Source organism: Setaria viridis, chromosome 7 (assembly GCF_005286985.2).
Source record: "Setaria viridis chromosome 7, Setaria_viridis_v4.0, whole genome shotgun sequence".
Classification (NCBI taxonomy): Eukaryota; Viridiplantae; Streptophyta; class Magnoliopsida; order Poales; family Poaceae; genus Setaria; species Setaria viridis.
Window position 1 is genome coordinate 3302104 of NC_048269.2, and position 71624 is coordinate 3373727.

General features: G+C 46.4%; 2 protein-coding genes, 1 long non-coding RNA gene and 1 other non-coding gene across 4 annotated transcripts; 3 read left to right on the plus strand and 1 right to left on the minus strand.

The window, feature by feature from the left end:
• The first annotated feature begins 4386 nt into the window (after nt 1–4386).
• Nucleotides 4387–5632, plus strand: LOC117863727 (uncharacterized). The gene is made up of 2 exons (XR_011898724.1): nt 4387–4778; nt 4841–5632. It is a non-coding gene; the product is annotated as an uncharacterized protein (transcript).
• Nucleotides 5633–9655: 4023 nt separating this feature from the next.
• On the plus strand, nt 9656–24688 carry LOC117864094 (pullulanase 1, chloroplastic). The gene is made up of 27 exons (XM_034748098.2): nt 9656–9938; nt 10557–10692; nt 10792–10844; nt 10966–11074; nt 11156–11292; nt 11388–11584; nt 11662–11811; nt 11908–11968; nt 12213–12333; nt 12724–12814; nt 12921–13014; nt 13162–13257; nt 14610–14750; nt 14992–15042; nt 18731–18801; nt 18901–18993; nt 19273–19363; nt 20111–20182; nt 21130–21255; nt 21448–21504; nt 21782–21856; nt 22385–22473; nt 22716–22793; nt 22947–23085; nt 23547–23656; nt 23832–23931; nt 24332–24688. Exons 1-27 carry the CDS (start codon nt 9708–9710, stop codon nt 24437–24439), a joined length of 2877 nt encoding a protein of 958 aa, XP_034603989.1. The 5' UTR covers nt 9656–9707; the 3' UTR covers nt 24440–24688.
• A 224-nt stretch (nt 24689–24912) lies between these two features.
• On the minus strand, nt 24913–26760 carry LOC117864095 (thaumatin-like protein 1b). The gene is made up of 2 exons (XM_034748099.2): nt 26220–26760; nt 24913–25916 (listed from the first exon to the last, which is right to left on the minus strand). The coding sequence occupies exons 1-2, from the start codon at nt 26323–26325 to the stop codon at nt 25201–25203; spliced, it is 822 nt and encodes a 273-aa protein (XP_034603990.1). The 5' UTR covers nt 26326–26760; the 3' UTR covers nt 24913–25200.
• A 35233-nt stretch (nt 26761–61993) lies between these two features.
• LOC117862634 (uncharacterized) lies at nt 61994–67860 on the plus strand. The gene is made up of 3 exons (XR_011898810.1): nt 61994–62402; nt 63969–66862; nt 67330–67860. It is a non-coding gene; the product is annotated as an uncharacterized lncRNA (long non-coding RNA).
• Nucleotides 67861–71624: the final 3764 nt, after the last annotated feature.

Consider the following 71624-nt stretch of genomic DNA (forward strand, 5'->3'; position numbering starts at 1 on the left):
TTTTACACGATAAGCCTAACAAGCACGAAATCAGGAACCAAACAATAGCAAGGATCTATATGTTGAAAATTAACACAAATTGATTACCAAAGAAAACCCTGAGATAAAATAGTTGGCATTATTATTATTATTTTTAAAAGACAGGACAAGCATTAGAACAAAACGAGGATTTGGTTCCATGATTAGTTAAGCACATACTAAGTTAGATATGCCTATGAGTTTTATAGGAAAAAGTAAACCACCACTTCTCAAGACCAAGCATAACAAAGGTACAAACAAGTTCCAGAGCTACTAAATCTAGCTATCAACCAAACCAAATATGTACTAACGAAGAGATAAACTAATTGCACGATAAACTAATAAGCATGCAATCAATTGTTAACAACACAATCTAGCTAAAGGCAATACAACTCACACAAGCACAATGAGAGAAGCTACTTTGCACCATAAGTCAAAAGCAAGCACGAAGGGCATGATTAAAACATCTATTGAGAGACATCTATGCAATAAATGGCACTAACAGGAGATGACACTACAAGGTTAGGAGAGTTGGATTCATATTAAAATCAATTTTTAATGTGGATTTATAGATTAAACAAGAAAAACTACCATTGAACACAACAAATCTAAAAAGTCGTGTAAATGAACCATAAAGGTATCAACATCATTTTCCCTAGATTCTAGGTGTAACACAAAGGCTATTATAGGTGGTTTTATCATTTTATACTTTTCCACTATTTATCATGCACGTAGACATTTTAACATAGCAATCAAGCATTTTAATTCCAAAACAACATGAACATCATGGCTTTTACTAACACAAGTTATAGACCTAAAACATGCATGTTACAAGGAAGCAAACATAGGTGGTTTCACATTTTTATAGAGCACTAAGTGATTTATAAAGCATTTAAAGATCTTCACACAAAATAAAACATAGAACAAAATATAAAATAGCAACATGCACAAAATCATTTTTGAAATAAACTAGACTTCACAAGGAATTCAACAAAACAAGAATCACATTTTTAACATTTTTCTACCAGTTTCTATGCATTTTCAAGGTTTGCAACATTTTAAAACCAACAAAGCAAACAAAACCGAAAATACTTTGCAAGCTACCCTCTGGAAAGATGTTTTATCTCACAAATCTACCCTTCCCTTCTCAATCTAACCCCTACGTTTTACACTCTAACCCCTTAAAACAATCCCACCTCACACATAAAACCTGAAACTTTCCCCATAACCCCCTGACTTTGTTTTCTTCTCACAATCGGCTCCCTCTTCTTCCACCTTTGGACAGATCGCACAGAGCACAGATCAGGGGCACGCACAATACCTAAGGCCGGCCAGGGAGAGGGGGAAATGGCACGGCAGGCCAAGGGGAGGGCGGCGGCACCATGAATAGGCCAGGATGCCTCCCTGGAGCAGCGCAGGTGGGGAGAAAGGGGGCGGCGCACAGGGGCTCCGCGGACAGCGGCGAACGGCCGGTGACAAGCCTAGGAACGAGCGTGAAAACTTAAGGAACATGAAGAACTAGCACGAGCATCATGATTAGGAGCTCACCTAGGTCCCATTTGAGGAGTTGGTTGGCGACGAGGAAGGCCGGGAGGAGGGGAGCCACGTTGGGGTTGAGCCGGCGGTGGAAAGCTCCCTGGAAGTTGGGGAAAAAGTTCAATTCTTGTCGACTCAGTGGATGATTGACGACGAGGAGGGGCTGAGGATGAAGCCAAGGAAGTGGCGCATCTCTGGGAGAGAGGAATTGAAGAGAGATGGCCAGAGTAGGAAGGAATCGGCAGCGAACAGAGAGGAGCTCGGGAGCTCGTCAATGGAGGAAAGCTTCTATTTGAGGGGAAGGAGGCTTGGGGAGGGGCAATTTAAAGCCTTGGGGGTGAGAGGAAGAGGATAGGCGTGAGGAGATAAGGGTGACATAGCACAGGGTGTGAGCATTGGCGGGGAGAGGCGTCGCTGGAGGTTTTGCGCCTGGTGGTAGCCATGCCTGTTCGGTGGAGCTGTGGCCAATGGAGCGCGACGGGAGGTGTGGAGAGGAAGGGGAGCACGAGGGCGACGCCGTGATGGCCAACTGGTGGATGGGGGCCTTGCTGGCACGCCCAAGGTGGCCAACTGGCGATCTTTGGGGCCTGCGTGCCCAATCCGTGATGCCCAAGTGCGGGAGGAACGAGATGACGCACTGACAAGCGGGCTCGTGAGAAAAAAATAAACAAACTCAACTTTTTCCACCCATTTGACCCATCTATATTTGTCCAAAAAATCCCCAAAAATACTTGTTGGAAAGATAAAATCGCAAAGAATCCAAAGCTAGAAAAATCAACTCAAGAGCTACTCTAGTTTTCATGAAATCGACAAAATAAAACAGCCAAAAATGACAAATTTTTGGCACAAGAAAACATCTCTGAAAAATTTGGTAAAAATATTTTAAATCACTAAAGTGTATCTAGTATTTAAATAAAAATAATAGGAGGTATAGTTATATAGAAGAAATTGGGGTTGCTTCACAAATTTATTTTTTTGAACAATAAACAACTATTATTTGACTTAAGCAATGCATGGTCAAAATGCTCATTTATGCACAAGTGATGCTTAAGATGCTCAATAATGCACAAAGGTGCTTGTGATGCATGTCGTGCAAAGGTGTCATGTTTAACGCATATTTTCTCACCAAGTTTGAACTTTGTGCTTCCATTTCCAAAAATAAAAGTTGGAGTTCAAGGTGTGGGCTATAACTTTTATAAATGTCGACGTATGAGAAACTTGATGGATTTGGAATTAAGATTGTGGGAATTTTGGTGGGACATCGATCAAAGCTATTTGTTTGGAATTTGATTGAAATTTGATCGAACTTCAACTCAGTTTTGAACTCTCTCTGCTCAAAATCAGAAGTGCTTTGAAGGGAAAAGGTGTTCAATTTGAAAAGATCTACCACTTTCATATTAGCCAAAATTTAAGTTCTCATAAAAGATTTGTTTTTATTGGCCTCACTATTGATTATCAACAGAAAGGAGTTTCTAAAACTCAGCAAAATTTGAGGTGTTTTGGGATCTAAACTCTTAGAAATTTGGAGTTAACTTTGATTTGCTTCTTAATCAGCCTGTCGATTATTTGATTTCGGTTCTTAATTATTCGGTCTGTCACACTTGGTATGACAAAATATTGGGGAACACATCCGCCTCTGAGTTGAGGTCCAGATGCTCCATGTGGCGGCAGGGAGCAGATAGGGAGGGGGCCGGTGGCGACGTGAACGGGCCGAAGTCATCTTCGTTGGCATCTTCCGAGGATGTGCGGAAGGTACATGTACTGGAGGAAGATCCCTGTGACAAGAACTCCCTATAGTTGTAGTTGTCCATGGGCAGGGTGTGGTGGTTGGGCGCAGATGAGCGAAGGAGCGTCGGTTGGGCGTGTGGGGTCTGGCGGCGAGGGTGGGAGGACTCAGGGGCGGCGGATCCAGTGGGGTAGGGCGCGGGGTATGTTCGCGGGGGTGGGAGGACTTGGGGGTGGCGGATCCGACGGGGGAGGGCGCGGCCGGCGGTGGTTGGGCGCGGCCAGCGGCGTGCAGGATGGATCGAGCGGCGCCGGGTTGGGGGAGCGCAGGGACCGGTGGGGGAGCGTGCGGGGTCTGCCGGTGGGGGTGGGAGGACTTGGCGGTGGCAGATCCGGTGGGGGAGGGCGCGGCTGGCGGTGGTTGGGCGTGGCTGCTAGTGTGGAGGATGGATCGAGCGGCGCCGGGTTGGGGGAGTACAGGGTCTGGCGGCGGGGGTGGGAACGCTCGGGGGGAGGGTGTAGGGACAGGGGGCGTCCAGAGTTCATTTTAGTCACTTTTAGAAGGGGGTGGGAGGACTAAAAGATTTGAGCCTCCTAAAATTTTTTAATCACCTTTTAGTTAGCCTATTTGCCTATTTAGTCACCTTTTAGTCAATTTCATTTTAGGAGGTGGGAACCAAATAGGGCCTAAACTTAGAGTAGGGGGCTGTTTAGAGGGTCTGTTGGAGTTGCTCTTGATTGTTCAAATATTTATTGATAACTATGTTATTTCCTTGAAGCTATGTTTGTGTATAGGTGTTACATACTTATATTTCACCTAGATTGTATCATTATTTTGATCAACATCAAATCAAGTAAGTCTCCGTTTTGTATTAGTTCCGATGACTAGTACCTTCGAATTGCATTCAGATTTCAGTACGAATTCCGATCCAATCCATCCCTAAACATTAACGCCAGGAGAGAAACAATCAAGCAACAGCAGCGTCGAGGCAATAGACAACACGCGTCGCCGCCACCGCCTCCAGCTGCCAAGGGCAAACACTAGTCAGGCAGGGGGCAAGGAAGGAAACCAATGCCGCCGCTCGACGTGACCTCCGGCCGCAGCCGATGGCCCACTCCCGTGACAACTTCATCGACCGCCTCCCGCCGGATCTACTGGCCGAGATCCACGGCTGCCTGGGCTTTGTCGACCGCATCGTCTTCACCATAGCCTGCGGCGTGCACTCATGGAGCATGCTGAAGCCCGAGGTGCCATGCCTCGTCCACTCGGGCGTGGCCCTCGATCGACACGCCACCGCGTGCACCGCGGACCCCGCGATGCATGACTATATTGTGCTGGGCTCCTCCGCAGGGTGGCTCATCACGGCCGACGTGCCCTGTGGATGGCCAATCCTGTCACCGGAGAGTAGGCGGAGCTGCCAGCAATCACCACCATCCCCTTCCTCTGCCCGCTCCACTCCGGCGACGCGTTCTGCCTCCACCTGGGGCCGTTCGCGGAGGCCCGGTTCGGCGGCCAGAGCCAGACCGCCGACGGCACCTACGATGGAGCCTGGTGGGGAAGGGGAGCAACATGTTCACACACACCGCCGGCAGCATGCGCCTCTGGTTCTACCACAAGGTGGTCCTCTCCTCCGGTTCTCCAACAAGCCCGCGCAGCTACGCCGCCATGCTCATCCGATGGAGCATGGTGGGAAAGGGGAGCAACACGTCCACGCACACCACCGGTAGCATGCGCCTCTGGTTCTACCGCAAGGTGGTCCTCTCCTTTGGCTCTCCAACAAGCCCGCGCAGCTACGCCGCCATGCTCATCTTGAGCCATCACTTCGGCGCCCCAGCCTTCACCACGGTGGAGAGCCCAGGCTGGCACCCTCCCGTAACAGCTTCGAGGACGCGATCCACCATGACGGCAGCTTCTACTCCGCCACATACTCTGGCACGGTCGAGGCATGGGATCACGGAGGCGGCGACTGCGAGTTTGTGAGCAGGGTGGTCGCGCCGAGGCTGGCTTTTGAGGAAAACCACCTGAGCCGCAAATACCTCGCCGCGGCGCCGAACGGGCGGCTGATGGCTATGCTCAAGTACTTGGAGGAGGAAGGCCGTGGCTACAACAAGGACATGCGGGTCTCCTTCAAGGCGCATGTCCTCGACAAGAAGCGGGGGCGGTGGGAGGAGACAACGGACATCGGAGGTGCGGCGCTGTTCGTGGGCGTGAATGGCACGCTGTGCGTGCCGACGAGGGACCATGGCGGCCTGCATCTACTTCACCGAAGACGATGTCGGACGGGCCTGGCTGCACCATGAAGGCCGCAGTTCCAGCTACTGCTATGCCAATCGCAACGTGGACTATGAGGATGTCGACATGTACCTCCATGGCAGCAAGGTCGAGAGGATCGCCGCTCTCCCGGAGCACCAACGATGGCTACCGCCAACATGGTTGCACTACTGGAAAACTGAGTATTCATCCAACGCAGTAGTACTAGATGTCTTTTCATCCAGTACTAATAGTACCGGTTGTCACGCACAATGCCACCGGAGCCCCTATAATATGGGTTTGGAGGCTTAGCCGGTACTAAATGGCGGCACGTGGACCGCGTGTCCGACAGCTAGATTCCTCAGGAAACCATTTAGTACCGGCTGGTGGCTTCAGCCGGTACTAAATGGTGAGAGTGCATTTAGTATCGGCTGGTAGCATCAACCGATACTAATTGAAACCATTTAGTACCGGTTCAACCTAACAGCCCCGTACTAATGTCAACCATTTGTTCTATAAATGAGCTGTTTCCTTTCCTTCCTCCCCCGAGTAAGTTCAACCATTTTCTCGGGCTTCGGTTTTCTTCACTCGACCAGCTTCCTTACTAGACCGGTTAGCAACTTCATTCTCCCTCCTCTGGTCATAGTATTCTAGGGTTTTTTTTGAATGAGCTAGTTTTAATTTACAAATGGAGTACTTGTTGCTTTATTAGAGTGAGGAGAATGGAGAGTTTTTTAGAACAAGTTTTATGTTACAAATGGAGTACTTGTTGATCTTTTAGAACGAGGAGAATGGAGAGTTTTTTAGAGTGAGGTGAATTGGAAGTTTTTTAAAATGAGTTTTATGTTACAAATGGAATACTACCTTGTTAGTCTTTGGCAATGGAGAGATTTTTTAGAATGAGTTTTATGTTAAAACTGGAGTACTTGTTGATCTTTTAGAACGAGGAGAATGAAGAGGTTTTTAGAGTGAGGTGAATGGGGAGTTTTTTAGAATGAGTTTTATGTTACAAATAGAGTACTTGTTGATTTTTTAAAATGAGAAGAATGAAGAGTTTTTTAGAGTGAGGTGAACGGGAAGTTTGTTAAAATGAGTTTTATGTTACAATTAGAATACTTGTTGATATTTTAGAACGAGGAGAATGAAGAGTTTTTTAGAGTGATGACTAAATATTATAAACACATTTACTCTATCTTTCCCTACTTAATAGTGTTCGTAGTTGAGAAAATTATCGCTCCAAATTGTAATTATTTTTTGCATAATTAATTAATTATAATAAATCTCTCTCTTTCCTCGAAAAATGTATACGGACACGGTACACTTCATAAAATGCTTTGCATTGCTATTAAAAATATGTTGTGCAATGTCCGTGGCCAGCCTAGGACAATGCCATATGCGGCTAATATGGGTTGTTAGAACACAATCAGGCTAGTGTATTTGTAGACTTTAAACTAGTTGGCATCCAATTTGGTGTGCTTAGGAAGAAGTTCAATGAGCAGCTGGACCCCTCACTAAGGAAAAGATGCAAAAATGTAAATTTGAGTTACGAACTACTAGTAATATGTTGCAACGAAAATGCTACTTAAAAAGGGATCCAGGATAATATGGCATCCACCAAGAACTTCAGCAAGGTCACTTCATCTAATGATCTTGGCCCATGCTATTATTAGGATTAGATGCAGTGACGTGCTTTTTATAACTCAAGCACTTTGGGACCACTCCCACAGGTTTTTGGTTGAGGGTCACTGATCGTGGGCCATTATAGGGCCCGTTGGGAATCCCGTTTGGGTCACGGATTCTCTCGACAACGATTCTTTGGAAATTTAGATTCTTAGACAATCGATTCTCGTATAGGACCATCTAAGATTAACCCAACAAGACAAGGTGAGGGACATCAGCGACCTTGCATTGTTTGGCATGAACAACTCATTGTGTATGCTGACAAGGGCACCTAGGACTAAGGGCCAGTTGTTTGTATTTTCACCACCAGTTCTAGAATACCATCACCGCTAGTTTGGGGACTATCCGATTAGGGTCAGCAGTGAAAATATTGGTTTTCACTGTCAATTTAGCAAATCGGCAACTTCACGAATACACATGTGTCTACTTCACATATGACAATTATATAGAGGCTGTGTGGCTACACTTGGGGACCATAGAGGTAAGCCTTGGGAATAAGACTATGGAGATGATAGAGTGAGGCGCTTGGGCGCCGCCAACGTGGTTCACACCTTTCTTTTAAAGAATCAAAATTGATCCAACAAATTTAGTTGTATGTTTGACAATTTTTTCTAATTTTTAGGATGGAACCAGGAATTAGATTGTTTGTGTGTGGGTGGGTTTTGGGGGGGGGGGGAAGGGTGGGTGGGTGGGGGGGCGGTAAGCATGGGTCTATTGGGGGGACTGAGTCTACAACGACAGCAACAGTTAAAAGTAATGAATCTTGCTGACTGCCTGTACCGTAAGTGCGAGATGCGGAGAATTAAGGGAAGTGGCGACTATGCATGATAACTACTGTTTACCTAGTTTGGGATACATTTTAATATAGAACGATAATATTTCATCGATGTTAAAAAGAGGAACAAATTGGGTATTTTTGCCATTTTAGCATAATTCTGATTTATTTATAGAAAAATAATTTAAGTATATAGTAATAGGATTGTTGAATACAACATTTAAACCTATTAAAATTTTGATAGAGCAAATTGATTAGAAGACCTAGTGACTAGAAAAATATCATTAGATAGGCTAGCTCTGCACCTCTGCCTCCCTAATGTCACTAAAGTCTTTAGAATTGTGCTTTGACCATAATTTTCTCTTACTATATATCAATTGCTTTAAAATCAATATGATATTTTTAAAATTTCTGAAATATGAATCTATTGATAATTTTCCAACACTAAGCATACTCATAATTTAAATAATTTATGGTCAAAATTTATTAACTTTGACTTTGCAAATATTAATATGCTAATTTGACTAATTGATGGTAAAAAAGTTTTTTGAATAAAGTAAAAAAGTATTTACTTTGACTTCTTTAAGTCTTAATACGTTCGATAAAAAGAAACAAAGGGAGTACTAATGTATATAGCCATGTAGGGAGTAGCTCTAGAGAGTTGGACGGGCACAAAAGGAGGATAAATAGAAGAGAAGGAAAAAAAAGCTACCCATTTTTGTTTCCGAGTATAAAGTAGTAAGCGTGTGATAATACTTATTGCTAGCGTGTGAAAGCCCCGCCCAGATGGCTGAAACTTTATAGAAAATGAAAACCACACGCATCACAAACACACACACACAAAGACGTACTCCTTTTCCTTTTTCAAACTCCTCTTGCACCTAGAGAACTACGAGAATTAGAAGAAAAAGAGCTGGAAAGCATATTAAAAGCACACAATTCCACTTCAATACATAGGACTTTTCAAGTTTAGCCAAGTTGATGCCGTGACCTTATATATAAAGCACAAAATGATGATAAATGAAAGCACGAAACTGGGAAAAAAAACTTACAAGGAATTGATGACCCATTCGTGTGGACTAACCGAGGAAAAAGGCCTATAAAGAAATGAAAACGAAATTAAAGAGAAACAGAAAAACAGAAAGAGAGAAGTGACCAAAACACTGAGGTCACGTTTGGATCATTGGATAAATTTCATTCTAATAATCATAATTTAGATACAAATTAATTAAGGTAATATAGTTATACATGAAATATATTTGTATATTATTATTGGCCATATGGGAGAGATACTTATGTGTTGCACTTCTGCTATAAGGAAGCGAGTTGAAAAACGTGCTATAAGTTGCACATTAGAAACATAGCATGAGGACCCATAGAATCAATTTCCATCTCTCACCCTCATATATTTAAGATAGTCTTATATCTAAATTTTGAAAAGTTGTGGAATGTCATATTCCAAAACAAATAATCTACTCTATTAAATATATTCTAATTCCTTCAAAACGAAGGATCCAAACGGGACTTGAGATTGAGAGAAGACGGTAACACGGTAGCCATTAGAAAGACAAACACTCTTGCACTTTGTTTTTTCCCCTCCATTTCTTCTCCCCCACTCCATATATAACATCACATAAGCGAGTGAAAAGTAAATCATTTATTATTATAATACAAAGGCTGGCCTCTCCGCCTTCCCCTCCCTCCCTCGAATCCAAACCGCGGATGCAAATGCTGCTCCACGCCAGCTCCGCCTTCGCGCTCGCGCCACCCCCGCTCGTCGCCGCCGCCCCGTCGTCCGCTTCGCCGAGAAGATCGGGGGCAGCGCAGGCCTCTCCGCTGCCGGCGCATTCCGCGCGCGCCGGTGCTCGCGGGACCCTGAGGGTGCTTCCCGCTGCGCCGAGGCCGCCCATGGCGACGGGGCAGGAGAGCGCCGGCGTCGCCGAGGCTACCCAGGTGCGGCCACTGCTGCTCCCTCCTCACATCATCCCGTTATTACGGAGTTGGTGCAATTGTCGCTTGGGCCCCTCGATTGGGAAAAAATTGCGCGATTACCCCTCGAGGTTCAGATGTGGGTCCTTCTGGCCCGCATGGCGGTCGCACGATGCGGGCAGTGGAATCATTTTCACATCAACCCCCTGGATTCTTCAGGTGCTGCAAACTGCACCCGAGCCTACGGTGTTTATCTGTTAGACCCGCCTGCCAGCCAGCCAAAATAAAAGAGCACTCCCTCTAATTGGAAACAAAGTAATTGGATGGGTCATGAGTATACTATCTTATCGGGACTTTACGAAATATTTGTTTTAGGCAGAAAATACCTCTTATAGCTGTTCCTAGATTCGGGTAATATGTTACAATCCAAAAGTGTTTGTCAAATTTCCATATTCGAGATCATGCCACTATCTAATTCGATATAGCAGAACACAGCTATGCTACAATTCGCGATCAGGCCTACTCTGAAAAAGATACATGTAGTTCATTCATCATCGTGTTGTGAAGAATTTCCAAATATTTTATTTGTTTTACACCATGTTTCATTGCCCTTCTACTCTAGCCATGATGTTGCTTCTGTAGGAGTTCGTGTCAGACGCAAGAGCTTACTGGGTCACGAGCTCCCTGATTGCCTGGGATGTCAGCAACCAAGAAACCTCCCTGTACTTGTATGCAAGCAGAAGTGCTACAATGCACATGTCAAATGGGGTTATTGAAGGTAGGTGAACTACATACTTTTGGACTCTTTTCACTGATTGTTTATAATGATAGAGGGCTAGCAGTCTGATGCATCTCACAATTCTTGCTGATTTGGCAGGTTATGATTCCAAAGTTCAGCTGCAACCAGAACATGGTGGCCTTCCAGCCAGTGTACGAGTATCATTGAGTTATTGTAATTATCATCATTCTGCAGTGCTTGTTATGTTTTTCATCTTTGTATTTTATTTTAAAGCAGAACTCTAATGTTGGACTGCCACTTCACATGCTTCAGGTGACCCAGAAATTCCCTTTCATCAGCTCCTATAGAGCCTTCCGCATTCCAAGCTCCGTTGATGTTGCCAGCCTTGTGAAATGCCAACTGGCTGTCGCTTCTTTTGATGGTAATTTTTACACTGGGCTGCCTTTCCTTAAAGACCTATCGACAAAGGGTTCATGAGGACAATGTGTATTGTTACAAGCAGCTCATGGAAAAAGCCAAGATGTTACCGGATTGCAACTACCTGGCGTATTGGATGACATGTTTGCCTACACTGGTCCACTTGGTCCCGTTTTCAGTGAGGAAGCTGTGAATTTGTATCTATGGGCTCCTACAGCACAGGTTCCGGATTTTGAAATCCTTTTAGCATCGTACTAGTATCACTCTAGTCCTGTATATCTCCTACTTCTATTTCAAATATCTCAATAGTGCTGCAGGATGTGAGTGTGAGCTTCTATGATGGTCCAGTGGGGCCTTTACTGGAGACAGTGCAACTCAATGAGTCAAATGGTGTTTGGAGTGTTACTGGTCCAAGAAACTGGGAGAACCTGTATTATCTGTTTGAAGTCACAGTATATCATCCAGCTACATCAAAAATTGAGAAATGTTTAGCTGATGATCCTTATGCTAGAGGGTTAGTGCATTTTGATTACTTCATAACAATGCTAGCCATAGAGAAAGCAGAATACATTAATTCCATCTTTTGACTAGGCTTTCTGCAAATGGAACACGAACTTTGTTGGTTGACATAAATAGTGAAGCATTGAAGCCACCTTCGTGGGATGAATTGGTGGCTGAAAAGCCAAAGCTTGATTCCTTTTCTGACATAAGCATATATGAACTGCATATTCGCGATTTCAGGTTAGTTGTTCTGTGTAGCTGTAACTTTGGTGAGATTTTATTCGTGCTCATTTTTATAAATTTAGCACTATGTTTTCTGACATTTTTTGTTTGCAGTGCCCATGATAGCACAGTGGACACTCATTCTCGAGGAGGATTCGGCGCATTTACATGTCAGGTTGTTCACAGTTGATTTACTAGAAGAGTAATACTCCCTCTGTCCCAAATTATAAGTCGTTTTGGGTTTTTTTAGGTTCATACCTTTTACTATGCATCTAGATATAATATATATCAAGGTGCATAGCAAAACCTATGAATCTAAAAAAGCCAAAACCACTTATAATTTGGGATGGAGGGAGTATATTTCATGACCTTGTTTCATCAACAGGCATCTTATCTGCATTCTGCAACTTGTGATACAGGATACAGCAGGAATACGTCACCTAAGGAAACTTTCTGATGCCGGTTTGACTCATGTGCATTTGTTGCCAAGCTTTCAGTTTGGAGGTGTTGATGACATTAAGAACAATTGGAAATGTGTTGGTAAAGACTCATTCTTTTTGTATGTTTTACTAGTAAGTATTAACCTCTTGCTTATAAAGGGAAATGTAATTTATAACTTACATGCTTTTTATTTGCTTTGAACTTCTACAACGCACATGAAAAGAATCCATACTTTCAATCTGATGTAGAATATCAGGAGTATGTAGAAATCAGAAAGTTTATGTTTCCAGGTATTGACATATTTTAGAGTTTAATGTAGTTCCAGTTATATTTTATTTTTATTATTTGGCAGCAGATAGCTTTTAGTGATTACTATCAGCAAGTTTTAATTGATTAAAATAAACTCCGTCACTTCCATCTTATGTGCCTTAGTTAATTCATTTGATTATTCCTTTTTGAGTAACTAGGGGGCTTCATCTACTTTCTCAGATGAGGCTGAACTGTCAAAACTCCCTCCAGGGTCAGATTTACAACAAGATGCAGTTGTAGCTATTCAGGAAGAGGACCCTTATAATTGGGGGTATTCATTTTTTGCTTTGTTTCATTTTTCCTGTCAAAGATTCACAATATACTGATGTGTCATAAACTATTCTAAGTTTCTAACACATGGTCACATGCAACTAAAGGTATAACCCTGTGCTTTGGGGAGTTCCGAAAGGAAGCTATGCAAGTAACCCAGATGGTCCAAATCGTATTATCGAATACCGACAGATGGTCCAGGTGTGCTTTTGTTTTTAGCCTTAAATTTTCATACATAAATATGCAACAACTTTGAGCACCCAGCCTGTTGATCTGAGTAGCAGGTGTCCTTAATTTAACCAGCTCTGTGTGGATAACAGGTAACTTTCTGATAAATTTTGATTGCAGGCACTGAATCGTTTAGGTCTTCGTGTTGTCATGGATGTTGTATACAATCATTTATACTCAAGTGGCCCATCTGCCATCACTTCCGTGCTTGACAAGGTTGCCTTGGTTTTTAGTTACATTCTTTTTTTTTCTAAACCATTCCAAGTAAGAAACTACCGCTTGATGTTTATTCTAAATACATACCAAAGTCACCAAATGTCAGTAATCTCCTCCGGACTATGGCGGATGAGTGCAGTTTGTGGTGTATGGCTGGAGCATCAAAGCTCCAGGAACTTCTAGCGAGGTCGTTGCCTGTGGTGGCTTAAGCCCTATGGGTCCCCAGGTCGTGTTTTGTTATTTAGGCGTGGCGAGTCTGTAACTTTGTATTTTTAGTGGGTGTGTGCGGGTTTCTATTTTCGACCTGGGTGTATCCAGGATAGTTGTACTATTTCTCTTCTACCTTGATGAAATGACACGCAGCTCTCTTGTGTAGTTCGAGAAAAAATAAATAAATACATACCAAAGTCCTTTCTCGTCTGTAGAGTTAAATGCAATATAATATTGTTTCATTAAAACTTGTCCACTCGAGCATTTGAAACCAATGACCGAACGAAGTTACTTCTTATAACTAATCCCTTGGGGGCTTCTTTTTAACAGTGTATATTAGAGCAAAACAATCACGTAAAGAAAGGAGGTTGCAGTAATACTGAACATGCATAAATATAGCTGAAATTTCTCAGATTTCTATAATAGTGCGCTACCTGAAATTTATTCCTTGTTGAATGGATTTAGCCTATCTTCCCCTTTTGCCTGATATTCTTTGAAGCACTTATATGGCTGTTATGTCTTAATATGTAGCTGGCACCTTTGTTGGTATTTGGTTGTGTAATATCTTCATGTTTTGTGGATTAATGCAATACTAAGGACTACATGAATTGAATTGATTAATTGTTTCATTTCATGAATACCTGTTACTCTTTTTAAATTATCACATTTTATTTTATAATGATGATTGTGCATATGTGAATGTTGGTATTCAACAGGGTTTCGACTTTACCTATGCATTAGTCAGTGTGCTAGTTATGCAATCCAAATTTGTAGTCACCAATTTCAATCATCATCAATATTCACACTTGTTCAGAAGAAAATAACACCAATATATATGGCTTATGAATTGTACTGATAGCTGTTTTACTCTAGTGATTTTTTGTGTACCAATTGAAAGAAATAGGTGAACTATAGTTTTATCTAGGAAACGGCAGTGATTGAGTCATTGCCCCTTGATTTCTTTGTTCCTTATCCCATAAAATGTTTGTAGCTCCAAATATATACACCTGCTTTAAAAAAACACATGATGATAAAAATCAAAGTCGTCCATCCATTTCTGGACAGAAAAATTGAAGCCGTTTATTCTTATGACATTTCATATGCATCCTAATGTATCTTATTTTTATATGGGATATTTACAGATTGTACCTGGATACTACCTTAGAAGGGATACTAATGGTCAGATTGAGAACAGTGCGGCGGTGAACAATACAGCAAGCGAGCATTTTATGGTTGATAGATTAATTGTGGATGACCTTCTGAATTGGGCGGTAAATTACAAAGTAAGTTGTATTTTTTAATTAAATTACAATTATTGGCATTGCATTATTACGGTATCATTCTTTCAAGACTTAATGGTTCCATCAGAGATTATACAAAATCACAAGAAATATACCTTAATGTCAACACGTTGTTACTTTCTTTCCTTTTTTGGCTAAACTGTGTCATGTTGGTGGCTGCGTGTCTCTCAATATCACAACTTATTCTTCTCTTTTCTTTATGATCTTGTAACTGTCACCGTAGGTTGATGGGTTCAGATTTGATCTTATGGGACATATCATGAAAAAGACAATGGTAAGTAAACACACCTTCAGGCTAAATTAAATAACATGATGATTTGATGGTTAAATGCGAATCTCCTTTTTATTTGAACCCCATGACCTTGTACAAGTCTTGCATTAATCTTTTACCATATTTCACTGGTTAGAGTTTTAATTCATTATCATTTCTTTTAGTAGCAGCAGGTGCCTAAAGGTGTTCTTTGGCTGATAAAAAAATTAAAATTTAGTTAGTTTCCTTCCAACCTCTTATTTCGGCATATTAACTGCCTGGATTGGTTGATGTAGGCAAACTAAATGAATATTCTTTATGGAATCTCACCTCAGTCTCTATCTACAAGGTATATTTCAGACAAAAAGTAGAGAGCAAGGCTTCATTTGCAAGCTCTGTTTTTGGTTGCTGGATTTTATGCCTTCTTATGGCTTTGGGTGGTGGATATTTTTAACCTTAGGACATGTCAGTTAATTTGGGGATGTAAGATTGTGTATAATGTGTGGGTTATGTTGCTTGAGCCCCTTGGGCTGATTATATAGGAGTACATGGCTTGGAGGGCAAATAGCCTTTCCTAGAGATAAGGAAGGTTATCCCGGGATTACAATCAATCCTAAACTAACCATATCCGGAGTTGCCTAATATACTCTAACATCCTCCCGCAGTCACAACGGGAGCACGCGGACGATGAGACTGGAGAATAAGCCGAAGAGATGACATCCCCCCCACGCAGTCGCAATCGTCGATGCGCCACAGATGTTGTGGCTGGCTGGAATGGGAGTCGAAGAGGCTTGTCAAGCAGATGGTAGCCCCTTAATGCCGAAGTAGTTGAGGTCGAGGTGGACGTGGTCGAAACTGAGGAGGAGGGTGCGGGTCCGAAGCGTCAGCGAAGACTCCCGAATACACAAAATTAGCAGCTTCTTGCCAACAAGTTCAGCAGGACGATGAGCCGACTGCGACTGCGATGGTAGATGGTGCAGCTAAAGAGCGCAAGTGCATCTTCCTTCAGCAACCTCGAGGGCGGTGTCCGCGAGCGTGCGGCAGTAGGCGCGGACTCGAACCGTGAGCCAGCATGACGAGGACCAGCACCATGGGTGACACCACAGCATGAAAAGGCGGCGACACCGACGGTGATGGCTTGATCACGAGCGTTGCCGCTGCAGCCTAGAGGGTGCAACAGCAACATCATCCTCGGGAATGTTGACGAGAAGCGACGATGAATAGTAGGGCGATGCAACCTGATCTTTGATCAGGAAAAAGAAAAACAGTAGCAGCAGGAAGAGGCTCGTGGGTACAATCTCGGGTGCACCTAGCAGTTTCCCCTCCCCTCCCTTATCTCTTCCCCATCGTGGTCAACCACGAGCATAGGACAAAGAAAGAAGAAGCGAGGTCGACGGTGCGGGGTGCGCCCCAAGCGGCTCCTCCATTCGAGCAGCACGACAGGTCGGTAGCCCCATGAGCCGCCCCCGCAGCCGCGTCCTTGCGCTCAAGGCAATGGCAGAGGCGGCGCTGGGGGAGGAAGGGGACGACACTTGACGGTGCGGAGGAGAGAGCTGGCGAGGGAGGGCGGGAGGGGTGGAGCCCCTCGACGCTGTGGCCCGACGGCCTCAATAGTGCGGTGACCTGGCGTCCCCACGAGTGTCCTCTGCAGCGGCGCACTCGCGCTCAAGGGTGGCGGTGCGGCGGCGCAAGTAGGAGGAGGGTGCCTGGGTTGGTGCGTAGAGGGAGCGGCAGATCCAGATGCGAAGCTGAAGGAAACGATGACGTGGAGGCATGGCAGGCCCAGCGGCAGCCCCATGGCGACACGGACGACGAGCGGCGCGGCCATGAATCCGATCAGCCATGGGTAGAGGTAGGCTCCTCTGCTGCTGGTTGACCACGACGGCACGACGAATCAAATGGATCGGCCGCGCATCCTACGAGGGTGCTGCCCCTGGCGGAGATTGATCTCCCCGTGGGCGGCGCGAGGGCAGCGGAAGCCGGAGGCCTATGTTTAGAACCTAGACTCGTGATACCATGTAAGATTGTGTATAATGCGTGGGTTATGTTGCTTGAGCCCCTTGGGCTGATTATATAGGAGTACATGGCTTGGAGGGCAAATAGCCTCTCCTAGAGATAAGAAAGGTTATCCCGGAATTACAATCAATCCTAAACTAAGGCACTGTTTGGCATGGCTCCAACTTTGGGTGGAGCTGCTCCACTCCAGAACTCCAGGTGGAGCCAGCTCTGGGTAGAGTTGGAGCAGTCTAGATGGGGTGTTTGGCCAGAAGAGTGCTATCAGCTTCAAAAAAGACCGATTTCAGTGTGGATTGCCATTGTTGCCCCCGAATTCAGGCCCCACTTGTCATCCTCTCTATCCCCATCTTCTTCCTCAGAATCACTATATATATATATATATATATATATATATCATTTTCTTTACACAAGCATGTACAATTTTCTTTACACAAATGCACATATGATAATGCAATCCATGCCAGTTAACTTTCTCCCTTACGCATTAGGTTCGTATATATGTCGACTGAAACAATAATAAAAAAATCGGTCTCCTGAAAATGTGCCTTGGAAACTTGGATGGAATCCAAACATACATCAGCTCCTTCACATGTCAAGAATAGAGAGCCTAGATTCAAGCGCAATACACCACTAATCAGCATAATGATAGGAACATCAAAGATCAGCAAGCCATTTGAAGCTGCAACGAACACGGGATTGAATGGGGCAGCGGCTGGCCGACGGCGTGAGGGAGCGGCCACCAGTTCAGCTGCATCCGTGTGGGGTCCATGCCCGCCACCGCTTGGCGTCTGGACAGACGCCTCCACCAGCATGAGCGGCGTGGCCGGCCGAGGGCCACGGGGGCGGCCTGCGGGGAATCTCCTGGGGGTGTACGGTGGCGGGGTGGCTGTTGACGGGGGCAGCCGGCGGCGGTCGGTGGGGCCCGGCAGGCAGCGACGGGGGTGGACGGTGACCGCCGGTGTAGGAGGCGGCGGGCAAACCGTAGCAGCGGTGGCGTCGGGTGCCAGAACCAGTCGCGGCGGGTTGGAGGAGCGGGAGATGTGGCGTGGGAGGAATCTCGGGAGGAAAAGAACGAATCGTTTTTTCTATGTAACTAGTGGCATTGGTGGGTAATTACCCACCAACTCCACGAGGAGGTTCATATTGGGTGGTTTTGGAGCTGCAAAAGAGGTGCTCCAAAACTCCACCCCCATTTGCACTACAGCTCCATGGAGTTGGCAGCTCCATGGAATTTTGGAGCTAGGGTGTTTGGCTGGAATTTTTGCTGGAGTTGCTAGAGTTCTGGAGTGGAGCCATGCCGAACAGGCCCTAACCATATCCGGAGTTGCCTAATATACTCTAACAGGGGAATACTTCTTTTTTAGTCTTTACCCAGAGTTGAATAATTAGTCTATGAAATGTTAATACCAAAAAGCTAATCTATGCACAGTACAGATTATTCTAGAAATTGGGTTTTTCAGTCTTTTTGTACGACTTTCTGATTACTACCAGTCTACCACCACTGCTGGAAAGAAAATTGCAATTGAGCTGGAAAAAGTCACTTTGTGGTATTCGGTAAACCAAAGGTTGTTAGCTGTTTGTTGCATGTGGCCGTATTGTTGAACATAATTGTTGTTGCTGGTTGAATTTCCATTTTTTTTTGTAATTATGTTTGTTGTACTGTGGGGTTGAGAATATTTATGGTTGCTGAATACAGATGAGAGCAAAATCTGCTCTTCAGAGCCTTACAATGGATGAACATGGAGTGGATGGTTCAAAGATATACTTGTAAGCACTGGCATTTCTCAGTTTCAGAGCAACTGGTTTTCATAGTTTTGGCACACTCTCGCCATGTATTGACCTGATAAGACATTGATGCACCAACAGGTATGGTGAAGGATGGGACTTTGGTGAAGTCGCACAAAATAAACGTGGGATAAATGGATCCCAGCTTAATATGAGTGGCACAGGGATTGGTAGGTAAGTCTAATTTGAACTAATTTCATATGTGCTGTTTCTTAATTCCTACCTGCAAACTAGCTGGTCTTGTTGGAAACAGAACAAATTTTTAGTCTTTTTTTACAACTAACAACTGGAATATAAAAAAAAATTAAAGTCTCCAACTCTGTAAAAAATTATCTTAGTGAAGTTTATGTAGTAAATCACCAATATTGGAAACTTTCTTTTGGTGTTCCTTGTGCATTTACTTCTTTTTTTTGTACAATATAACAATGTCCAGTACCAATACCATATTTGCAGTTTCAATGATAGAATCCGTGATGCTATTAATGGGGGAAGTCCTTTTGGCAATCCACTACAGCAAGGTTTTTCTACTGGTCTATTCTTAGAGGTAATCTTCGTGCCCTTTATCCTTGTCTCCTTTCCGAAAATAACAAGCTGCTGGTTTTATATTCCTGAAGAACGTTGCAGTTACGTGTCATACTTTATAAAATAAAGTATTTGTACCGAGATATGTTTTGGACTTTAATAGTTTACCTGAAGACAATGAACAACCTCATAATAAGATCCACTTGGTAATGTTGATCTGATGTCTCATTTGATGTCCCTGAGTTAGTACTTAGTAGTCATTCTAGTTCCAGAAGTTGTTGCAGCTTAAGTTCATTTTCTGAAAATCACAACTTTCACACACATCAAGGATTGCCGGTAGCTTCATGAAGCTGCCTATGAATTCGTGTTGCTAGCCATAAAACTCTGTTTAGGTCTTGTACTCATTTGTCCTTGTATATCAACCATGGATTGTACAAATTTCCCTGCTTAAGCTTTATGTTATAGTACTGTGTCACTTCTGTCAGATGGTTTGACACGTGCTCTTAACTGTTTAAGGTACAGAATATTGTTAGGGGTTTGTTGAACCATTAAAGCAACCTACTATCTTCTTTGCTTTTTTTGAAAACTATATAGCGGGGGTCTCCCCGCTGTATCTTCTTTGTTTTTGATGGAACATAAAATCCTCTAGAGTTCAAGCTCTTGTGCTGACCAGTGTTGTATTATATCAAATTGCATCTGAGAAAAAATATTCTAGAGTAGCTCCCAAATTTCAATTTTCTTATCAGTTTGTATTGATCCTTCTGTGCAGCCAAATGGATTTTATCAGGGCAATGAAACAGAAACCAGGCTCACGCTTGCTACATACACTGACCATATACAGGTTGGATGTCAATATTCATTTCCTTCTAGAAGTTACTGCCTGCTGGTTGAATTTCAACCAGTTATTGATCTTTCTACCACTTTAACTGGAAACAGTTCTGTTGTCTAGTTTATCTTATTGCAAGGATTTTGTAAATATACTAAGTTAATAGAGGCCCATGAGAAAACTAGAGAGTGAATACTTTAATTCAACATTTTGCTGCATATGTATTGATCTTCACTATCTGTTGTATCTTCAACACTAGTGGGCACGGAAAATTGTTTCTATCGTAGAATCAATTGTTAAATATGTGCGACAAAGCTCAGTCAAAGAATAATTTGGAGTAATCTGTGAGGAACCACATGGATACTGTTCAGGAAAAGAAGTCATTGTGTTGGCCACAAATGGAGTTCCTCGACACAGTAGTCTCGTTAAATGTTAGCACTATAAGTTTGAAGGTAGTAAAGCTGAATGAAGTTAATCAGTTGCTAATTTGGATTTAAATTCATGCAGCCATATAGCTATGTCAGCTGTAGTTAAGGTATTTATATTGATGCTAAAATGGTACCAATTGCTGTAAATTATGAACATTCACCTTGAGTGACTTTTACCTTAAATTCTCATTTTCCATGCATTTTTTTGTTTCTTCTGTTTGCTTCAATTGATTAGATGCTAAGTCTTTCTTACAACTAAGTACTTATCTTGAATTTTTTCATGTTTTGTTTTCCGTCTCCTGGAAGCCAGAACAAACAGAATTTTTTTATAAGAATTGCAAATTTGCCCACGAACAGACCATTGTATCAGCAGAGGAATTTTAAATTTATTTCATATGAGTTGTCACCATGAGCCTATTATGGAACTTTTCTATGTGCACAGCACACAATTTGTTAATGCTTGCAAGTTCTCCACGTGGAACCATCTTCGGACAAATAAGCATATCCATGTTGATTTCATTTTTCCCTTTGCAGATTGGATTAGCTGGTAATCTGAAGAACTATGTTCTAAAATCTCATACTGGAGAAGCTAAGAAAGGATCCGAAGTTTGCACTTTCGATGGATCACCTGTCGGCTATACTTCATCCCCTATAGAAATAGTAAATTTTTCTGAACTTTCCAAAACAAGCTAAATAGTATATGCTAAATTGTCAAAGCTCACATTCTAGAAAAGCTCATTGTGTTTTCTGATTTGCAAGGCCTGATTGGACAAGTTATTGTCTTTGTCTTGCTTACTAAACTCTGCTCAAAACTATAATTACTTAAATGCACCACTATTTCTTCCATTTCAGATCAACTATGCTTCTGCTCATGACAATGAAACGCTATTTGATATTATTAGTCTAAAGGTATGGAGCATACCCAGAAACTAACTGCTATTGCATTCTCTTTATCCATTATCAGTCTGCAAATCAATCATTTCTTTTTTCTTTCTTCAAATATATAAAAAAAAATCACTTTTTTTGTTGCTATCAGTATTTGCTACCTTGGACATTATGTTTTATATTGATAAACTAAGCATCTTACTCCTGTCACAATAGTGTTGCAAGAACAATTTTACCCTCTAGTTCCAGAAGTATCTTGTACTACTACTCTCTGAAGTTTTTCTTTCGTTTGCTTGTGCAGACCCCAATGAGCCTCTCAATTGACGAGAGATGCAGAATAAATCATTTGTCCTCAAGCATGATTGCATTATCCCAGGTGCTTATGGAAGTTTTTTTATTGATTATTTGTTTTTCATATTATAGGAGTTGATGACCCAGAATCCCAGATCATGACTTTCCACTTAATAATGTGCTTAGCAAAATGTGTGTCATGGCATGTCTGATCTAGTTCTAGCAGGTTTAGTGCTAATCGAATCAGCTCAACCTTAAACTTTGCTTGCTTCTAGACATGGAGTCACTAAATGGTCATGTTTGCTAATACAAGTTGCAAATTTTTTCACTTGATAAGTAAGCATGATAATCCTTTTGCAAGGATGTTAGTATTGTAATATTGGGACTTTAAATAATATGTACCCTAGCTAAAATCCAGCAAAAATGCATTATACCACGATCTGACCTGATTTGTTTTTCAGCTTTCACCACTTTGTATATTCTGCTGATCTGCCCACCATGTAATTTGTTGCTTTTCTTAAGATTAAATGCTATTGTATGTTTTCATGCATTGATAATAACTTAAACATTCGGAACATGTTTCCCATTTTGATATCGTTATGTCTACTTCCAGGGAATACCATTTTTCCACGCTGGTGATGAAATACTGCGATCTAAGTCGCTTGATCGAGATTCATATAACTCTGGTGATTGGTTTAACAAGTAACGTGCTGCCCTTATTACCTTGATAAAAATATCAATTCCCCATTAACAAGAAAAATTGAATTGCTTTCAAGGAAGCCAAAGTTATTCAATAACTTTGAAAAATTATTTGTTACTACCATAGCTTCTCAATTCTTATCCTATATGAAGAACAGTTTTAAGTTCACTAAAAGTTCCCCCAGCATGCTAGAAAGCAAGGCAGAGTAAATGTTTAATGTTCTTTTCTTCTTCCTTGTGTTCAGGCTTGATTTTACCTACGAAACAAACAATTGGGGTGTTGGACTTCCACCAAGGGAAAAGAATGAAGGGAGTTGGCCTTTGTAAGTTCCTAATCCTTTTTGACACTTCATATCACATTCTTTTAATTTATCACAGCTGCAGAGTACACATACTCGTTCTGTTGTATGTTATATGGTTTTCATTTAACTAAAGAATTCAGTGATCATTTTATTGTACAATTGGGAATTTTTCAGGATGAAACCAAGATTGGAGAACCCGTCATTCAAACCTACAAAAGATCAGATTCTTGCTGCCTTAAACAATTTTGTTGACATCCTGAAGATTAGATACTCATCGCCGCTCTTTCGTCTAACTACAGCGAGTGACGTTGAGGTACACGATTTCTTTGTGCCAGACTGCCAATAAAAAAATAAGTTCATGTCAACATTCACCAGACTGGTGCAGTGATATCATTTAGATGAACACCTTTTCTCGTGCAAAGAAAGCAATCAAGCATAAACTGCTTTTATGGAAGTTTTGATCTATGCATTCTTTAAAACTTATGAATTTCGTGCACTTTGGAGCTATATACTTGTCAATGGGACACAAATGAATATTCATTGCCTGAAAAATAGACAGAAACAGTTAACATACATTTGTGTCCCATTGACAAGTATATAGCTCCAGAGTGCACGGAATTCATTTTTGAGCTAATATACTAGCAGAAAGCGACTGCCACAAAAACAAACTACTACTTGCATTGTTTAGGGATTTTTATATTTTGAGCTGACTTGTATAGGGTATTTGATCTCCTGTGCTTTCTTCAATCAGAGCTGACTGTAATCTTATTTCAGCAACGGGTTCACTTCCACAACACAGGCCCATCCTTGGTTCCAGGAGTTATTGTCATGAGCATTCAAGATGCAAGGAATGATGCGCATGAGATGTCCCAGTTAGATGAAAAGTAAGTAGCATTGATGTAGTTATATTGCAGTCTTTGGAAACATATAATTGTTTAGTGGCTGAAAAATTGGAAAATTGGAAAACAGTTTAAAAAGACATTTTTTTGGTTCTGCACTGCCATATGTAAGTTATGAGATCTTTTGCCGTTCTAGCTAACGACGTGTCCTTTTCTGCAGCTTCTCTTGTGTTGTGACAGTCTTCAATGCATGTCCACACGAAGTATCTATAGAAATCCCTGATCTCGCGACAAATAAGCTTCAGTTGCATCCTGTGCAGGTAACTAACTGTTGTCAGTTGTTTTTGCTGTGCCAATTTGTCCTCTCCTCAGCCAAATGCATTTGTCACAATCATTGTTCTGTTAACGTTGTACTTTCAGTCCAGTCCTCAAACCTAGTAACACGCTTGGGAAGTGATTTTTTTTAGTATGTTGAATACATAACAATTATTTTTGTCATGTCTTTTCCAGTGCCTGCTTGCTTAGATTACCCTTCTATCTATCTGTTAGTCCCTGTAAAAATCGGAAACTGTTCTATCTGCAAACTGTATGGAATAATCACTCATTTGTGGGGAGAATTGTCATTAAGAACATCAAATTAGACATCAATGAGTCATGAATCCAAACTGCTACAACCAGGAGGTAATGTGAATATCTGACGTCTATAACAAATTGATTCAGGTGAACTCATCAGATGCTTTAGTCCGGCAATCTGCATACGAGGCCACCACAGGTCAATTCACAGTACCCAGAAGAACAACAGCAGTGTTCGTTGAACCCAGGTGCTGATGCCTTTTGCGAACAAATGCATTTTGGCATCGAAGAAAACGAGTGAAGAATAGGAGTCCTTACATACATATATAAATAAACAGATAGATAGAAGGAGCTACCTTGGCTAGTTTATATGTAAAAAATAAAGTGCCCAAGTCGCCCATGCTTGGCTTTGTCATATGTATGTTTCCTGATGATCAAATAAAAATGTGTTGTATATCGTATTGTATTCTATGGTCTGGAAAATGAATAGAGAGCGTTGCTATCCGACTGCGATGGTTGCGGACCCTTGGACCTCTGTTCGCGCCACCCGACAATCCCTCCGGGCCCTCCCATGAAGCATCAATACCGCTGGCAATTTCACGTCGACCAGATTTTTCAGTGATTTCTAGCGACTAAAATCTAGGAAGTGCGATAGATATATGATGGTTTTTTGAACGAACAAGCAAGAGATAGTGTTTATCTCATTGATAGACAAGAAGGCAAATAAATGATGTTAAAGTGTACCATCAATCCATCATCCAAACATTAAAAAAAAAACATTCATGATATCGTTGAACCACTTCGTTTCTATGAAGAGTATGTATATTGAATAAATTAAATCCACGTATGCGCGTGTTGCCTCGTGTGCACTTCAACATCTTATTGCTTGTAACTCCTACCGGCTTCATGGTTGAAGCACCATAATTTCTGTAGGAATTTCGGAGGAAATATGAAGGAATAATCTCCAAACCTCATCTTCATGTGACCAGTTTTCACTCTTGATTCTCATAGCATCATCAACTCCCAGGGCAGAAGGTGACGTCGTAGCTGGTGGCGCCGGAGCAGGTGAAGGTGCTGCTGGCGTCGTCGTAGGCGTAGCTGTACGCCGCCGGGCAGGTGCTCTTGAACACCTGCGAGTAGTTGGTGGGCCCGCACGTCGCCGGCGTACCGTACTGCCCCGTGCAGCAGTAGCGCGCGCTGCCGTAGGCGGCGCACGCGCTCTTGCACGCCACCACGCCGCCGGACGCCGCCACGACGCGGAGGTCCGCGGGGCACATGGCGTTCACGTCCCCGGCGCACGACGCGGGGCGGCAGTCCCCGCCGCCGCCGCCGCCCGAGGGCGCCACGCGCACCGGCACGTTGAACCCGTCGACGAGGCTCACGTCGTAGAAGTCCTGCCCGCCGCTGCCGGGCGCGGCAAGGGTGACCTCGGCGAGCGTGACCGGCGGCGCCGGCCCGCGACCCTCGCAGGCGACGTCGCCCGTGCCGCAGTCGGCCGTGGCGCAGGAGAAGCGGCCCGTGGCGGAGTCCACGGCGCAGCCCGTGCGCGCCCAGAACGTGCCCGACCAGCTCCCCGACGACGGCGCGTCCAGGCGGGACGTCGCCGACGGCGCCAGGTAGAAGCCGGAGCGCGCCAGCGGCGGCGAGCTCGCACCGTGGAGCGCTCCCACCCACACCGGGTGCTGGCAGGCGTTGGTGAAGGTGAACGACGACGCGCCGTCAGCGCCCAGCGCTGCACATTCGACGAAGCATTTTAATCTACTAATCTACATGCATGATGGAAAAACAATTGAGGAATTGACAGAGAAAAGAATCAAGAACTTAACGTGTACTAGAGGTAAGTTGAAGAAAGCTCAAGATTCGAACTAACAAAACTGCATGTTAATCGAATTTCACGAAGAGATAAGAACTAATTGTGGAACCTTACCACATTACTTGTTCTCTGAGACAACAAAGAGAAAAACATGGAATCCAAGAACACGTTAACAGTATGAGCATGCAGATGCAAGCTTCGATGAATTAATTAAACCTTCACCTGCGAAGAGAAGCTGAAGAATCAGGAGAATGGCAGGAGGAACCATCCTGTTCCTGGCAGCATTGCCGGCGACAGAGAGTTGGAGAAGGAGGTGAGCTACCGTCATGGTGGATAGCAATAGCACGCACGCACGCACAAGAAACCTAGATGGATCTCAGAACAATGAACAATCGCAAGTCCACAAGCAACACATATAGATCTCTCTCTCTATATAAGTATCTGCTGGTTTTTTTACGCATATATAGCAAGTAAAATCGATCAAGAAGGCCCACCAGGTACGGTAGTTGCAGCTTAGCTAGATATGGATAGAAGATGCGTCGGGGAGGGGAGAGAAAGGCAATGCAACAGATCCAGAAAAAAAGTTTCCACCTTTTCGGCGAATTTATGTTGGGCCCTCACGCTTGGCATGGGCTACCGACGATCATGCATTCTAGCTGCTGCTGCTGAATGCTGATTGCTAGCTGTTGTAAGTTGCAACAGAAAAAGGCGATGGAGATGTAATTGACATCACGTACGTGTACGCGCGAAATCGATGTGATGTGTTCATCGAACCGTCAGTTCACTTCCACCGATTGTATTAAATGGTAGATCTGGGCACCGAGCTCTCTTTTCGATTTGGTAAAGGTTTGGTGCACTCCTGTGGACTGTAGATGCCTGAATCCTGTCTCTGCTGGGGTCAAATGATTGGTGAACTGATAAAGGGGATTGGGAGGACAGAAGCAGCCTACTCGTGCAAGTATGCAACCCCCCTAGAAAAGGTTGGCGGAAGTTGAAACTCTTTGACTCCCTGCAAAGGACCTGAAAAGAAAATCTTGATTAGTGTCACTATCAGTCCCCAGGAGGCCAGGACACAATTTATTGCCCCAATTTCTTTACTTTTTATAAACGAAATTGTATGAGAAAAGATTCTTGATGCTTTCATTTCTTCTGCTGGAATGCTGGATAAAACCTCGATTTGCAAATTCAAAGACTCTAGAAAGCTTGTGGTTGTGACTATCACAATTTCATCGTGAAAGGCCAAAATGTGGTTGGCTAACAGTTTCAATGCATCACAAAACTAGAATCAAGATTACTGATAACTCCAGCCATGAATTAATTCTACCTTTTGGCACTATTATGCTTTTGTGATACACAGTGCTAAACTTTTAGCACCCTCAAATGGAGTGCTAAAGTTTAGCACTTGAGGCTGTTTAGATACTATGCTAAAGTTTAACACATTTGATGAGAAATGACTATATTGCCCTCATTTATTACTCCTCTTCATTCCTCTTCATGGCTGGCATTTACCCTCACCTCCCCTGCGCCGATTCTTTTTTCCTCCTTCTTTTCCTCATCTCCTTTACCCCTGCGAGCTGCTGCGCCACCACCCTTCCCTCCCGCCACCACCGCCGCTGCCGCCTCCCTCCCCGCTCCTCCCTCGCGCCCCCTCCAGATCCGCGCGCCGACGGATGAGGCAGGGCCGAGCGTTGGAGGCGGGGCCAACGGAGGCGGCAGGGCCGGGCGTTGGAGGCGGGGTTGGCGGAGGCGGCGGGGTCTGGCTGTGGCGGAACCGTCCAAATTAACTTAGCTAAAACACATTTAAGTCGCCTAACATGCGATCATGTACTTTAATCAAGTTAACTTGGTAGTCCGTCAGATTTCATCCGATAAACCACTTAACACAGGATCGAGAAAGCGTAGCTCACACAAAGGTGAGTGGTTCCAGAGATTACAATAGTCCATCCAGATTAAACAAGTGCATCAAATTATTACAACATCGAGTTCAAAATTCAAACATAGTTTGCAGAGTTCAAGCAGCAAAAATAAATAGGCGGAAGCTAACGTCGTTGCTGGATATCATGATAAAGCCGATCATGACATCAATGATCCCGATCCTCACCGTCCAAGGAGGGATCCCACTCAACCGTCCAACCAGAAGAAAGCTGGGGAGGCCAAGTGCCACTTGCAGCAAGCTCAGGGGCATCAACATCACCTGAAAGAGATATGCCACAACAAGGCTGAGCGACTACGCTCAACAAGACTTAATCGACTGGTGGTACTATTCCACCAACACCTAGACATGCAAGCTTTCTGGCTAGAAGGGTTTGTTTTTGTCAAAAGCGACTAGTGTAGGTCCTTACTTTCAATATTTTAGCCACAAGTTATACGTTCATTTACCAATCTAAGTTAGCAACTATACTAAACAAGCATAGCTTCCAAACAATTAATTACAGGTAACAAAATTTGATCATCATTATCTTTCATTCTTACTCAGTGTAGTATAGCGATCAAGTAGTCCCAAACTGTGAGAGGCAAACGAGTCGATTCGAATTTCTTAATCATGCATGGCGAACCTAATCCCACGACATCCACGCACTGCGAAGGGTCACTTCATTTGTCAGCCGTCCCCATCAATTCCCAGACCTGTGTCAGGCCCACTTTCCTTGGTACAAGGCTCCATAGACCCAGCCTCTGCCGTTCTATGACCGCACTTGTTACCACATGATGCATTAGGGGAAAACTCAGTTTCCAGAGGTAGTGGAATGATCTGCTCACGTCCTAGTTCAATCAGGTACTAGGCTTCCCCATCCCATACTAGTATGAGATTAGTACTTTCAAATACTTGATCACGAACACTATCACATCTTGACCTTAGTCCAATTTCATTTAGACAGACGGGGCAATCCACCGACTACCAAAATAGTTTACAAAGCCCTGCCCCATCCATCGTCCTTATAGTTGTAACAAAAGGAGAGCAAACAACTTCTATAACTCGCGAGTGACAGTCAATCACTCGACTTTTACCGAGTCCTATTAAGCATTGCAACTAATCGGCTTATCATACTAGTATTCAGATCAAAGGGGTACTAAGTCATGCATCTACGATTTCAATCAACTCCTGGAATGTAAATGCACAATCAAGCAATCAATTGTATTGCAAGTATTTAAAGATAGGAATTCATGATCCGGGGCTTGCCTTCACGCGGGGAGGTAGCAAATGGGTCTTCGGCTTGCTCGGGCTCAGCTCCGACGGGCTGCAGATCAGCTACGCTCCTTCTTCTGGCGCCAGGTGAAGCTCGTAAGTCCTGCCAGCGAGGTTCAGCTCTACATGAAATGCAATGCATCAAGTGAAATCCCCAAACTTTCTCATAGGATGTAAAACACGAGTTAGTACTGAAGAAGAAGTTATATAAGGGCCACATTCACCTAAATAAGGTTCTACACCTTCTTTATCTACATAAGGAAGGTGAGGTGTGGTACAAGCCAGGGGTTGATTTGATAGAAATTGTGTACATATATGCACCTCAACTTTATTAAACTTTATATTGGAAAGTTATCCTATTTCTGAATGTTCTTTTGTACCTCTTCCAATATCACCTTTAACACCTTAAGGTAGCATAAATTTAAACATATTTAAAATAGAAACCTTAATGAAACTAGTCATGAAATTTTTAATAATGGTTCTAGGGGTGATACAGAGCCTCTGATGAATTTTTCACAATTTTTAGTGAAGGGCATATTTTTCTATACATTTACCCTATTTATTCTTCCCTAAAAAGGAAAGTGGTATTTCTTTCTATTTCTGGTCAGTTCCATATTTTTTCCACAAACTACATTATACCACTGACATATTCCAGAAGGTTTAATATTTTTATCATCTATGGTTTAATTATTATGCAAAAAGGCAAAAGCAAGCTTAGATTTCCAAGACAAAACTAAAACAGAGATTTAAACATTTGAGCTAGGCTCCAAATTATTTTTCCAAGCTTCTACTCTCTGAAACAAATGCTTGAGAGTTGGATTTAACATTTTAGCATTTTTTCTGTGATTTGTTATGATTTAAATAGCTTAAACAAAGATTAAATCATATAACATTAATCTTAGCAAAGACATGTGCCAACAGTATTTTTATTAGAAACCACACTTTACTCTGAGTCTAACAAAATTGGTTTGACATTTTTCTGAATTTTCTACGGGTTTTGGTGAATTTTTTAATTTAAACATATATTCTGCCGATATAAAAAGATAACCACGGCGAACTTACGGTCTAGCCCCTAGGTCTAAGGTTTAATCACGCAAAAGCCCCTAGTTTTTGTACTAGAACCCCTGATTCGACTTTCTCAATCGCAATCGGGTCCATGGGCACGCGGTGGAGTTGGCGACGGCTGGCCAAAATTCCGGCGACTCGCCGGCGGCCTTCGAACCGTAAGGGGTCGTGGCTCATCTTGGGCCTGTTTCATGCAGTTGGGGGTGATGGGGAGGCTCGGTCGGGGCGGAACAGCGCAAGGGCGAGAAACTTTAGGTGGCAGTGAAGTCCGGTGGTGTTCCGACGGCGGTGGCACTCTTCGTGGGCAACAACAGGCTCTAGAGCTGCGCTAGAGGGAGGCGAAGCAGCTGGTGGTGTCGGCGAGGTGCGGGGTTGAGCGGAAGGGGGAGCTCCACGGTGAGCTTGCGCAGCGACGTGTGAGCGCAGAGTAGAGGAGCTTGCAGCGGTGGAGCTTGGCGAGCGGGTGAGGTGCTGGACGGGGTCAACGGGAGCGGAGAGAGAGGCGAAGAGGAGCGCGGTAGTGCTGGTGGGGTTTATATAGGCACCGGAGCCCGTGGCTAGCTGGTGGGCTGGAGGGGAGCGGGGCATGTGCTGTCGCGGCCATTGATGGCGACGACGCCATTGGTTGACAGAGGATGGAGAGGGGCGCTAGGTCTTGATAGGAGAGGCGAGGAGCGTCGGGGCTCGGTCGGAGATCCTAGCGGAGTGGATCGCGCGCGGGGTGCGAGGCAACGTTGGGCGCAGTGGCAACCTGCTTCAGCCGTGGAGTGGCCGGGACGGCGGCGTGTCCGCGGGCAGAGCGCTTGGCGCGGCTAGCAAGGTCTTGGTCAAGGCGAGACAGGACGGAGGAGCTGCAGGGCGACGTTGAGCTTGACTGGAGAATGAGGCGCGTTGACCCATCCTGTCGCGGCCGGGGACTGGGTGAGACGGCTTCGCCGGTGAAGCCGCGCCACACGGCGGCGGCGCTCTGAAGCGTGCGGCGCGCGTGCCACTCTGGGCCGAGGGATTTGCATGATCCCTTCCCGGGTCAATTTCCAAGCGCAAGATCTTCCAAATCTTGAACCGCACAACATTAACTCCCTTTACAAAAATTGTAGTCCTCAGACCAAAGTTCAACTTTTGCAATTGAACTGAGTTCAAATTCATGGTAGATTTGGAGATTCAAAGCTACCAAGTTTGGAAGAACGCCGGTTTTCCAGACTTAGAGAAAAACAGCGGTTTGGCTGGTTTTTGGTCTTTGGCTGTCCTGAGCTCGACATTTGAAAAGCTTCTAATGTGAATTAGACCAGAGTCCAATTAAAAAAGTTGTTATACAAACCTAGTTCTCAAACTCTTATAAAAGGTTTTTCTAAGGTTCTGTTCAACTTTTGAGAGATAAACCCACGCTAAGATGCCAGGTTGGGCTGTTTTCCAAATTTAGCCTAGATTGCCAATTGAGGCTGGGTTGACCGAACTAGTTGGCTTTGACCTGGGTTTTGAAGGCTTTCAGGGTAGATTTAGATCTTACTCCTTTAGTAAAAGTTGTTAAGGTCTCGAAGCTCTAAAACTTTGGTATAGAGCTTAGCTTGAGTTTATATTGGACATTTCGAAATAAAGAGCCCCAAGGTTGGGACTTCAACTGTTTTTCTTAAATTGACATAGCTTTATACTTCGAGTTTTTGAAGGTCTTCTGTTTAGATTCTAGCAAAACACCAAAACTAAAAGTTGCTAGGAAAGTTGAGTTCTACAACTCTTAGTTGGACAAATTTTTAAGTTCTTAAGCAAAAAAAATTCAAGTTATGATTTAGACAGCGGTTTAGCTTGTGAGGGGCAAAAATGCCTTTTTACTTGCCTTTACCACCGCCAAAGTTCTTCTTTATGCATTAATGACTTTATTTAAGATTTAAACATGGCTTAATTAGGCAAGGTTGTTACATCGGCATTGGCGGTGTGGCCGGGCGGAGGAGGCGGGGCCAGAGGGAGGAGGCGGGGTCGACGGAGGCGGCAGGGCCCGGCGTTGGTGGTGTGTCAGAGTGGAGGTGGCAGGGCTGGCAGAGACAGCGGGGGCGAGCGGAGGAGGCATGGCCGGCGGAGGCAGCGAGGCTAGGTGGAAGAGACAGGCGGCAGGGAGGAGAGAGAGGGGGGCAACTAGCGAAAATATGGACATGGGGACCACTTTTAGCCCTATTAGCAGGTTTTAGCACCCCTTGGGTGTGCTAATGAAAAGGGGTGTGCTAAACTTTAGCACACCACTTTTAGCACACATGTTTGGATGCATAAGTGCTAAAAGTATGCTAAAAATGCTGTGCTAAAGTTTAGCACATATGTTTGGATGCATAAGTGCTAAAAGTATGCTAAAAATGCTATGCTAAAGTTTAGCACTGTGTATCAAACAGGGCTAAAACAATCCAGAGCTGAAAAGGTGCTTGGCAGCGGTGGAGAAAGGTAAAGACCAGCGGATTTGGTTGGACAATGACACATGAATAGTCCTGCTGCAAGCAATTCTGTTCCAGCTTTGTTGTCTCCCACCATCACGTGTTGAAGTGTCAACCTTTATTGGAAACAACATTCACATAGTTGGGAAGTGGCATTCAAGATGCCACAGCAATAATATTGTCGCTATATTTCTTTCGGTGAACTAATATCGTGGGATGGTAAGGAATGATCACACAGAGGACCGAGTCATGAGTTTCAATTCTGTACCGCATGCTCGCGTATTTTGCGTGAAAACTTGAAACTTTTGAGTCGCGAGGATAACTTAGGGTGGCCTCTTGACCTAGAAAAATAAATATTTTTATTTGTAAATTTATGTTTTTACTATACGCGCCGGCTTTTATAAGCACTGGCATGGATACTTTGTCCATGTTGGCTCATCATGCACCCACAACGTCAGCTTTGTTGTTTGAGTCTAATAACTAGACGGATGAAGTTTTAGTGCTATCACAGATTCACAGGTAAGGTGCTTTATAGTAGTGCAATAATCTACCTTCTAACACGGTCAAAATCATTTGCCATCAACTTACTGTCTGGCGGGTGCTGGACCGTCTGCACAAATGCAACCAGTGCCGGCTGGTACTTAGAAATCCTGCCAGCAAAGATAATTTTAAGCAAAAAAAAAAAGAAAATTTGGCTGCGGCCACCCGCTGCAGCCCACGTCGCCTCATGCCGCCGTGCCGCGAATCCCCGCATTGTTGGAGCAAGCCCACCGTCCTCCGACCGTGACTTGAGCCGTTCCACACACATTTGAGCTCAGAGAAGTACACAAATACACTTGAGTACCAACACTAGTAGAGAACTGATCTTTGATACGTCCCCATTTGTCCCGGTTTAAAGTTAGCCCAGGATAAAAGGGGGCGCGCCATGGTAGGCAAGAATAGAGGGGAGATTTACTCCCAGTTGGTATTTGCAACCGGAACTAACAGCCCCCCTTTAGTCCCGGTTGTATCGGCTAGTTCCTGGGCGTCGGTGGCGTGCCTCTTTTGTCCTGGTTGGACACTCCAACCAGGACAAAAGGTGGACAAAAAGTTTAGTCCCGGTTGGTAATTCCAACCGGGACAAAAGGGTGGCCCTTTTGTCCCGGTTGGAGGCTCCAACCGGGAATAAATTTTCAACTGGGATAAAAGGTGTTCCTTTTTATCCCAGTTGGAGTTTTTAACCGGGATAAAAACTCATCCCCCATTATATACCAAGACAAAGGCCTTTCTTCCTCTAGCCCGAGCCAGTCCACCACAAAGACAGAGAGCTGAGCTTCACCTACTCTCCGGTGGTGCCGAAGCAAGGGAGGTGCTGTCCGAATTTTTTTCCTCATTTTTGTGGGAATTTCACTCATCCATAGTGTTGTGAAGGTTTGCTACTTCATCCTCGTGTTACGCTTTGATTTATGCTTTGGAGAGGGAGAAAAATTTGTTTGTTTGTTAGAAAGATGGAGAATGAAGAGGATTTGTATTTATACATGTTTTTGAGCTAGAATGTGATGGATAGTTTGCTTGTTATATACGATTCGTATTAGTTAAAACAACTTGATGTGTAGAATGGAGATGGATAGTTTATTTGCTAGAATGTGATGTAGAAAATGGAGAGGTATTTTGAGCTAGAATGTGAGGGAGATTGATGTGTCATATATAGTATGCATCCTTGCAGTGGTTTAAGAATGATGCTACCCTTGTCTAGACAGTTTATCTTGTCAAATTCAATATGGTTTTTCAAATTCATACTTGTTGAACTTGCATACCGTATTCATCTCAGTGAGCATGTTCTCCGCTGAGCAGCAACGTACATCAAGGAGGAGCTCCGATTGTATGAGAAAGAGCGGATACGGACATCGTGGAAGACCGTGTCCCTTTTTCGTAGAATCAAAGCTCTTCCATGACAAAGTGCGGTGCCGCCCAGTTAAGAACATGCTCGCCAGATGATCACGATCTTCAAGTTCAACAAGTTCTGCAGTGCTAAGGTATGAATTTTTGTACATAGATGGCTTCTTCTACTGGAGGAAGTGGCGATGGTGGGGGCGATCGTCGTTCTTTTTCCAGCAAGGGGAAAACCATAGTTGGCCCTCAGGATAAGCCGAAGAAAATGAGCATGTTGGAGAAAGCAATGCTTCGTTATTTGCAGAAACGTCATGAAGAAACTATTGCGGCGGGTCAGGAACATCCTTTTGGTGGTCGTTATGCTCCACCGTCAGTCCTGGGTGTTTCACGTCCACTTAGTACTACCATTCCAGGAGGCACAAATAAACCACAGGATGAGGCTGGGTCAGCGGAACCTTTGTCTTCACCGCCTAAGGATGCTTAAAGTCCTCCTAGATAATAACCAATGGATGGCTTGTTGTAGTGTATCATGTTGTTTGGATATGTAATTTAAATATGTGTATTTGTATCTATATCTAAACTTTCAGCATTATTTGCATTACAACGTTTGACATGCTTTCAATCGTGAATCCATTTTCATGCATAATCAATTTTCAAGTGTAATCCATTTTCACGCACGCGTAATCCATTTTCATGTGTAATCCATTTTCATGTGTAATCAATTTTCAGTGTAATCCATTGTCACGCGTAATCCATTTTCAAGTGTAATCCATTTTCATGCGTAATATGATGCAGATGGACCGGCAATGGATGTATAATGCGGATAGATGGAGCAATGTGTTTATTGATGGCTTGCATTATTTTTTCTTGAAGTGGCCAAAGCGAACAAGCCAGAGAATGGGTTCGTATGTTGTCCATGCTTCCAATGTAGTAACAAGAAGGACTATTTAAAGGATTCCTGGGGGACTATTCACAGCCACTTGTTTAGATACGGTTTCAGCAGACGAAGAGCTCCGCGTCACGATAGTGGCATGTGGCTTCTTGCTCGACCAAGGCATTAGGGCTGCACCTGTCAAATCACTCCATCCGCCCACCACAACAGCCACCTCGAGTGGGGTAGGGTGTTGCGGTCGTGCTGCAGCCCAACCCGGCACCTACTCCACAGCGTCCGCATGTGCGAGAGCAGTTCGGGCCAACCCGTGGCGCTCACAGCGTCATCAACACACGATGCTAGGCTCGGCACGACATCAATGTCGACCGAATGGCGGCGAGCATGGGCGGTGCAGGCCCCAACCGGCCCAACGAGGAGCATGAAGAGACGCACCCTAGGCATGCCATGCGACCGAGCAACCGGTACGGCGACCGGAGCCCCCACCCAGAGGGTGCAGGACCATGGGCCTTCAATCGCCGCATCCAGAAAGTGCCATTCCCACAGCGCTTCCGACTGCCCACCAACATCACCAAGTATACTGGGGAGATGAACCCCGGTGTATGGCTCAAAGACTTCCAGCTTGCCTACCGAGCCGGTGGAACAAATGATGACTACTTCATCATCCAGTACATCCCCATCTGCATAGGGGAGTTTGTTCGGGCATGGCTCGAATTTCTACCACCCAACAGCATCCACGGCTGGGCGGGCCTCAAGAAGATCTTCGTTGGGAACTTCCAGGGGGCGTACGTTCGTCCCATGAATTCTTGGGACCTCAAGAGCTGCAAGTAGGAGCCCAACGAGTCCCTGCAAGATTACATCCGCAGATTCTCAAGGCAGTGCAACTCCCTTCCTGATGTCATCGACGTAGATGTCATCAGCGTGTTCCTCTCTGGAACAACCTGCAAGATCCTGGTCCACAAGCTCGACTGCCAGAAGCCCCATACCACCCATGACCTGCTCGACATCGCCAAAAACCATGCCTCCGGCGAGGAGGCGGTCGGGGTGGTCTTCAGCAGTGGTCGAGACAATGGCAAGGCCAAGCGTGAGGTCTAGGATGAGGACCCCTCCACATGGTAGGACAAGAAGAGCAAGAAGGACCAGCGTTGCCCTAACTCGACCCTGGTCACCTCGACCGAGCGCTCGGGCAAGCAGCCCCAACAGGCCAGCCCGACCACTTCGACAAGCTCATGGAGAGCCCGTGCACTAACCACGCCTACCCCGTCTAGCACCTCGGCAAGGACTACGAGCTCCTCAAGAGCTTCCTACGACAGGCCGCCAAGCCCAGGAGGGGAAAGGCAAGGAGAACGTGGCCAAGAGGGGAGGCACTATGGGCAAGGATGGAGACGGCTTCCTCAACACTGAGGGATGGCTCATGATCTTTGGGGGCTTCGACACCGACCACACCAAGCGCCAGCGCAAGGTGCGCTATCGAGAGGTATGTACCTATTAACGCCGGTTTTTGACACATGTCATGGTCAGCGTCAAGAGGAGAGGAAAGTGGCCGATGCGGTTAAACAAGAGGCTGTGGCTAGAGAAATCGGCCGATAAAGCTACAGTGTTTCGGCCGATTAGCCGATGAGGTCGATGGGGACTGGTCGATTGGAAGCTAGAACAACTCAGCCGATATGGGCCTGAATGGGACAAGGAGGTAACAAGATGAAGACAGGGTTGGCCCATAGAGGATTGATTGATGTTCGACTCCGATACAAGTTGTATCCATAGGTAAATATTTGTTACATTGAATAAGAGATAGAATCGTAGTCGGTTAGGAAACAAGTTGTAACAGGGTATTAATAGGTGCCTCATGAGGCTTGTAAAACAATCAACAGTCATCAATACAAATCTACTTTTTCACGCAACTTTATTTTCAAGTCAGTGACTTCGCCAAACCCTTTTCTTTTCACTAGTTCGTGCAAGTTGGCAGGGCTGCATCAACGCGACCTCTGGCCAATTTGTAAGTTCCGTATTTCGAATAATATCTAAGCTTTAACTTCGGGTGCATTGCTGTTGTTTCTTTTAGATTTATTCACTAGTTATTGATATTTGCAAGAATTATAGGTTTTACCTGTTATTTTAGTTTTTATCACCAGTTATCCAGCTTGAGGCGAGAACTATCAGCTATATCTATACACTATTTATTACCATACAGCCGATTAGATCTATTTCAGGTGTTGTTTCTGTAGCATTGTTTAAGTTACTCTAGTAGTTTCTTTTACATCTACTACATGACTATCGGCTGTTTCATAGCCAGTCATCCTTATATCAAATCGGCCAATCCGTTGATACATCTTTTGGAATAGATCGGAACTTCAGCCAATCGAATATCTAGACTTTGATATCTTTCCTTCCTTGTCAATCAACAGGTCAGAATGACTGCCACACTGCACAAACCGCACCAGGGCGATAACCTGAACAGGAGCTAAGCAGATTCTCTCGGGTCGTGTGCTTGACGTAGAAGTCGGGACCACTGTCCGATTTTTTTGCGTCAACAGTACCGCCGAGTCGGCCATCCCCACTTTCCTTCGCTGGTCGGACTCCTCGGTCATATTTGATCAGAGGGACCATCCCCCCTATATCTCCCGATCGGGTCACTACCCGCTCATCGTCAACCCCATCGTCGGCAAGAAGCGCCTTGCCAGGCTGTTGATGGACGGGGGCAGCAGCCTCAACATCTTGTACATTGAGACCCTCGACGCCATGCGTATTCCCCAGTTGGAGCTCCGCCCTGTGATCTCTCCCTTCTGCAGTGTGATCCCGGGGGTGCAGGCGTACCCGCTCGGGCAGATCGACTTGCCCATCAAGTTGGGCAACTGTGCCAACTTCCGCATGAAGGTCGTGACCTTTGAGGTTGTGGACTTTCTAGGGTCTTACCACGCCATCCTAGGGCGACCATGTTATGCCAAGTTCATGGCGATCCCCAACTACACCTACCTCAAGCTGAAGATGCTAGGACCGAACAACGTCATCACCATGGGTAGCACCTTCTTGCATGCCTACATGTGCAACCGCTAGCACTACGAGCTTGCCACTTGCATCGCCAACTCCGTCGAGCTCCCGAAGCTCGGGAATACAGTGGCGCCAGCAGTCCTTGACTACAACGAGCCAACCTCCATGAGCACCTTCTGTCCAATCGAGGAGACCAAGGCGGTGGAGGTCGACCCCAGTGACCCAACCAAGACGTCGTGGATCGGGACCCAGCTCTTGACCAAATAGGAAGGCGAGTGTGACGACCGAACCCTAATCTTCCGGGTTAACCTTAATCCTAGCCCTGATCATCTGCCTTGTTTTGCCGCGCCTGAGTGCTCAGCCTTCCGCCCGGTCCCGACCCCTGAGACCCGACCCCTCCCCGCCTCGCTTCGGTCCCGACCCCGGCAACTCAGTTCTACGTCAGATCCCTCTAAGTCCCTCCCAAACGCCGTCTATCCGACCGGTGGACCCTTGAGATCTTTTCCCCAGATCTTCCGCGACCAGCGCACTCGAGTTGCATGCCCACTTCAGAGTCTCCCCGCCGCGTGGCTCATCCTCTCCGACGCCGCCACTCAGTTTTGTCTCTGGCTCGCGACCGAATGGATTCTCGCGCCCCCTTCCCCAATGGCGGCGGAAGCCCCTCTGCAACCTTTCTGCAGCGTCTTGCCTCCCGCGCCCATCATCACACCGCCAGATCCCGGCCGTAGAGCCCGATGTCGCCCGTCTTTTCCGTCACTTCGATCTCAGTCGCGCCGCCTGGTCTCCGCTACACGATGATTCCTCCATCGCCAACGCCGACCACGGCAGCGACACCTCCTTTCCCCGCCCTGTCAGAAGCCGCCCGACAATCTGTTGCTCCGCGCTCGCCCGCGCGCCCGTGGCTGCCTGTCTTCTCACCTGTGCTCCCTCGATTCTAGCGCCGTTAAACCGGTCGCTTCTATCAAATCTTCCGCACGACGACGCCCGCCTCCGCCAAATCCCAACCACCGGCATACCCGCTCCTGCGCTGCCCTGACGGCAGAACCCAACGACCGTTGGCGTCATCTCCGAGTCCTGCACCACCGCCCTCGTCGCTCAATCGCCGCCCTGGCAGAGCACTCCATTGCTTCTCCCCGGCCTTCGCGCCGCTTCCCTTCTCTCTCTCTCTCTCGCGCGCCGCTTCCCTTTCCCGTTCCAGCAGCTATAAAGAGGAGTTCACAAGCCCGCCGGAGTTCCCTCCGCCATTGTTGCCTTCAGCCATTCTCTTGCTCCCTGCTCAAGCTCCTAGCGCCACACGCCAAGTTCTTAAGGAACTCTCCCCTCAGCTCCCCTCAGTTTTCCCCAAGTCGCCCAGCCGCTTACTCCTCCGTGCTGCGTAAAAGCTTACTTGTGATCCGCAAGAAGCATCGCCGCCGCCAGAGCACTGCCGGTCTTAGTCGTTGTCCAAAGCTTTAGTCCCTCCGCCCAAGTCTGCCTCTTCCCGACCCCAAGCCTTCCTTTTAGGAAGAAGGTAAGCTGCCGACCCCAGTCCGCTTCGCCCGACCCCTCTTATCCGCCCGACCCCGGTTCCGTCTCGCCCGACCCTAGCTGTTCCGCCGACCCTTATCCACCTCGCCCGAGGGCTCGGCTGTGATCTTTTTCTTCAACCCGAGGGTGTATGTGTAAAACTTCAGAACCCTTCAGCGCTTGCGTCGGAGGATCCCTAGTATACCACATCCTCTAGTTCAAGGATCAGATCATAAGTTCCTTTCCGACCCTTATCTTTTGATCTTCACCAGCTCTCTTGAACCTCCCCACCCTCCTGCTCCTTGTCGCAAGTTTCTGGGCTCAGGCGAGCAAGTGTTGTTGTTGAAATAACCGTCTATGCTAACTCTTGCATTGCATTCGTGTAGAGCTGCGCCTCGCCGACGGCTTCTACGAGCTGCACCCGGTGCTAGAAGATGACGGTGTAGCCGAGCTCCTGCCCTCTGAAGCCGAAGCCGTCCCAGAAGTCGAGCAGTTCTCTTCCTCCTTGCTCGAAGGCAAGCCCCGGTTGCATGAAAACCCTGTGTGTTTTACCAAACTTGCGCATGCCTTCTGTAACATGCTTGTGCATTTACGTATAGGAGTTGTTTGAAACCCTAGATGCTTGACTTAGTTATCCCCATGATCTGAGCACTAGCTGTTAGACCGAGTAGTCGCCTTGCTTAACTAGGAGACGGTAAAAGTCGAGTGATTCCCTATCACTCGCGAGTTGTAGGAGTTGGATGTCTACCTTTCGGTTATAACGATAAGGACGATGGACGGGGCAGGGTTTGGGTAACTCTTTGGTGGACGGATGGTTGCCCCGTCTGTCTATGAAAAACTTGCTAAGGCCCGACAGTGGTGGTGTTCGTGATCAAGTGTTTGAAAGTACTAGCCTCATACTTAGTATGGGATGAGGAAGCCTAGTACCGGATTGAACCTAGACGTGAGCGGTCGCCCCATTGTTCTTGGAACGGAGTTCCCCTGCTGGATGTCGCACGTGGTGGCAAGCGTGGTCATAGGACGGTAGAGGCCAGGTCTGTGGAACCTTGCACCAAAGGAAATGGGCCCGACACGGGTTAGGGGATTGATGGGGAAGGCCGACACAGGAAGCGACCTCCGGGTGCGCGGATGTCGTGAGGCTAGGTTCACCATGCATGGTTAAAGAACTCGAATCGGTTCGTCTGCCTCTCATAATTTGAGATTGCTTGATCGCTATGTCACCCTGAGTAAATGAGGAATCTGATGATGACATGTTTGTTGATATATCTACACATCTTGTTTGTCTCTATGATTGCTTAGAATAGGTTGCAAACCTAGACTTGGTAAATGAACCTAGAACCGGAGCTAAAACTTGAAAATAGGGTTTTTACTTAGTGCTTTTGGCAAGCAAACCCCTCAGCCAGAAAGCCCTGCATGTCTAGAAGCGTGGAGTAGTTTTACTCCTATCGGTTAAGTCTTGTTGAGCTTAGTAGCTCAGCCTTGTTGTGGCTCCTGTTTTTCAGGTGAAGTTGCTGCTCCCGACCCCTCTCTTGCTGGCGCTTGGCCGCCCCAGTTCCCGTCGGGCTGGACGGTCGAGTGGGATCCCTCCTCGGACGATGAGGAGAGGGATCAGTGATGTCCCGGCTGGCCTCACCAGGACATCCGATCCCGACGATTGCTTCCGCTAGTGTTTTATCTTCTGTTGTTTTCCGAAATCTTGTAAAACTCTGATGTTCTTTTCGCAACTAAATCCAGTAGTAAATTTGATAACTTGGTGGACTTGTTGTACTCTCTAGAACCGCTCACCTTCGTGTGGGTCTGCTAATTCGGTCCTGTTCAAAGTGGTTAAATCGGAGGAAATTCCGACGGCACTTCATGTTTACTCGGCTTAGGCATGAGCGTCGCATATCAGGCGGCTAAATCATGTTTAACCCAGTAGATCCGAAGTGGATCCGCCACTGCGAGCTCGTCGATTTCCTGCGCGCGAATCAGGATGTCTTCACATGGAAGCCTTCTGACATGCCGGGCATACCGAGGGAGGTCACCGAGCACACACTACACATCATCCCGGTCTCAAAACCCATCAGGAATCGCATGTGCCGCTTTGATGATGAAAGGCGTAGGGCCATAAGCAAGGAGATCGCCAAAATCCTAGCAGCTGGCTTCATCAAGGAGGTATACCACTCCGACTAGCTCCCTAATCCTGTTCTTGTAAAAAAGAAGAATGGGAAATGGAGAATGTGTGTTGACTATACTGGCCTTAACAAGGCGTGTCCCAAGGATCATTTCCCTTTATTGCGCATAGATCAGATAGTCAACTCCACTTCAGGATGTGAAATACTCTACTTTCTGGAAGCCTATTTAGGCTACCACAAGATCGCAATGAAAGAGGCCGACCAGGTCACGACCTCATTCATTACCCCATATGGTTCATACTAGTACGTAACCATGGCATTCGGTTTGAATAAAGCGGGCACCACCTATCAACGGTGCATGCAGTGATGCTTCGCCGACCAGATCGACCCGCCCGACCAACCTGACCAAGTCGAGCGGCCAAACCCGACTATTGCCGTCTACGTAGATGACATAATGGTAAAAATGGCTCAAGCAAGCGACCTAATCGCAAACTTAGCCGTGACATTCGCAAACCTTTGAAGGCTCAATGTGAAATTGAATGCTGAAAAATGCATTTTCAGGGTTCCGAAGGGGAAGCTGCTCGGATACATCATGTCCGAGCGTGGCATCGAAGCTAACCCCGAAAAAATCACAGCCATCACCAACATGGGCCCCATACACAACATCAAGGGCGTATAGAGGCTCACTGGTTGCTTGGCTACCCTAAGCTGGTTCATCTCCCAACTAGACGAACAAAGGATGCCTCTCTACAAACTCCTCAAGAAGGCAGATGCATTCGTCTGGACAGAGGAGGCACAATAGGCATTTGAAAGCCTCAAAACATCGCTAGCTTCAGCCCCAGTCCTCGTCGCTCCCGAACAGAGAGAACCTCTTCTCCTCTACATTGCGGTAAGCAACCACATGGTCAGCGCCACCCTTGTTGTTGAGAGGGAGGAGCCGGGACATGCACTAAAGGTCCAGCGACCGGTGTACTTCATCAGTGAGATACTCATCGACGCCAAAGTTAATTACCCCCAAGTCTAGAAGCTTATTTACGCCGTGTTGATGGCAAACCAGAAGCTCCTGGACTACTTCGTTGACCATGAGGTCACAGTCATCACCTCATACCCGCTGAGGGAGATCATCCGCACCCGCGATGTTGTGGGATGGATCTCCATGTGGGCACTTGAGCTCATGGACCACGACATCATGTATATCTCAGGCCCAGACTGACTTCATCGCTGAATGGATAGAAATCTAGATCCCAACCTCGGATGTCATGCACGAGTACTGGATGATGCACTTCGATGGGTCGATCATGGCACCCGGCTCGGGGGCTAGAGTGGTCCTGACATCCCCTGATGGGAACAGGCTCCGCTATACAATCTGTCTCCATTTTCGAGCCTTAAACAACATCGCGGAGTTTGAAGCCCTCATTAATGGGCTAGGCATCGCCATTGAGCTCAGTGCAACATGGCTTTATGTCCACGACGACTTAGAGCTAGTGGTCGATCAAGTCATGAAGGCGTCCTCCTGCAAGAGCCCTCTCATGGCGGTGTACTGCCAAGGGGTGCGCAAGCTAGAGGACAAGTTCTAAGGGATCGAGCTGCATCATGTCCTGCGAAAGGACAATGTTGCTGCTGACCTCCTCGTGAAATTGGTTGCTAGATGGGGTCCGCCTCCCAACGGGGTCTTTGTAAACGACATCGACGAGCCATCTGCCCGAATCAGAGTGGATTCATCCTAGACATGGCTCGACCCCGGTCGAGTGCTCAGGGGCTCTTACGCTCCAACGCGGCCCGACCCCAACCAGGTGCTAGAGGGCTCCATCCCTGATGCCCTCACGGCGACCTCACCCGGCGACACTGCCGTCATGGTGCTCGACCCAGCCAACTGTAGAGCGCCGCTACTAGCCTACATCATCAAAGAGGTCCTCCCACCGGAAAGGACTGAAGCGCGACAAGTCACTCGACGTGCCAAAACATTTGTCGCCATCGGTGACAAACTTTACAAACAAAGTCTATCGGGAATACTCAAGAAGTGCATCCCAACTGATCAGAGGAAATGACTTCTCCTCGAAGTCCATGTTGGAATCTACAGACACCATGCGGCCCCGAGGTTGCTGGTCGGGAAAGCCTTTTGCCAAGGCTTCTACTAGCCCACGACGCTACGAGATGCAGAGGAGGTTGTCCACAGGTCTGAAGGATGCTAGTTCTACACTCAGCAAACCCACTTGTTGGCACAAGAGCTCCAAACCATCCCCATCACCTAGCCATTCTCAGTCTAGGGCTTTGACATGGTCGGGCCCCTCAAAAAGGCCGTAGGTGGCTTCACTCACCTACTCGTGGCGGTGGACAAATTCACCAAATGGATTGAGGCAAAGCCCATCAATAACATCCGCTTGCAAAAGGTGGTCGAGTTTTTCCTCAACATCATCTATCGGTTCGGTGTCCCTAATTGTATCATCACCGACAATGGAACAAACTTTACGGGCAAAAAGTTCCTAGACTTTCGTGATGGATACAACATTAGGATCGACTGGGCCTCGGTTGGGCACCCGTGGACAAACAGTCAGGTCTAGCGGGCCAATGGCATGATCCTCCAAGGGCTCAAGCCTTGCATTTTTGATCGGCTCAAAAAGCATGTCGGGCGATGGGTTGCTGAGGTCCTAGCGGTCCTTTGGAGCCTAAGAACGACCCCAAACCGATCCACAGGGTTTACCCCTTTCTTTTTGGCGTACGGAGCTGAAACTGTGTTGCCTTCCGACCTCGATCATGACGCCCCAAGAGTTAAGGCCTTCGACCGAGACCGAGCCGCGGAGGCTCAGCAGGACGTGGTCGACCTGCTCTAGGAGGCACGAGAGACAGCCATCATTTGCTGCGCTCGCTACTAGCAGATCCTCCACAGGTACCACAAGAAACAAATCCAAGGGAGGACCTTCGAGGTTGGCGACCTCGTACTCCTGAGGACCCAATCGACCAAGGACAAGCACAAGCTCTCTCCACCATGGGAAGGACCATACACGGTGGCCGAGGTGATCCGACCAGGCACCTACTAACTGAAGGACAATGACAACAACATCCTCACAAAGTCATGGAACATTGAACAATTACATCGTTTCTTTCCCCTAGCTCAGTTTTACTTGTCATTTTGATTCAATGCTTGCTCCTACAGCACCCTAGCCTGAGCACTCCCAGCCTAGGTCACTCGGGGGCTCCACGGGAGTGCAATACCACCCCCTCTTTACTTTTGTGCAATTGCACACTTCACCCAATCGAAAGGGCATCCCGTTCCTCTCACTACCCTAAGTAGCTTATGCTTCAGCCTCCCAACCAATCAAACCCCACCAAGACCTACGGTCACGAGCAGATGAGCCTCATGGGCCATGCCCGGGCTCTAAAGTTTGTAGCCTACGGTCAACGAGTAGGTTTGAAAGGAAAAGGGCAAAAAGCAAAATTACTTAACGGTAAAAATGAGGGTGGGTGGGACAAGCTCCCCTCACGATTAAGAAGATTGTGATCACAAAAGAACTTCAATTGTTCACCTTGGGGCTCTAAGTCCCCCACGAATTCATTCTAATACAAAAACTAACTATTTCCATGAAATTTTACTACGGCCCCCCGGTCACATCGGATGGCAGTGCGGTTGGCAGGGACAAAGGCGCGTGAAGTGTGGGTAGGATGGCACTTGGCTATGACCCGGTCTCTGCCACTTCAACATGATTGGCGATGCCTTCCTAGCCCACGCTCGCGGCCTCCACCGAGTGACAAGCCTCCATCACCCACTACGTGGTGGTCTGCTCAGCGACCACCTGCACGTGTGGCACAAGCTCTGCCCCAGCTTCTGGATCTCGTTTGCGTGTCACCCACTGGTGTACCCTCCGCAGATGGCCTCAAAGTCTAGGTCAGGGTAGTGGGTCACCACCGACGTTAGCACCCCTGATACCTCGTAGAACACACCATCAGACATGAGTGCTCGAACTTCGTCCGGGATCTCTGCGAGCTAGACGGCGAGCGTGCTGGTGCTCGGGCCTGACCCAAACACCTCAGTGGCCACCATCTGCACCACGTTGCAGAGTTGGTCGAGCTCTTCCTCATAAGAAGTTTGCTCCTCCAGGGACCAGGCCAGCGCCTCTTCACTTCGACCGACTGCCGCTCGGGCCACCTCTAAGTCCGACTCCAAGGCTGCACAAAATGCCAAGTAAATAAAAGGGAAAAATGGGTACAACCTCGACTCAAGCTTCCAAGATGGCGAAACTTACCCTCCTTTGCAACATCGGCTGCACGGCGGCACTTCTCCGAATGCTCCAGCTCCTGCCGTAGAAGGCCAATCTTTTTACCTTGCTATGGGTACAAATGACAGAGTAAGGAGCTAGGAAAGGAAGGATCAAAACGATGACCATGGGCAGAAAACATACAGACCGAGGTGGGCGTTTTCACTGATATCAAGTCTATGCTCTTGCTGGGTCACCCTCTTGCGTAGCTGGGCGACCGACTCCTCCACCTCGAGTAGCTGTCCCCAGAGTACGATGACCTCCTGCTCTGACGATAGTGCCCTCTACTCCAAGGTTGAAACCTGCTGCTCGACGTGTGCTTGGGCCATCCACTCTGCCTCCAGAGCCTCCTGGTGCTCCCCGGCCACCGCCTTGTTCTCCGCCAAGTGGGCATGCGCTGCGGCAAGCGTCTGCTCGGCAACGGTTGCCCACTCGCCCGCTCGACGCACCACCTCTTGGACCCCTACCACCAGCACCACTCGGTCTTGGGACTTGCGGTGGGCAGCCTCTAGCTCAGGAGTGAGCTCATCGACTGGCTGCAATGCCACCGCCTCCTGCTCCAGTTGACCGTGCTCCTCACGGAGGAACCGGGACTTGTGGGCTGACTTCATCTCCAAGCCCTACAAGATGAGCAGGCGCGCTAAGACGACCATTGAATTCCAAGAAATCAAAGACTAGACCGGGATTAGAAAAAGCCTACCTCCATGACACAGGGAAGGTCGACGGACATGGCTTGACGGGCGAGTTTGACCCTCTCTAGCGCCTCCTCGAGCCTTGACGCAGTAAGGGTGAGGTCGGAATGCACCGACAGTCCACTCCACCCAAGCAGGCCCAAGAGCTCCTGACCTTCCCATTGCGGAGCACGAACAGGGCCTTTCCCGGCTCGCCTGGCTAGGGCCACACCAACTCGTGGGCTGCCCCCGACCCACCAGAAGATCTGGCCGCCGCAGCGCCAAGTGATGCTGGGATCACCACCCACTCCCGGGATGGCGGGACGCTTGGCTGCTCTCCCTCTGCCCCGTCCGCCTCCGACGCACCACACCTAGTCAGGCTGGGGAGGTCACTCACCCAAGCTTGGGCCTTGACCATCTTTGGGGATGGGTTGGACTCCACCACTGCGATGGCAGGCCTGACCACGGCTCCTCCGACCTCCAATTCGAACCAGGCGGGCGAACCATGTGCCCCTCTGCTAGGCGAGGTAGGGAGCATGGTGTTCCTCCTTTCTTCGTCCACACCCGGAGGGGAAGGAATCGCTAGAGTCATCGCTGTCGCAGGCCCTGTCGCTACCATAGGATCACTGCCATTACAGCCTCCACCACGCTCACGATAAATGGGGGAGAAGCAACCCAATCAAAGAAGGTTGAGCCGCCACCAGCCTACTCTCCCCTTCGCCCGTCATGACCCACTCTAGGCTCGGCCTCCACTCCACGTGCAGGGGAGGTCGGGTGATCCCCAGCAACACCGGCTTCCGGCCACTACAAAAGAAGGTACTAAAGAAAGTTAGTCACGCCTACAAACTTAATCATGCGACAAAGAAAAGCATGATCACATACCCGAGCAGAAGAGGCTTGAAGGCCCGGTCAGCCTGCGATTAGTCGACTGGACGATGAACGCTTGGGGTTCATAGCCCGTGCCCCCTGAGTCAACTAGGGGTTGGGGCGACCCGGCTGACCTCCGACACGACTGCAGATGGCTATGGCCACTAGCTCATGGCGAAACCATCGTAGCAGCCTGCGGGGCATCCCTCTGCTAGGGACCGGGCTCGCTCGCCGACCCCGAGGGTACTGGTGAGCAATCGCGTCCCCCCCGACCGACCAACATGCTCCGCGACGCTTGGGGCAGGGGGGTGCAATGTCAGCGGTGCCATCGAACAACGTGACGACCGCGCCTGCTTCACCTCCCGGACAAGGGTAGCGTTATCGCCTGTGGCGTGCTTCCCTGACTCAGAGGCATCAGAGGGCGCTCCCGTACCATGCGCACCACCGACAAGCGCAGCCGCAGGCTCACGGTGCTCCGCCGAGGTTGCGGTGGCAACCCCATCCTCCTCCTCCTTGTCCTCGAAGGAACTCGTGTCATCACCCGACTTTGTGGGGTCGTCTGACTCGAGCTCTGCCTCCACATCCTCCCAGCGCTTGCCACAGCAGACCCACCGACTGATCTCCTGGCCCTTGAGGTATTTCCTCCGGGCCCCTACCTCCTTTTCCTTCTTCTTAGCAAGCACGGTCTCCCTCTGGGCGGCTTGCTGGGCCACGCCCTCCGCCTCTTTCGAGAGGTGTGGTCAGGACTTGAAACATTCCAGACCCTACAAAACAAACAATTTCAGATCAATCGAAAGATCAAAGTGAAAAGAAAGGATCACGGGAAAGAAATGTACCAAGTCGGATGGCCTGTTGCCATGGAAGGGTTTGGGCATCCTGTCGAGGGCCAGCTGTTGCCCCGAATGCAACACCCGACCAAGACACCCCCAGATCTCATCCCTAACAACTCCTCCGGCGACACGTGGTCGGGATCCGACACGCTGGAGTACTCCCACATCCGCCGCATTCTCTCTGCCAACAGAGTGATCTATCGATGGACGAAGGTCACGAAGACCCACCCCGTTGAGGCCTTCCTCCACACCACTGCCTCGATGATGTCCAGCCAGTTCTATTGACGGGAGGCAGGACCCTATGTCCAGCTATCCCTCTTCTCTGGCCTCGCCCTGATGAAATTTTGGAATGGCACCTCCGCCGGGTTCCCAAGATAGAACTAATCACCTGCCAGCCCCGATTGGAATCGTTAGGGAGTACGGCGGGTAGGCAACGGACAGCTTGGTCCCCTTCTGTAGAGTGAATCCACTGACCGAGGTGGCCCCAAGCGCCTTCTCCTTCTCGATCAGAGCCCACTCGAAGAAGATCCATCAGAAAAGATATACATGCGGCACCATCCTGAGGAAAGCCTTGCAAACGGTGATATGCAGCACCCCAGTCGGATTGAGGTGATGCAGCTCCAATCCCCACTCGTTGAGGAGCTCGCGCAGGAACCAGTGTGCGGGGCACCCAAGCCCGTGCTCGTGGAAGGCAAGGAAGGAGACGACTTCGTTGGACCGGGGTTCCAGAACATCTTCCCCCAGCACAGGAGCCCTCCAATGCGCCTTCTCCTTCAGCGGGAGCAGCCCCTTCTCCACAATGGCAGCCAGCATGTCCTCCATCATGGTGGATGGCCTCCAGTTCGACATTGCGCGCCCGAACGGACGAACGAATCGGTAAGATCTCCCTCTCCCTCTCCCTCTCTCCACCCTTCTTTCTGCTGAGATTTGCCGCGGTGCGCAAAAGAGCTTGGCGAAAGCATGAAGGAAGGGGAAGCAGCAGTGACTAAAGGGAGGCGCAAGGATGGGAAATAACCCCCACCTTCCTCCTATTTAATGGCAAAGGCCGCGCAGAGTCCTGTCTAACAGGATGTGGCCTGCGCAAGGCCCACACACTACCGCAACAGGGGCATGAGAAACGAGGCACGACCACACACAAACAACCCTCCACCCTCCCGAGCAGGGTTTGGAGGGGCCCACCACCAGAATCTCCATCGAGGAGAGGCCAGCGGGCCACCCGAGTCGGTCGGACGGCTTAGGCATCTACCGGGAGCTGGGTCAAGGAGTAGTGGAATGCCACATGAAGGCTATGCCGACCCCGACACAAACAACGGAACCGAATTCCACTCCGACATTACCTGTTAGGAGTTAGCTCAACCCCTCTAGTTGCAGAAATCCGACCGAGGTAATTTTACTAACCGTTCATTTCTTTCCCATTGCAAGAGCATTCATTCATTCATTCATTCATTCATTCATCTCATACATAGAATAATTGCATCACATTGCTTTTTGTTGAATCACAAAGCAAAAGTTGGCTCATTCGAAATGAGCCATGACTGATCGAGGTTCGATGGCCGGTCCACGAAGGACTCGAGGACACCTCGCTTCAAATGGAGCCAAGGGAAAAGAAGATGAGCCCTAGCGGCCTTTGCCCAACCCGCTCAAAAGAGAATAGGGTCACCTCAACTTCTCGTTCAATCCTGACCTCAAGCCATGGCCACAGAATCTCCATTGAGGAGAGGCCAGCAGGCCACTCAAGTCGGTCGGACGGCTCGGGCATCTAACGAGAGGCAGGTCAACAAGCAGTGGAATGCCACATGAGGGCTATGCCGACCCCATCACGAACGACGGACCTAGATTCCACTCGGACATACCCATTAAGAGCTCACCGAGCCCGTCACTCGAGCCATCGAGGTAAGTGGCGTTAGCTCAACCCCTCCGGTTGTAGAAACCGCGAACAGGGTGACATAGAAAAAGATCCGACCGACCCTGCCCAGCCCCTCCAAAGAACAAGGCTCGGGGGCTCAGGCCACCAGATCCCGGCTCGGAAGACCAACTAGTGACACAGGTCACGATCGGGAACACACATGGGTAAATGCACTGACTCACAATAAGGACCGTCTCACACCGACTAGTGGGGACACATGAGTCCGTGACTTTGGAAAAAGTATGAAAGTACTCAGTTTCGACTCGACCGACCACTAGGGAAGCATACGGCAAAGGACAAAATCACCCTTGGCTTGCCCCCTCTCTCCGGCCATCTTTTTAGTTCAGCCTCTAACCGACTCCCTAGTCAGCCATAGGCTCGGGGGCTAGACCCACCAGGTCCGCTCGTGCGAACCCGGTAGAAGATGACCTACCAATTGAAACTCAACAGCCCCTTCACGGCTTCAAAAAGCCCTAAAAGGGGCTTGGGGGTTGCTGACGGGTCCATAGACCCGGGTTCCCCAATGGGCCCGCTTTTCCACAACGCTCAGTCCAACTGATGACGGCATCACCTACTTGGAAACAACCATATTGGCAACTTTGATTCATAGGTGAAATAATTCTTTATAATGATTGTATTTGATACATTTGATGAATTGATGCTGCACCATGATGTGTCTTCATTGTCATTTTCAGAAATACATACGTGGATCAAAAATAGTATTAAACACACCTGGAAGGTATGGAAGATCAAAGAAGTTGATTAGGGGCTAAGTCCAAGTATTCCCAACATCCTCCACCAGACCACCACCTCACTTTTCGTCCAAGGAAAGAAACAGATCCAATCCAACACGTTTTGGGGCTGGATTCGGACTACAACACTACACCAACTTGCGACGGCCACCACGACCTCATCCGGACTTTGTTTTTGGTGTTCAAGTACTCCTTGGAATCCTTATGAAGTCTATTTTCATATGAATCTAGACTCATATCCATATCTGTCCTGAGGCTGCCGCAATAATCAAATACTATCAAGAGATTTTTCTATCAAGGTGGTGCGTCGCCTTATTTTTTCCTAATGGGCCTTGTATCAAGTCAGGTCCAATAAGGACGTGTCCTAGAGTTGGAACACGATCCTAACACCCCGCTGGTAGTCCTCATAGGTATTAATAAGGATTAGAGCTGCCACACATAGATCGGATTTTGTTTAGATCAAGTTTAGCTCTCGCTACATGCTTGTAAGCACGCATGCTGAATCAGCCGTCCGTCTTCTTGTCTTCGGAACCCAACCTTATTTTAGATTGAGTTTGAAACCTTCATATTCATCTAGTAAATTCTGTACTTGTTATACTTATTCTTGCAAGTTCTTCGATTTCTTGCAGGACAAGTGCCCCAGTGGCCGGGTGATGCGCTTCACAAGATCGTGGCAACCATAGGAGGTGGTGTATCGGTTGGTAAGGCGCAGCTTGGAAGGCTGTAGTCAGGCCGTGAATGTATTCTCCATCAACCAATCGAGTTATCCCACACCTCTCATCAAAAGATCGGGAATCAACCCTAGCGGGTTCATATCAGTTGGTATTAGAGTAATGTTGATCGGTGAGAGACTTCCAATTCTTTGCTGTTTTTAATTTCCTATAGTCCAAAAAAAGCCCAAAAAATTAGTGGATTAGTTTCCGTTAATCCTAAAGACCCTTTGAGCCTTTCACTATTACTACTTAGTTATGGCTTATTAAATTAACGGTTGCATCATCGTGTCAAGTTGCTGGTCTTAGCATCTAGTTGTTTAGAGTTTTGAGTTCTAGTCACGTTTGTGTCACCATCTTAGATTAAAGTTTCATTGTTTCTCTCCATGAATCAGAGTGGATTTCCAAACTCCTTTGTTTTGTTTACCACCATCACCCTAATTCCACATCCATACTTCCATCTACAAAAACGAAATCTAACAAGTTCAAAATAGAATTCGATTCGCAGTCTTGTTTTATCCTGAAAAGAAAAGAACCATATTTCCTTTGTCAAGAGTCCAAATAGGGAGTTTAAATACAATCTAGAAACCTTAACTTGTCCTCTTTCCAATGGATTTGACCTTCGTCCCAAATTTATTCTGAGCGCTTGGCAATCGCCTTGGAGATTTGCACATCTGCTAGTTTTGCAAAACAGCCACTTGTTTGACTTTGCTATTGAATCACCCTTCCTAAGGAAATATTTAATTGTTGTAAGTATCTTGTTATTTCTTGTTGCAAAATTTCAATTTTGTGCTACTTGAAAGGAAAAAATAGAAAAAAAAGACAGACAGAAAGAAAAGAAAGACAGAAGGAAAGAAAGAAAAGAAAGAGAAAGAAGAAGAGAAGGGTTTTTCTTTTGTTGTTCTCCTTATGATCTTCCTTTGCTGCAGCTCAGTGACTTCATTTGTGTCTAGGCTCATCTCTCTAGCACGTACCAGCCTTGAAGCTGTAAAGACTTGTTGCATGGGACTAGGTGCTTGAGTAGTCGTAGCAATTTCCACGGCTTCAGTGTCACATTCGTAGGATCGTCGTAGATCTCCTCGTAGCGTGAGTTCTCCCTTGGGGCCTGGCATTTTGAGTACTAGGTAAACATAGTGTGGTATGGCCATGAACTTGGCGAGTGCTGGCCTTCCGAGTATGGCATGGTAAGATGTCTTGAAGTCGGCGACTTCGAATCTGATGTACTTGGTACGGTAATGTTCCTTAGTTCCGAAGGTAACTGGAAGGACAACTTCTCCTAGTGGTATAGCCGTATTTCCAGGCACGATGCCGTAGAAAGGTGAATCTGTTGGAGTAAGCTTTTCAGTAACGTCGAGGCACATCTTCCTCAATGTCTTGGTGAAAATAACGTTGAGTCCACTTCTGCCGTTGATGAGTACTTTGGTTAACTTTGAGCCTGCCACAACCAGATCCAGTACTAGTGGGAAATGGTCTGGTTCTGAGAACTTGGTCCATTGATCTTTTCTGCTGAAAGAAATGGGAACTTCTGACCATTTTAATGGTGTTGGATCCGTTGGTTTGATGGCCATGATCTCCTTGAGTACGAGTTTCTTGGCTCGCTTGGATGCGGTGCCTGGGATACTGCCGAAGATGACGTTGACAGTTTTTAGGCGGTCTGGAAGTTGCCTTCTTCGTCTTCATCGTTGTGGGCTTTGTTCTTGCCCTTATCTTTTTTCTTGGTGTACTCTTCAGGAGGTGGTGGTGCGGGTAAGTCTTGCATGACTCAGCGCATGTTGTAGCAGTCTATTGCCGAGTGCTTGCTAGTCGGGTGCCATGGGCACTGCTTTTTGTGTAGTTCAGTGAAGGTTGGCCCTTCATTGTTTTTAAGGGGTCCCTTTTTCCCGGAGTTGGTCATGGCAGCAACAGTGTTGTTGGGCTTCCTTTTGTGATTGTGATTACTCGAATAATTGTTTCGAGTATCATTATGCTGAGTTCTATCTTGGTCATTGTTGTGGTTGTTGTCGCGTCCACGGTTACGGTGGGAGCCGAACCGTTCTCGCTCTTTGTCTTCTTCATCCGCCCACTGCTGCACCATGACTTTGAGTTCTTTGACATCAGCTGGTCATCGGCGACCGAAGCCTTGATATGTTCGTCGATCATAGAGTCCATTCTGGAAGCACTCGATGACGTCTGTTTTGGAGATGTCAACTATGGTAGCCTTCTTTTCGAAGAACCATCGCAGATAGTCGCGTAGGGTCTCACCTTCTTTTTACTTAATTTGACTTAAGTCAATCTTGTTGCCTGGTCTAGCCATGGAGCCGGCAAAGTTGTTGGTGAAAGCCTTTGTCAAGTCTGCCCAGGAGTCAATGGACTTGGGTTTGAGTGACTCAAGCCAGGTCAGTGGTGCGGGTTCCATGCATATGGGAAAGTGAATAACTTTAGTATCATTATTGCCCCCGGCTGCTTGGACGGCTAGCGAGTAGCATCGTAGCCATTGAATTGGGTCTTGTTTGCCATCATACTTGGTGATTCCGGTTGGCTTGAACTTCTCGGGTAATTTTGTTTTCATTACCCGGTTTGTGAAAGCAGGAAAGTGGTTGTAGTTGTCGACTTCTCGCTCGCGCCGACTGTTGAGAATTTCTCGCATATCACTAAAGCTAGACACTTCATTGTTCTTCCGAGTAGGGCGGATGCTTCTAACCGAGTTGGTGCAGCTGACCTCACCAACATCCTTATGGCGAGCTGGGGATTTGTGCTTGCTTGGACCTTGGCTGTACTGTCGAGGTTGGTTAACTTCATTGCCATTTTTTGAGGCATTGTTGTTGTCCGCAGCTCCCCTGCTACCTTCTTGGTGAGCTGTGATGCGAGGAACAGATGGAATCGGCGACTCTTTGTTGAGTAACTTGTAAGCTTGCTCCGCGAGTTGTGCGATCAGTCCGTTGCCACGCTGCACGAGTTGAGTTGTGGCTTCGTAATCCCTATCCTGAGGCATCAACGTTGTTAAAAGGTTGATTGAGGCGATAGCCGCGAGTGGAGTATTGTGCTCCTGAGCCTGAACTACGTCGAAGACCCTTTCAAGATTTCTAATGGGAATATTTGTAGCCATCGACTGCCGTCGCTCGACTTGAGTAGCGTTGGGCATCCTTCTTTGGTTTCTTTGCTCGAAGGTTTCATTGTGAGGGGTGTCAGCTGTAGACTCATCTTCGGAGATGTTGTCAAGTTGTGCTAATCGCCTGGGGGTTCTGTTCTGGCTAGTACCCGGGTTGTTATTTTGAGTAATAACAAGTATCTCCCTGTCCGGGTAGTAGCTTCTGGAGCTCAATGTTGCAATCTCTGTGGATCTTTCCTCGCGGTTGGAAGTGAGTGGGATGCCTTCTTGATATGGGAGAGTGTCTATATGGGCGACAAGGCGCGAGTCGTAGTCGCGGTCAAGAAGAGATGGTCGCAATCCTGGCCAGTGGATGAATCCGCCCTGTGATGTTGAAGTTATTACCAATCCTTGGGCTGGACCAGATAATGGTATCTCTGGCGAATAAGACGAGTCGGAGTCGACGTCTTCATCATGCCCGAGTTCAGATCGGGTTCGAGTAAGAAATCCTTGGTGAACTTTGGTTGCGTTGTGGAGTCCGTGCGGGAACCGCTTTGAAGTCAAAACCGACTTGGACACTGGCTGGGACCGACTAGTCCGAGGCGAAGTCGAATCCGACGCGTAGTCAAACTCGAACTCATCGATTTTGAAATCTTGGTTTTTTCCGATTAGATCTTCTGGTTTCTTCTCCTAAGCGTCGACGATCTGGCACCGGAACGAACCCGAGCCGTCAGCGACGCAAAGCCCGGATTTGAAAACGAAGGTGGCACCAGCTTCGATGAAGAAAACGGGCCTGGTGATGACCTTTGCCATTGAGTTCGCACTGAGAAACTCGACGAGTCCCCCTACCTGGCGCGCCAGCTGTCTGTGTTTTAGACCGGCAACCCGCCTAGGGGGTACCCTAGGAGGTCTTTTGTGCGGTAAGGATCGTCGAGAATCAAGGAATCAATGGTGACGCAAGGAACACGATTTAGACAGGTTCGGGCTGCTAGATCGCGTAATACCCTATGTCCTGTGTGTTGGTTTGTATTGATGAACTGGAGTCGTTGTTGAGGAGGGGGGGTCCCTGCCCACCCTTATATACACGGGAGGGCAGGGTTACAAGTCTTGAGTCCTAGTCGGGTACTATTACAGAGTTCTACTCAGTAAGGCCTGAGTAGTTTTCCATAAACATACTTGACTAGTCCGAGTGGGATACGCCTATCCCTTGCTCTGATCATGTCCAAGTACGCCCCTTAGTGGGCCGTCCAAGGCCTACTCGTGGGACTGGGGTGTATGCCCGACAAGGACCAGCACAATAACGTCGTTGAGCATGTGTTCAATTTGCTTGCAACTAATGTGGTTTTAGTACTTCCTTGATTTGGCCCACCTATAGCTCCACATATTCGACTACAACTTGATAGGGGTTGTTGCTTCAGCACCGATACACTTTCTTCCATGGTTGCAGACTTGTTGGTTACTATCACCTCCTGTTTGGCTTCGTAAGAACATGTAAGAACTTGAATGGATAGGTTTGAGTGAAAATAATAATCTTCCACCACCTATTTTCTTTAGTTGGTAGGCAACTTCTTGTGAATTTTTCTGCTGTCCGCTAACAATGGTAGGCCCAACGACACACGTGGGAGCTGGGAGCCTACACAATGGGTGTTCACAGCCTCAACAATATATGGTAGCACACTCACTGGAGGAACATGATGATGTTCTAACTGAGGTCAATAATGCTCTACCTTCTTTCGAGGGAAAATTTAACCCTCATGCGTACATTAATTGGGAGCTTAAGTTAGATGCTAAATTTGATAATTATGACTTGTCTGAACATCAAATGATTTTAGCTGCTGCAAGTGCTTTAACGAAATATGCTTTGACTAAATGAAAACATATTTGTAGGCACAACAAAGTTCCATCAACTTGGAATGATTTTTAAATGCTTTTTCGAGACGAATGTATTCCCTCATATTATGTTGATCATTTGCTTAGCAAACTGGACAAACCAAAATAGGGTAGTAAGACTGTGAAAGAATACTACTATGATTTTAAGATTTGTATCATGTTTGGTGGATTAGATGAATGCATTTAAGATGTTATGAATAGGTTCATGAGAGGGCTCAATTCTGAAATTCGAACCTTATTAATTAGCAAATCATACATACATATTGGTCAATTGTTGTCTTGCTCTTAATGCTGAAAAGGATATTCTTTTATCTGTGAATACTTGCAAGAATGATGTGACCCATAATGTCCAAAACATGTCAACTCTGCATGCTAATGAAGAGCAAAAAATAGTGGAATCCACTGCTGATTTTCCTTTGTCACAAAATAATTTACTTTGGAAAGAGGACTTGTGTGCTGATGATTCTTTTGCTCCTATGCCACAAGTAGTGAATAAGTGTGACACTTTTAGTTTGGAACCATACAAATGTGCTAAAGAAAAGCTTTTTCATCCTATTACTTGTGCATAAGATGAACTAAATTTGTTGTCCTCTTTAAATACTTTGGGTAATATTGAATTTGAGATTCAGTGTAATGTAAATTTTCTAAAAGAGAAACTTAAATTTGATTCTAGTTTTCTAAGTTTTAATCATTGTTCGCTTCATGCAATTGGCAAATACAACAGCAAAGGAGAATATTTGGTGCATAAAGTTTATATTTGCTCTAATATTAAATATCCTTTTGGGCTACAATACCATGATGAAAAAGGGGGTTGCACTAACACTGATAATGTCTTGCAACCATATTGGAAATCCAATCCAATCCAATCCAACACATTTTGGGCTTGATTCGAAGTGCAACACTACGCCAACTTGCAACGGCCGCCACGACCTCATCCGGACTTTGTTTTGGGCGTTCAAGTACTTCTTGGAATCCTTATGAAGTCTATTTTCATATGGATCTAGACTCATATCCATATATATCCTGAGGCGGCCACAATGATCAAATTACTACCAAGAGGTTTTTCAATCAAAGGTGTTGTGTTGCCTTATTTTGGCCTGATGGGCCTTGTATCAAGTCAGGTCCAATAAGGACATGTCCTAGGGTTGGAGCATGACCCCAACACCCCCTGGTCATCCTTCTAGGCATTAATAAGGATTATAACCACCACACACAGATCTGGTTTTGTTTAGATCAAGTTTAGCTCTCGCTACTTGCATGTAAGCGCACGTGCTAGATCAGCCGCCCGTCTTCTTGTGTTGAGAACCCCACCTTATTTGAGATTGAGTTTGAAACCTTCATCTTCATCTAGTAAATTCAGTACTTGTTATACTTGTTCTTGCAAGTTCTTTGATTGCTTGCAGGACAAGTGCCGTAGTGGCTAGGTGATGCGCTCCACAAGATCGTGGCAACCATTGGAGGTGGTGTATCGGTTGCTAAGACGCAGCTTGGAAGGCTGTAGTCGGGCCATGAACATTGTCTGCATCAATCAATCGAGTTATCCCACCCCTCTCATCGAAATGTCGGGAATCAACCCTAGCGGGTTCATATTACCAACAGGCGGCGTGGCGACAATGCGCGCCTGGGCTGGCCCAGATACACAACGCCAGGACGTGACCACGATCCGGCCACCGACTAGCACCCCCGACTAGGAGGCCTGGTTGAGGCAAGGACCATAATCCAACTCCGACCAATTTCCTCCGACCAGAGATGTGCCTCTGGTCGGACCAGCGCATCATCTCTCCCTCCCGACCGACACATTCAGGACCGATTGGGGACACCCACTCGATATGGACTCGGGGAGCAGGTGGAGCAGATAAGGGAAGACATTCAGGTCAACCATTGTACATAGGACTGTACCTCACCATGCCCTGCACATGCAACGCACATTGCCGTCCTGCCAGGTCAGCCGGACACTATGCTATCGACCCGTCACAACGGAGCGACCGGACGAGATGAACAGGGTTGGAGGGCGATGGACATCCCATACCTGACAATATGGGCACTAACAAGATTAGGCAGCGCACGTGCACCTTTTCTATCCCTCTCTCTAACTTGTAAGGCCATCCCTTGAACTATAAAAGGGGGCACGCTCTCTCTCGTTCGGTCTATCGGAGACTCTCTGGCTCTCTTGAGGAACTCCAATGCTCATACGCACTCAAACACTATCTCCAACACTTAGCGCACATTTAAGCCCCCGTCACTCTCCTCCACTCGGACTAGAGCACGACCGGGCCTCGAACACCCCTTTCTCCACTTCTCGCTCATTTGTACCCCCACTGCAAACTTTGAGCACCTAGGCTCATGAATACAATCGACTGACCAACCCCAAACTGGACGTAGGGCCCATTGCCCAAACTAGTATAAATCCTGAGTCATTGTGTGTTGGGCCATATCCAATCTAACGCGTGGCAAACTACATATATTTACCTGTCGACCAGATTCTGCACCGATAGGTATAGCATAAATAAATCAAGATTAATAATTGAGCTCATTAATACCAACATATTCCAGTTGAGCAACTAAGCATGTACTACCCAACATTATGTAAGCCTAGGTTGATCAAGGTGTATGGAATAAAACTTGGCAATGCTTAATTAGGTCCCATCATGTTTATGAATTAAAGTGCATGGAAGTAAAGGTTCTTGAACATGAAAGTAAAAGTTCTTAGGATCAAGCTGTGGTCAAGGACATGACTTGCCTTCCTGCACTTGCTCCGGTTGCTCGTAGTCTTCAAAGTCTTGAGCTTCAAATCCCTCGAGCTACGGTACTTCTAACACGATCACACGCGCACATACAAGAACAAAGGGATCAGAAAATAAGAAACAATACATCAAATAATATAAACAGAGAAAACAAGCTCAAAAAGCTAATCTATGCATTAAGATGAATTCGCAGAAGCAAGAAGCACTTAAAACAGGTCTAGGATGCTAAAGATATGCACTAAACAAGATGCAGGGGCTTGCTGGCGAAGATATAAAACTTCCGGGGGCTAAACATGAAGAAATCAAGGGCTAAAACATAATTATGTGTATAAACTGAAGGCTTAATGCACAAAAGAGCCAGGCTAGGATGACGGGTGCTATTATGTAGAAACTCAGGGGCCTAAGTGAAAGAAACAAGACCTAGATCTAAAGATCTTTGAAATATGATGGACCGCGGAGCAAAAACTGGAAAACAAGGGGCCCTTAAGTAAAAGCAACTTGGAGCGCACGGGGTTAACCGGTACGTGGACCGGTTGACTCCGGTCAGATCTAATCCAAGATGTCGGATTTAGATTGGGTGGCTGGGGTCAACGAGGACCTGAGCAGCGGTGCGCAGGCAGCGGAGGATGGCGGCGAGCAGTAGCGCACGGCGGTGGCTCACCAGATTTGCTCGAAAACAAGCGCCCGAGCTCGGTTTTTACAAAGGGATTTGACTAGGAACTAGAGGAAGACATGGCGAAACTATCTTGGGTGTTAACAAGATGGATGGCACAGTAGTGGCGGCGTGCGGCTCGGTGGGGCGTCTCGGTGGCGGTGTCCACTCCGGCGAGCTCGGGTGTGAAAGCGAGAGCATGAGGGTGCATGGGTTCCACACTGGGACCTCCTCACCTCCTGGCAGATCCTCGGGCGGCATTCTTGGTGATGGAGAGGCGGCAGTGAGAGAGATCGACGGTGGCGGGTGCTCGGTCTCAGATGGTGGCAGCGCTGAGAGCTCAAGTGAGGGCTAGGGTTTTGGGTGAGGGTTCGGGAGAGCGGCGGCGGGGTATTTATTGCCCCAGGGAAATAAGTGTGACAGCCTGGGTAATTAAGAAACTAAATCAAACAATCGATAGAGGGATTAAGGAATAAATTAGAGCTAACTCCAAATTGCTAAGAGTTAAGATCCAAGAACACCTCAAATTTTGCCAAGTCTTAAAACTCGTTCCTATTGATGATCACTTGAAGAGGCCAATAAAAACAAATTTTATATAAGAACAAAATTTTGGCCAATATGAAAGTGGTAGGTCTTTTCACATTGAACACCTTTCCCTTCAAAGCACTTCTTCTGATTTTGAGCGGAGGGAGCTCAAAACTAAGTCAAAGTTCGGTCAAATTTAAAAATCCAATTCAAAAACAGCTTTGGCCCATGCTCTACCAAAGATCCCACAATCAGAATTCCAAATCCACCAAGTTCCTCATATGTCGGACTTTATAAAAGTTATAGCCCACACATTGAACTCCAACTTTTATTTTTGGAAATGAAGCACAAAGTCCAAACTTGGTGAGAAAATACGCGTTAAACACGACACCTTTGCACCACATGTATCACAAGAATCTTTGTGCATTATTGAACATCATGAACATCCTTTTGTGCATCATTGAGCATCACTTATGCATAAATAAGCATTTTGGCCATGCATTATTTAAGTGCCCAGAAATTGATTGTTTATTGTTGAAAAACCAAATTTGTAAAGCAACCCAAATTTATTTTATACAACTATGCCTCCTTTTTTTTATTCAAATACTAGAGACACTTTAGTGATTTTACAATATTTTTACAAAAATTTTCAGAAGTGTTTGCTTGGGTTAAAAATTCATTTAAAGTTCAATTTGAACTGTTTTTTTTAATTGTGTGCAAACCGTAACATATTTTGAGCTGATTCTGGTTGCATTTGATTGTTTGTGATTTTATCTTTCTAACAAGTATTTTTAGGTAATTTTTGGACACCTGTAGCTAGGTCGTTTAAGGGAGCAAACTTTAATAGCTGAAAAATCCGCGAGCCCACATGGCAGCTTCAACCTCTCGCCACCTGCACACCCATCACTGGCATGCAGGCCAAAGATCGCCGGATTTGTCCCTCCCTAGCCCCTGCAGGACTCCTCCTCCACCCATAGCCCACCCAAGCATCCTCCCACATGCCCTCTCTCTCTCTCTCTCTCCCACGCCTCCCGTCGTCCCTGGTTGGGCAGCCCCTCCATTGAACGGGCATGGCTGCCACTCGGCGCCACACCTTTGGCAACACCCCTCGCCGCCAATGCCGAGCAGCGTCGCCGTGTCATCCTTATCATCTCGCCCATTCTTATCCTCACCTTGCCCCGCCTATAAAACCCGAGCACCAGCCCCTCCAAAACCACCTCCCAGTCCTAGTCCTCCATTACCAATGAACCGAGCTCCCAAGATCTTCCTGTCGCCGGCTCCATTCCTCCTAACTCCGGCCCTCTCCTTTCGATTCCTCTCACCTAGAGATGCACCACTCCCTCAGCTCCACCCTCAGCCCCTCCTCGTTGCCCGACGTCCACCTTACCGGCCGAAATTCGAATTTCCCCCAACTTTCAGAACTTCACCCGCCCCCGCGCATGCCTCACCGTGGCGTCCCTCCTCTGGCTGTCCTCTTCCTCAACCAAGTGCTCAAATGGAACCTAGGTGAGATCCAAACCATGATGCTTGCACCTGTTTTCTATTTTCCTTAAGTTTCCTCGCCCATTCCCGGCAATGTCGATGACGTTTGCCGCCGCCGCGCGGAGCCCCAATGCGCCGCTATTTCCCTCCCTACCTGTGCCGTGCCAGGGAAGCCCCTTGGCCTAGGCATGGTGCCGCCACCCCTCCTCCTAGCACCCTGCTGCCTTTCCCCCTGACCCATGGCTAGCCCCAGTATGCCCATGCGTGACATGCCTGTGATCTGTGCGTGGTGCTGTCCCAAGGTTGAAGAAGGACCTGATTGCCTTGTGAATAGAAGTTCTAGGGGGTTTTCCACAAAGTCATGGGTTTATGTTTGAGGTAGGATTCTTTTCAGGGGATAGATAGCAAAATGCAGGGGTAGAGTGTTAAGAGAAGGACAGATCCGTAAGGGGAAAATGTTTTCCAGGGGGTAGCTTCCAAATAGTTTCGGACTTGTTTGAAAATGACTAGTTTTACTAGGTTGACAACTTTGAAAATGCATAGAAACTAGTAGAAAAATGCTAAAAATGTGATTCTTGTTGCGTTGGATTCCTTGTGAAGTCTAGTTTATTTTAGAGTGGAGTGTGTGCATGTTGCTTCCATGTCTTTTGTGCTATATTTTATTTTTTCTAGAGGCCATTAAATGCTTTATAAATCTTATAGTGCACTAAAAATTGTAAAACCACTTTTGTTAGCTTCCTTGTAACATGCATGTTTCAGATATATAACTTGTGTTAGTAGAATTCTTGTTGTACCTACTGTTTTAGATTTAACCTTGAAACCTAGGGTGAAATTTTACTTTTTGCATAATAAGTAAAATATGGCAGAGAAAAATGTGAAGCCATTTTGGTGGATCACAAATGAAACATACTTACTAGGAAAAAAAATTATGGTCACTGTATGAAACTTGATGAAACATGCTTAACTTTTTGTACAAGTTTAAATGAAGAAAAAATATGGGAAATAGATGTCCTTCACTGTAAATCATGGAAAAATTTCAGGAACCTCTGTTGCACTAGTGTAACCTCCTGTAAAAATATCAGAGCCAAACTACTACTGGAACTTGAGTTAAAAATAGATCCCTATAATCTTCCACAGGGTACTGTTTTAATTTTAATTAATGTTTTTAGAAGTTCAATGCATCCCAAAATTTTACATTAGCTCACTGATGTGATTAGGAAGCCTCTGTAAAATTTTCAGAACCATATCTTATCAGAAGCTACCAGAAATATTTATAGAAGTTAAACCATGAAAAAGGAATAAAAACAAGCAGGATAACTTTCCAAATGAACCTTGAGCAACCCTAGAGTGACCCCCCACCCCTCTTTTGTGAAGTCAGAGTCGTTAAAATCTTATATGTGTACACAATCACCATCAAGTCAAGCCTGAGTTTTAAATCACAACACACCTTTCTTTACAAGAAAAGAAATGGGTACAACCTTGTCTAAGTGAATGTGGTCCAAAATACACCCTAAGCTTTTACAATGTTTATGAAATGCAACCTACACATAAAAGCATGAAACTAAAATCTTGCATATGCATCTCGTGTAGAGCTAACCACGCTGATGGAACGTACGAGCTCGATCGGAACGCGAAGCAAGAGGGTGTCTGCTCAGCTGGATGTAATCAAGGCAAATCAAGGCCCAAACCAAGTTTGGAAGAGCCCAAGGCTGAGTTAGGGCAAGAAGGCAAGCCCCGGAGCATAACCCAGCTTTCTGAATTATGCAATATCTATGTTCTTATGTTTGTGCATTAAGTTCATAGGAGTTGATTGAAAACTTAGTTGCATGATGTTAGGTACCTATGGTTGAATACTAGCATGATAGGCTGAGTAGTTGCTATGCTAAATAGGACTCGGTAAAAGTCGAGTGATTTCCTGTCACTCGCGAGTTATAGGAGTTGCTTGTTTATTTATGCTGCAACCATAAGGATGACGGACGGGGCCGGACTTTGGTTCTAAATTGGTGGATTGCCCCATTTGTCTAGAAAAAAGATACTAAGGTTGAAATGGGTTTAGAGCTATGGTCAAGTATTTGAAAGTACTAAGCTCATACCTAATATAGGATAGGGAAGCCTAGTACCTGATTGGTCCGAGATGTGGGCTTACTCCCCACTCTCTTTGGAACTAGGTTCCCCTACTGCAGCATGTGGGTACAAGTGCAGTCATGGTACGGCGTCATTCCGGGACTGTGGGCCTTGTATCCAAGGGAAGTGGGCCCTGGCCATGTGTCGGGGATTGATGGGGATGACTGACATGTGTGGACCCGGTGTGGTGCGCATATGTCATGGGTTTAGGTTCACCTTGCAAGGTTAAGAAACTTGATTCGAATCGTCTGCCGCTCACAGTTTGAGACTGCTTGACCGCATTTCTGCACTAAGTAAGAAGTAGAACAAAGGATGATGATTGATACTGATGCTTGAATTAAATTGTTTATTTACCATGTTTTCTTAGAATAGGTGCTTACCTAGAATGGTTAATCAACTAGAATCTAATGCTCAAATTTAAAAGTAAGGACCTACTTTAGATACTTTTGGCAAAACAAACCCCTCAGCCAAAAAGCCTTGCATGTCAAAGAGTCGGTGGAGTAGTTACCACCTAACGGGTAAGCCTTGTTGAGTATTAGTATACTCAGTCTTGCTTGTGGATTCGTTTTTAGGTGTGGTTGCTGGTGTTGACTTGTTTGGGACCCGTCCTCGGTCGGCGAGGATCGTGGTGCTTGATATCATGGCAGGCTTCACCATGGTATTTTGTATCGACATTAGACTATCATTTACTTTTCCGTTGCTTTTGAAATTTGAACTCTACCTTTATGCTTTTGAACTCTTGGGTTGTAATAAATGAAGTTGGGACCTGTATTAATCAACTTGGATTGTTGTAATATCTGGACTTGCCTTTGTGTGAGTATACTTTGTTTTGATTCGAGAGAAGTGGTTTTATCAGGTGAAACCCGACGGACCGCCATTTTAACTTGATTAAAGTGTCGGTTCGCATATAAGGCAATGTTGAGTACACTTTAGCCGGGTTAATCTAGGTGGTTTCTCCACAATAAGGCCTGGGCATGCTCATGCACGGCGGATGTGGAGGCGGTTGCACGGCAAACTCAGAGGCGAATCCGAGTTCATTGCGCGTGGTGGCTGGAGTTAGGGGATGACGGGCAGGGCCTGACTGCCAGCGGGAGAGATGCGGAGGTGTAGGAGTGGGCTGGCGCAAGGAGATGGGCCGAGCTAGAGATGGGCCGGCACGACGGCACGCTAAGGCGGGAGCTGGCGGTTGTTGGGCTGAAAGGAGAACGGGAGCGGGCTGAAGAACAAAAGAGAGAAGGAAAAAGAAAAAGGTTTGGAAAAAAAATAAAACAAACACAAATCCAAAACTGAATTCAAACACAAATTTGAATTCAAACAATAAAAAACAATGCACTAGCATGAATGCAACAATGAACTCCTATGTTTCAATAATTTATTTTGAAAAAAATTTAATTACCTAAGAAATTTAAATGCAACCTTAAAATCCTTAGACACATGCACTTTATTTCTAGCAAATTTTATTAAATTGCAAAATTTGAAATTTAGGGTGTTACAAATGTACAGGGCGATCAACAATGCAGTGCACCTTCACACAACTCACGCCTCACAGGATTATAGTATCCATGAAAATATGTGGGATGCTCAGAATACGCAGGCCTACACTAATCAGGAATCCTACCATAAGTATAGGGGGCAATATGTAGGCTTTCGTTCATGGGTAGGCATGCAAAATATTCAGCAGGTACGCGAGTGCGCTTTGGTCATGTTAAAAAGAAGGAAAATCCTGACATCCACATGGGTTAAATAAAACAGATGCGTATGCATTATAGTTGGAGAAAGCAGATGTTCCCCTTTGTGATCATCTACTGAAACGCACCCAGGTTCACTAAAGTGTGGGCCTCTTCTAGATATTCGTCTCTCACCTATGTTGTAAGCAAGATGAAATGCACACAGCTTCACTGACATATGGGTCTGATAAGAGCGCACATTCTTGCCAATGACCCCGCAGCAAGTCCAACTTACCAAACTTTCATTTCGCACCTAGGAACTTGAAAGCGGGATTTTCAAATCTATATTCCCTCACCTTCCCCCAAATAATAAAAACATGGCCATAGTGCCCCTACAAACTCCCACCTTGTATTTCCAATATCAGCACTCTCCTCTCTAGTGGTTGTAAAGTCCAACTAGATCTGTGGTGTCAGCTGACCTCGGTGGTCACGGGGTACCTTAGCAGCGGTGGCAAGCTACCTGGGCAGCAGGCATCAAGGTGCGGCATGGTCGGCAGCACTCTTGGAGGAATATCTCAGCATCCTTGCAATGGCTGCGCCCATGCTGGCGCAACTGGGCAGTTGAGCAAGGATGTCGCGCAAGCACTGGCTGCCCCGTCCAACCATGCGCCACTGCATCTTCGAGCTCCACAAGTGAGAATCTCATATATTTTCACTATAGTCCCCTCCAATTTCCTGAATCTACATCTTCTTCACTAGAGACCACTCTACTCAAGTTTATTTCTATCTGTAGTGGAGCCTAGTTACGCCTAGATGTGGCCACAACCCCCATGCTGCTAAAGTATTTCTTTAGTGAACAGTAAATTTCATAGTGTATTGTGTTAGAATTGAGATCCTTCTCTTACCTTGGCCACTCTAGATCTATCTACAACGCCGACTTGTGCATTTATATGGTCATGGCACATTCTGTTCCTTATATCTAAGACAACCGATAAAATACTTATTGTGTAGGGCCTAGTACCATGTTTCTACATTACTAAAATTCAATCACTTGTCATGGTATATAACTAAACAAATGATTATCCTGCTCCTATATTCTTTACTTTATTCAGTTGCTTTCTTTAAGATTGATGTTTAACTTCAGCTCCTTTCATTTGTAGGCTGAATTAAGGAAAACAATCCTTGAGGTTGCAGTACCAAATTCTGGTCCTCATGATTTGTAGTCAAGTCCCTTTCTTGATTATGTGGCCATGCAGCTAGCCTCAGCTACAAGCTCAAGATTTGAAGTTTCTTTGGGAGGGTTACAAGAAACTGCAGAACTAAGACAATAAGTTGTTGAACAAAAGCAAATATTGAGCAACTTGAAGATGAAGGCACAAGTTTTAGATGCAGCAATGAAAATGCAGTCTGAGAAGATTGAGAGTTTGAAGAAAGTAGTAAGAGAAACTGAGTACCTCCTTCATCAATTGCTAAACTTCAGAGGGTAAGGTCAATGTGTTTCTTACGCATCTGCCCATGTCTTGTGCTGATTTGTCAGTATTGTGGTTTGTGCTCAATGTGTTTCTAGGCCATCTTTGTTCTTGGTCAGAGAGATATCATGTGTAGTGGTTTGTGATTTCTTATGGATAATATACTTGTGCTTGTTCTTTGGTCATGAATAATAATGTGTGAAGTGTGATGAGAAACATTTATTTGTATGTGTGGTACGTACAAATTAATTGTGTTGTCAATTACAGAATTGAATTGTATCTAATATTAAATTAGATTATATTTTAATTAAGCACTACATGGGCTACACCCGAAAATAACTGGACCCAAAATTTCGTGGGCTCGCCTCCTCGGCCCATTATTTCGTGGGGGCTAAGCAAAGTTATGACACCAGCACATGTTTGGCTAAATCCATTAATAATTGGACCTAAACAAAGTTATGACGTCAGCATATGTTGCGCTTGATCCAACAAGAATTGGGCCTAAATCAAGTTATGATGTCAACAATTATTTGGATTGGTCCAAGAAGAATCGGTTCTAAATCAATCTATGATGACAACAATTATTGGGCTCGACACAACAAGAATTGGGCCTAAATCAATGTATGACAATAGCAATTATTAGGCTCAGTCCAACAAGAACTAGGCCTAATTCAATCTATGACGAAACAGTTTGTCACAACCATCATGCCACATCAAATTGTGGTCTGACGTGGCACGCTACGCAAGAGCCAGTTTATGATGACTTGTGGGATGAATTTTCATTCATCATTATCTTAGTGACGCACCGAAATAAGAAACGTCACTGGTCATGGTTTATGACGCTCGACTAATGATGAAGGGTTTTCGTTACTCCCGCATCATAAATCACGGTTTATGACACAAAAAACGCATTTATGATACTTTTTGGTTCGTGATAGACCGGAAGATTTCTTTTAGTAATGCAACCATGTTTTCTAACTAAAAAAGAAAAAAATCCACTCGCGCTGTTTGCCCGTCCTGTGGCCGGTCGCTGGTGACATCTGTATGTCGCATTGGGGCACGGTCATCCCGCCACCTCGGGATGCCGACCACCCACGCTAGGCCACAGCCTTGTCTACTGAGCCGCACCACTTAGGGCTCCCATCGCCCCCGCCCCTTCCCAGATGACTTGCTGCTACCGGTGCTTGGCCATGGTGCCATGGCGGCCGGGGAGTGGAAGATGGGAGCGCGAGAGGCAGCTTGGGAAGGGAGGTGCAGGCTCGCTATCACCCATGTCCGAGCATGGCCTCGATCGCCGTCCGCTCGCACCCATAGCCCGCCCGCAGCTCAGCCATGCGCTCTCCTCAGTGGCGGCAGCGTAGCTCGCCGGAGTGATGTGAGCAGGCGTGGAGCTCCATCACTGGATGGATGGGTAGCATGGCAGCACCGCCTTGGATCGGCCGGGCTCTTGGGGCGGCAACAGGGCGGCTCATGGGCTGCAGCAGGCGGGGGTTCAGTCCGAGCGGCTCACGGATGGGACGAGCGGTGCTGGGCTCGGGGTGTAGGTCAACGGTGAACACCGGCGACAAGGGATATAGTAGAGAGGGTGGAGGGGATCCCATCCACCTCCATGTTAGCACACACACGGACGTTTAATCTGAGGGGGTGCTTGGTTCTTTTAGTTCGGATTAAAATTTATGCCACATAAAATATTTGGATGTTAATTAGGAGGATTAAACATGATCTAATTATAAAACTAATTACATAGATGGAGGCTAATTCACGAGATGAATCTATTAAGCCTAATTAATCCATCATTAGCACATGTTTACTGTAGCACCATATTATCAAATCATGAACTAATTAGGATTAATAGATTCATCTCATAAATTAGTCTCCATCTGTGCAATTGGTTTTATAATTAGTCTATATTTAATACTCCTAACTAGTATCCAAACATTCGATGGGATAGGAATTTTAGGAGGTCCTAAAGAACCAAACACCCCCTAAATCTAAATATATGTGATTTGGATATGATTAGTAAATTTAGGGATTTTAATGTGCATTTTGGGAGTTTAGGGATCTGAATGACACTCCATCCTTGGTACCGCTGGGGAATTTTACGTAAAAAAAATTGCTCCAGTGGTTCAAGCTGAGCTGGCTGCTGCTGTGTGCTCGACGCCCAAATCCTGTTGGGCTGTCTGACGCCTGCTCACCCGCAGGATTCAAACAGGCCTGTTGGGCTGTCTCATGAACCGGCCCAACACTCCGGTCCCTCAACGCGCATTTACACACCACTGCCACTCTGACTGACGGCTACGAAGTGGGAACTGGGAACCCTAGCCCTCGCCGTTCCCCATTCCACCAGTCGGCTCCGTCGCGGCGGCACCATCTCGGGGGCCCCGCCTGAGGCTGCAATCGGCGGCCGGCGATTACAAATAATTCTCCTGCCACGCGACAGTGCGACCGGCCTCTATTCCTGCGGCTACCTGCGACGACCAGCGAGTGGCGTCGACTCGTGCAGCAGCTCCTCGCCTGTGGCCAGCGACGACTACTTCGACTAGCGGGCTGCGGCGTCGGCGATGTCACAGCCAGAGGCAACCGAGCCAACTGCGGCCGGCAAGTGCTCTCATACTCTTCACTTGTTTATCTTCTTGAGTGTCGAATTATTTGTTCAGTGGCTGAATTATTGCTCATGGAATTATTCCTGAGTGTTCTGTCACTTGTGTATTCGTGTTTTTTAATATGTGCTCTACTCTTCACTTGTTTATCTTCTTGATGAGTGTCGAATTTGTGTCGATGGCTGAATTGCTGCCGATGGAATTATAGCAGTGTTCTGTCACTTCTGTGTTCGTGTCTTTTTCTATGTATAAAGGGTGTCGGCCGGACTCACGCCAGCGATGTGCTTCAGCTCGAGCTCATAATCACCAGCACAAAAACCCCACGGCGAGGACGCGAACCACCACGTCTCAGTCCAGACGTGCTAGGCCTTGATAAACCAGCAGCTGAGCTCAAGCTAATGAGGAAACAAAACAAACAAGTTAGCATGTAGAGCTAACAAAGGGAGCTTTTTTGAAAACGAAATCGAGGTGATACGATCATTTTGAGATCACTTCTACCCCTGCATATCAACTAGGATGCACCCAACCGTCCAGTGGCGGAGGCAAGATCAAACCTTAGGGGGCTTTTTCTTCTTACTCCTCCATCTCCACCCCATTCTTTCTTCTCATCTTCTTCTTCCGTTGCTTCCAGTGCAGTTCTGGGGTGGGGGGGGGGGGGGGGGTTTGAGTCCCCTTAACCCGTGCAGATCCGTCCTGCAACCTCAGAAATGAATGGCATCACAGACAACCTAGACTAGCGACAGCCACCGACATGTCACGGTAAAAAGAAAATTCCTAACCACCTGATCCAAGCGTTGACATGCCGTCACAGCCCAATCTTGGATAACCAAGTATAGATAACTTGCAAATAAAAAAATTGTATATGTTTAATAAAAAGTCACATCCTTTCCATATAGCCACAGCAACCGATAAATAGTGTCTACCCCTAAAGAGACTAGCGGTTTCAAATCCTTTTTATGCCCTATAGTTAGATAGCAAACATGTGATTAAAGAAGAAGGCAAGACAACCTCCTACTTAATCAATGGATATTAATAAAAACAACTAGATGAGAAGCGACAGACAATCCCCTGCTTTGATTTAAGAAAAAAAGGCAAGACTCGAACCCAGGCTGGTAGCCTGAGAGCGTGCTCCACTAGCCACCAGCCTGTAAGAGTGCTTGCTATATGCATGCATATTGCTCATGTAAAGTTGTATTATCCGATCACTCTCCAAGAACCTAATTTCTGAGATAGCTGTCCTTCATATCTTATTATAGTAATTTACAAAGTTCATTTGTTCAATTGTTGAGTAATGAGTACTGAGATTTAGTTATTTTATGTGGTATCCGGCTGTCTGATTATGCCCTGGTAATATACATTTATAATATTGAAAAACCTGCTGAATCT

Excerpts from the sequence above, each read along its gene's own strand:
- LOC117864094 (XM_034748098.2), top strand. The coding sequence starts at position 9,708 with ATGCAAATGCTGCTCCACGCCAGCTCCGCCTTCGCGCTCGCGCCACCC. Across the intron at positions 11,293-11,387 it reads TATGGGCTCCTACAGCACAG|GATGTGAGTGTGAGCTTCTA; the intron begins GTTCCGGATTTT and ends ATAGTGCTGCAG. Across the intron at positions 12,334-12,723 it reads GAACAATTGGAAATGTGTTG|ATGAGGCTGAACTGTCAAAA; the intron begins GTAAAGACTCAT and ends CTACTTTCTCAG.
- LOC117864095 (XM_034748099.2), bottom strand. The coding sequence starts at position 26,325 with ATGACGGTAGCTCACCTCCTTCTCCAACTCTCTGTCGCCGGCAATGCT. Across the intron at positions 25,917-26,219 it reads TCTTCAGCTTCTCTTCGCAG|CGCTGGGCGCTGACGGCGCG; the intron begins GTGAAGGTTTAA and ends TCGAATGTGCAG.